Below are 55,738 nucleotides of genomic sequence, written 5' to 3'. Positions count from 1 at the left end.
TGTTTTTTTTATTTCAGTCAAACCAGATGAGCAAACCCTGAAAGACAAGTATAACGTGACAGGTAAGCAACAGTCTGCATTTACCTACAATTTGCAGTCAGTGTAACAAGATGATGCTGTTGGAGTAGAATAATGGTGTGATTAAGACGACTTCCTGTTTTCACCTTATTTCCTTATGAGAGCATAATCCAACATTCATTACTCATGCACTCCTGTGCTTGTGTTAAATTGTGCACATTGTACTTATATTATATTTATTTAAATCCACATTTAAGATATGGACAAAAGTATTGGGACACCTGACTTTTCCAGCCACATGTGGTTCTTCCCCAAATTGTTACCACAAATTCAGAGGCAAACAGTTCTACAGGATGTTTTTTGGTTGGAGTCGTTTTTAAATATTCCCCTTGATATTAATAAAATATGCTTTTCATTGGAGTGGAAGATATTTAGTGGCCTGCTATAGAGCTGAATGAATCTCACAAATCTCTAAAAGCACAATCCACAATCTATTGGAACATCTTCCCAAAAAGAGTGAAGGTTATTATATCAGCAAACAGGAACTAAATGTGGGATGGGATGTTCAAAAAGAAGCACATACCAGTCTTAGTCAGGTCTCCACAAACATTTGTCCATACAGTGTACAGTTCTACCGTATAACAGTGTTAAATTATTGTTCTCTTACCAACCTCAATTTATTCTCAAGACAAAACAATGTAGCTTGTAAACTCCTCTGTTCTGAAGCTGTAACAGCTTGACCTCTGACAAAGCGACTGTTAAACTGGAGACTCCTTCCATACACATTCAATAAACATATTTGAATTGCTGTACACGTCCTTGTTGAATAACCTGTGAATGAAATCATTGATCTAAACCTGTGGTTTGCAGCCACACCTCTGACGGAGATGTCTTCCGAAGTCAAGTCCGCTTGCAAGGCACCATTTTCATGTGAGTAGAGTTTTATCTCATTTCCTTCAGCATTAGTGAAGCATAATATTAACCTTATTGATACATAAAAATTATCATAGAACTAACAGCACTGCTTAAAACAAAATCTTTGCAGGGGAAATACTAAAGATTTACATTAACCAAATAACTACATACACCTCAACGTAGTGATGTAGTAGTATAGATATAAACAAAAATACATTGATTAATAAAACAATACAAGAAATAGAAACAGGTATAATAAGTTTAGATTTGGTTTATTGTGATTAAAATTTAGGGAAAATATTAGATTATGTTAGATACAATATATGGTGAAAAGTTTGTAGACACCTGACCATGAGATTCGAACATGTTTTTTTGACTGTTCCACATTTAGTTCCCATTTGCTGATATATTTAAATGTTATTTGTATAAATGCACTTATAACAATTAACATTGTCCCAAAGCAACTTTACATAAGTAAATAGATTACAAATATAACATTTGGAATGTATAAATAGGTCCATGTGAGTTTATCCCTTTTAAGTTTTACATTCATGAGTTAGGCAGTGGTGACCAGGAAAAACTACCTAAGATGGTATAATAACGTCCACTCTTATGGGATAATGTTCCACTAGATTTTAGTGTGTGCTTGTGGAGATGTGTGCTCAGCCACGAGGGTGTTAATAAAGTTAGGCACTGATGTAGGTGAGGTGAGGAGGCCTGGGGTAGGGTTTAGTACGGTTGAGGGGCTCTATAGTAGGAGATCTTCCACTCCAACCCATGTAAAGCATAACTTCATGGAGCTGGGTTTTGTATAGGGGCATAACCATGCTGGACCAGGTTTGAGACTCCTAGTTCAAGTGAATGAAGCATTTTATTCTACAGCAAAGAACTTTATGGTAACAGTTTGAGGGGGAAGAACTAAATATGCCTGGAAAAGTCGGGTGTCATGTACTTTTGCCCATATAGTGTATTTCTGAAAAGAAATTATTTAAAATCACAGTAATTGTCTTTAAATTATTTTTTATTTGTTATGTTACATAAGTGGACTTTATCAAAGTATTTCCATTTAGGGAAACTTTTCCTTCACTACATTTGGATATGTAGAGTCTTAATTTTTATTCATCTACAGTACATTTAAAAAAAAAAAAAAAAACATTTTTGTAATAATAGTAAATGAGATGCCATGGTGAAGGAATTTGAAGTAACTCTAGTATGTTTTTGTCTCCTATAGGGAACGCACCTCTGTGGTACTTATTGGGAAAGACTGCACTTTTCCTCATCTGCACCCTGAGCATGGTGTTGAAGAAAACCCGTTAGGTCTCGGGTGGGATTTATTTCCTTCTTTAGCAGTGAGAGTTTCACCTACAACCTTTTAAATTAATTTTAGTTCTTGATAATCCCTTTAAATTTTTTTGGATTGTTATTGGCCAATAAAGAAATCTACAACAATTTACCATTATTTTTTTTCCAAGGGTTCACAGTACTAGGGTGCATTCTCATTTAAATGTGTAACATATTCGGTATACTGTATTTAGCAAAGAATTTAAAATATTTAAATTTTTATATATTCTATTAACTTTTCTAGCAAAAATTTATAATACAATTTTTATAATACTTTTTTATACTTTAAAATGCTCAACGTAAGTTATAATAAAATCAATAGCTGCATCTTCATGATAGTTGAAAAGTGAATCTGTTGAGCATCAAGTATGTTTCACTTTTATTATTAATGCAGTAAGAAATTAATAAATTAACTATAAAAACTTTTTTATAATAATTGGAGGAATCAGATTTTGAATTGTTTGTGCCCTTTATTTGGATGTTTTACCCCCAAACAAATACAACAATCATTAAGTCCCTTGAATTAGTAGTAAATTAGTATCTTCAATAAATTGTTGTATCAAGATTTACACTGGAGCATAAAAAAATAAAAAAAACAAGAGGGAAAAAAAGTCTCTCCAAGAATAATATTTAAAATGTTTTCCAATACCCCAGTGCAGGAACACAACGTAGCGTGATGCATAGACGGTGAGAATTCTGAATAAAAATGATGCCGGTATGTAAAACATCAACATCAGTGTTATTTTTGCATCTTCAACTGTTGGAAAGTTGTTTTTTCTTTAAGTAATCTGGAGGAGGAAGAGGGGAAAAAACAACAACAAAAAAAATCCATACCAAACATACAGGCACTATGAGGTGAAAAAAAGTCAAAAATAAAAAAAAGTGCAAAATAGGTTAATAAATAAAAAAATTTAAAAATGATTAAAAATAATAAAAATGGTTAGAACATTTATATAAATATATATAATAAATTCTGATCAAATCCCTGACTTGGCACAAAAGAAAACTGCAGTAGAACTGATTTTTATATCATCTTTTTCCTTTTCTTAGAACTAAGGTTGAAAAATTAAGGATGTAAAAAAATTTAAATAATGTTAAAAAAATGATTAAATGTCAGCCTGCGGGACAATCAGATATTGTTCCGGGATTAACGTAAATTTTGTTTAGATTAAACACTGTGCTTCACTCAATCTTCATTTCATCAGGAAACATTATTATAACTTAATGCTTCTGGGGCAGTTTGTGGTTCTGTTCTGTAGTGCTACATTTTCTACAGAATCCCACAGCATTTAATCTTGTTTAAAATTCAGCAGATAGTTGAGGTACAACACTGTCTTGGTCATGAAGAGATGCTAGGTGCCACCTCTGACCGTGAGCAGAGGGCTGAGGAGGTGACTTCTGCTTTCCTTGCGCTGCTGAGCCAGACGTGATCTGTAGAGGCGAGACCGAGACAGTGAGCTTGGAGATGCAGATCGGAGCAGAGAGGAACAGACGCCGAACGAGGTCCTGTCCTTCTGAAATTCTTCCTCTGCCTCCTGCTGGATCACCTGTCGATTCACAGCTAACACCTGAGTGGTGAAAAAAGTAAGGTCCTGGACACTCGACTCGCTGAAAGAAGAAAGTAGGCAAAAGACATCAGTTCTTTAATGTCACAAAAATATTAAGGTGTTTAGTATTAAGTATGTGATGTAATATAACAGGGGTGATAGGATCCCTGCTTTTAAACAAACAGCCTCTGATGCAAGAGAACATCAAATGGACCAAGAATTAACCCTTGAGGTAGTCCTACAGTACAAAAGTCTCCTCTTTAACAGCTTTTATTAAATTAATATAACACACTTGATCGTGATATGAACTCACCCTGAGTTTAGAGTAGGTGTTTTTTGGGCATCCTGGGAAGAAAAAAAAAATAAATGTACACACTAATTACACATTAAAAAAAAAAAAAAAAAAAAAAACAGAGCTTGCATACATCTATACATACAAATGTAAATAAATGAATACATACATTGACCTGTCTATAGAGATTTTAAACTGCTAATTCACACAGAAGCATTAGCACAAGGCTAGCTAATGGGAAAACATCTACAGACAAACCAGCAGGCTGATCATATCTATCTACCATGTTAACTCCCATTTTTATTAAAAGATAAGCCTTACAGCTAACTATGATGACTGACTTCGTTGTTTTACAGAGGTAGCAATGGCTAGAAAGCGAGTCAGAGTGCTTTGAAATTAGCACTTAACAAGGATACGGAGACCTTTCAGTCTAGTATTATCGTTTTCATGACAAATTACAAGAAACTCTGGGCAGTGGGCAACAAATCCAGCTCCACATCATATAATTAAACAAAAATGAAGATAGGTGTCATGGTGAATACTCGTACCCCTTGGACCCAAGGGTGCTGCAGGACCTGGTCAGCGCTGAGCCGCTGTTTAGCATTGCGCACTAATAGCTTGGAGACGAGGTCTTTGGCCTCGGCAGATACGTGAGCCCAGTCCTTCTCAGGAAACTCGTACTTTCCTTCCTGAATTCTCTCAAACAGCATGCTCTGGATGGGGTGGTGGGGGAACAAAATAAAAAATAAAAATAGTAGTGTAGTTGTCTAGATTCTGATTGGTGAGAAGATGTTGGTGCTGATTCAGTTTCTCAAACATTTATAGCAATTATAGAAACCTGATACATTTCAGGATGGTAACCGTAGCTACACTTCAGACAGTCTCAGCACGTCAGACTTACATACATCACCGGTTATTAAATCTCAAGTATCTGTTTGATATTACACACCTGGCAGACGTAGCATGGCTGCCCATGATCCCAGCCACACCCAGTCCCGCAGTGACCAGTGAACGGAGGAGATCCGCTCAGCAGGATATAAAGGACGACGCCGAGACTCCACAGATCACAGCGTTTATCGTAAACCCCCAGGTCCTCATTAAACACTTCCACCACCTCGGGGGCCATGTACTCCGCTGAGCCACACTGAAATACAGCACAGTATACGTTATAGCTGTACTTTAAAAATATAATGAATATTTATATTTAAATGTTTATACAAGAGCAAATTTGTGCAATTTGTTTGTGCATTTTAAGCTAAATTAGTCCGAAGAAGTGCGTTGTGTGTGGTGTAGTGGGGAAAACTGTTTCTACTTAATTGAACTGTGTGTTGGACTGTTTCTAGATTCCCCTCACATGTGCAGTGAGGTTACGCAGAAACTTTTACTTTTTTGCACAATAGAGAATGCTTGAATAAGCCAATCAGTTTTCAATCAGGCTTGTTTTAGAGATTTTATTTTCTAACCATCTAAACAGTTATCTGATAGTACTGTACAAATAAGAATTGTAAACGCTTGTGTGTGTGTGTGTGTGTGTGTGTGTGTATGGTGTTTACCGGAGTGAGGAGCTGTGGAGTGGAGATCAGGTCACTGTCATTGCTCAGCTTCATCCCACAGCCCAGATCAAAATCACAGATTTTCACTGGACACATCTGTAGAGAAGAAAGAACTAAAAATAGTCAGTAAGTTATTTAAGGGGGGAAAAAAAGCATCATGAACAACTGGCTAATTATTCCTTACACTCCACATCATGAAATTTGAAGTTAGATATAGAAATAATTTGTAGCTAGGTGAGCCCTACACCACTTTGCTTCATCTCAGGCTTTTATTAACCTCATCATGCAGTAGAGAAAAATAAAATGCCATGGATTATTAACTTATTCCACTTATATCTATTGTGCTTTTAGCATTTACAAGTTAAAGCAGTCATTGATGTGTGCAGTGCAAAACTGACTAAATGGATCATAACACTTAAGTTTATTATTTCATAAACAGCTTGTTGGATCTAGAATTCTGCTGCTCTAAATAACGGAGATAAATCGCTGACATGTTTTTATAAATAAATGGTTAAGAGAGAATGACTGCATGCCTCTGTGCCATGAATTTACTCAAAGCTGGTGGTGTTAACTCCTGATGCCCTTTTTCGTTATACATCATGTTAAAGTTTTCATCTCCAGTTCGCCAAATTTATCTCACTCACCCTGTCAGTGCGCTCACAGAGAATATTCTCTGGCTTCAGGTCTCTATGCGCCATTCCTACAACAAAAAACTAGAGTATTAGAGTATGTACAAATAAGGAAAATGAAAAAATAAAAAAATAACACTAAATTAAATAACGCACGTTTAAAGCAGTTTGCTTTTTGACCATTTTTATTGAAAATATAATATAAAAATTTTAACTGCACTGCAACATTTATTTTTTCTCACATACAAACGAATAAATAAACTTCACCAAAACGTTATTTTTAATCACTAACCCTTTGTTTTACTGATGCACCAAGTCTCAAAACAAGCAGCAAAATCTGCCATGATGCACAAAACCGTCCGTGTGGAAACACAGCAAAAGTTCAGTTTGGTGTCCTGATCATTTACGTAATTTAAAACGCCATAATTATTTTACATTTACAGGAATATTGTCTTCATGCTCTATGTTGAGTTTGGTTTCACTAAAACTAATTTGCATAAAGCACCCATGTGTGTCCATGCTCATGCTGATTACAGTATTAAAAACTTTAAAAGTTTAAATTTAAAGTTAACATTAAAATGTCCGATTGATCACGAGTTAACTCACGACAATCATGCGATTAAATATTTTAATAAATTGACAGCCCTTATACATACAGCTCTATGGATTCCAGATTCCACAAGTTTTCTTTCCACTCGTCATTTCACTGCAAGTTGTTTCCTGCATATAACTATTTATGTAACTATTAAAAATCTTGACTATTAAATCTATATCGCTAGCTATGTTAAAAGCTAATGCTAGCGCTATTGATTCTTCAGCGTTTTGCACAAAAGAAATCCGATTTCCAGTACGGGGTGAGTAGCCACAGTGACACTGCTAACAATAGTTACTTTTGTATACCCCTGGCATTGTTGTGAATGTTTAAATGTAAAAATACTAAAAAGAAATGCAATTGAAAAAACTTGGTCTGCCACGTTCTTTTAAAATGTTTTTGATTTTAACTACGTATGTTCCGCATGTAAAAAGGATTGCATGTACTGAAACATTTAGAAATATTTATTTAATACACACATACATATACACGTGTATGTGTGTATATATATATATATATATATATATATATATATATATATATATATATATATATATATATATATATATATATATATACATACACACACACACACACACACACACACACACACACACACACACACACACACGCATATACATACACACACATACATAACATGTACACATATACATACATAACATACAAAACACACACAACAAAATTATAAAACGCATCTCTTGTTTTTGCCCCCATTTTTCATGAGCTGAGAAGACTTTCTATGTATACAAGACATATTTCTCTCAAACATTGTTCACAAATCTGTCTAAATCTGCTTTAGTGAGCACTTCTCCTTTGCTGGCATATCAAGATGCTGATTAGACAGCGTGATTATTGCACAGGTGTGCTTTAACCTGGCCACAAAAAAAAGGCCATGATAAAACATGCAGGTTTACTGTATTGGGGGTCCAAAAACCAGTCAGTATCTGATGTGACCACCATTTGCCTCACGCATTTTGCCCTGTACAGTGGAAACCGGGATTCATCCATGAAGAGTGAACACCGCTCCATAGTGACAGATGGCATCGAATGTGAGCATTTGCCCACTGAAGTCCGTTACAATGACGAACTGCAGTCGGGTGGAGATGAGGATGAGGATGAGGACGGCAAGAATCAAATGAGCTTCCCTGAGATGCTTTCTGACAGTTTTAGGAGAAATTCTTTGGTTATGCAAAGCGATTGTTTGGTTGACTGGGTGTCTGGTCTCAGACAATCTTGGAGGTGAAGATGCTGGATGTGGAGGTCCTGGGCTGGTGGGGTTACACGTGGTCTGCGGTTGTGAGGATGGTTGGATGTACTGCCAAATTCTCTGAGAAGCCTTTGGAAACGGCTTATGGTAGAGGAATGAACATTAAATTCACGTGCAACAGCTCTGGTGGACGTTCCTGCAGTCAGCATGCCGATCGCACACTCCCTCAAAACATGCGACATCTGTAGAATCATGCCGTGTGATAAAACTGCACATTTTAGAGCTGCCTTTTATTGTGTCCAACCTAAAACACACCTGTGCGATAATCATACCGTCTAATCAGCATCTTGATACGCCAGCAAAGGAGAAGTGCTCACTAAAGCAGATTTAGACAGATTTGTGAACAATATTTGAGAGAAATGGGCCTTTTGTGTACAAAGAAAAAGGTATTAGATCTTTGAGTTTAAAATGGAGCAAAAACAGTGTTGCGTTTATAATTTTGTTCAGTATGTGTGTGTGTGTGTGTATGTATATACACACACACACGCACGCACGCACCCACCCACGCACGCACGATTTGTTTTGGATTCAAGATTGAATGAGTGAATGAATAAAGGATGGAAGGAATGAAGACATTTGTTAAAGTACGCTGAAATAAAAACAGTTAAGTAGATCATATCTTTAGCAAAAGAATTATTAAATGTAAAACACACACCCCTGTATTACCCAAATGGGGTCTAACAAATGTAAACTACGTTTTTCTATTTATTAAATTTTATTTGTGCCAATTTAATTGATTACTGAATTTAATCAATATAATAAAGTGTTTTGCATTCATTTTGATTTACTCCATTTTTATAAAATATTTGATAATTTTTTAGCCAAACACTTGTGCTCTGGTGACCCCATCATAATGTAACTTAAAAATATCCTAAGTCGAGACACGGCCTGTCCTACCCAGGAGTCTTAAATACTGGTGATCAGTATGGGGGTAGTATACTGTAATTTGGTCATAATTTAACAAATTACAGTATATCATTTAGCAAAATGGTGCAATTTACAGTACTGTATAAACGTGCACCAGTTCACAAGTTCATAAGTCCAACCATCATAACTCAGGAACCATCTGTAATTGAAATTCTATATACAGTAAATATAAATATAATTCATTAAGAAAATTACATCGTTATTTAAAAAAAAGGAACTATTATAAAATTGATTTATTTCTTTCAGTAAATATTTTATCCTTAATCAGGGTCATTGTTTAATAAATAAAAAAACTAGATTAACTAGTTTAATTTAAAAAATAAATAATGATAAAAGGGTCAACTGTCAAATAATCCACAGTAATAATCAATAATTTCCGGCTTTGAATGAAATTTTCTTTCCACAGTTCAAACCTTTACATTTCTGCTTAACCTGTTTTTTTGTGTCAGAAATCAGTGATTCTTTTTGCGATATGTGATTTAGATATGGGACTGACCTTTACTGTGCAGGAAGTGTAAAGCGCTGGCTATGTCCTGCACCACAGCGCTGACTTCCTGTTCACTAAACCGCTGCCTTCTGTGTATGTGAGTTAATACTGAACCTAAAACCACAAACCAAGTCTGAAAACAAGCTCTGAAATGGCAATGGGTTTCAAAACAAGGCCAAAGCAGAGTGACAAACCTCCTCTGAGCTTCTCAAACACCAGGTAGAACCTGTTGTCTTCTTCAAAAAACTCCACCAGCTCCAGAATGTTTCTGCAGACAAGAAGAAGTTCCATCAAATTACATTAAACCTACATCAATACCTTCTGACCAAGCAGCAGTCAAGCTATTGTGTGTGTGTGTGTGTGTGTGTGTGTAAATGTAATATGACCTCTAAGCTTGCAGTACCTGTGGCCTTGGCACTGATAGAGAATCTCCACCTCTCTAAAAACACGTCCTCGTCTCAGTCCAGGCCTCTTCTTGATGATCTTAACCCATAGACAGAAAACACTCAAAGTATTATTTGTATATTATTCCTATTAGTATTGGCAAATACATGCACAGTATGAGGATGGGTTCCCCTTTTGAGTCTGGTTCCTCTCAAGGTTTCTTTCTCATAACATCTAAGGGAGTTTTTCCATGCCACAGTCACCACGGCTGCTCATCAGAGATAAATGCACACCATTCACTTTAACTGTTAATTTCTGTAAAGCTGCTTGGAGACAATGTCTGTTGTGAAAAGCGCAATAGAAATAAACTTGACTTACTTATAATAGTCAGGCCTTTATTTTCACACTTATCATTGATAATTTCGAAAATGTTTCCAGACCTATCAATACTGAAAAGCAGCGTGATCTCACCTTCACTGCGTACTCTTTTCTCGTGCTCAGACTGACGCACGTCTGCACGACCGCATACGCTCCTTCTCCCAAAACCTCATCCTGGAGTCTGTAAACATCTGAATACAACATGAGGAAAAGCATGAAAAGGATTCATATACACTGGAGTGGAACACAGATAATGAACTATTATAATTATGAGAAATAACAAACACACACTAAAATGTAGAGTAATATCTGAATTAATTAATATCCATTTAAACAACTCAAAATGCTTTATATAAATATATATTAATATATTAAAGAAAAATTCTGGTTGCTTTGCTGCTCGGACAATAAATTGCAATGAAAAGGTGGAGTTTTCGTTTCATGCAATTTAATTTTCCAAGCAGTTTATGATATAAATTATTAGACCATAAATAAATTTTAAGGCCATAACAAAAATAACAACAAGCCAAATTATAAAGGCTCAAATAAATGATTACAGGCAGGTTAACCTCTCCCCTGTTCAGCATGTTCAACATGGCTGCTGGTCATCTGCAATATAAAAACTCAAACCATCATCTTGCCTTCAAATCTTCTGCTGAAGCCATCTGAGGCTCTGCATCTCTTTTTCTTCTTGTTTCTCCTTAAAAGGTCCATGATTTCATGTGAATTATCTGAAATAAAATCACAACAATATAATCTAAAGAATACCACATGAAAACTTTTAAAATATTTGGTATCTGCCCCCCAAAAAACTAACAGATAATCACTTAAGTAATTACAAAACATAGACAGGGACGTCTGATTCAGAGAATAATACTATTTAATTGGTATTTGTCGCCGCCTAGTGGATTAAGGTAATAGTGCAACGTGCACAATATTTGCGACAGGACGTGATAAAAAATTTAAAACGTCAGAATGTAAAAATTTCATTTTTTAAATATATTTGCAAAAGAAATGCACGCCAAGAATGTATAGCTTAGATGAAGTTGTGGGTTAAGAAATGACAGGTGAAACTGAGAAATGAAATGAATCTCAATTAAGAGTACTTTTGTTCAATATTGTTGCATTATGTTTGGGTTGCATAACAGCATACTGATAATTTACCTACAGCTGCACAAAACTGACAAATAAATTGGAAACCATCCCAATTAGGACAAATCTACTTATCTGTAACTCATGCACACCTGCAAACTGCACACCGACAACTATAATGTCCCAGTCTTAGCACCTTCTCCTTCTGACCTGTTAAACTCCACTTTTAAATTTCTTTCCCCAGTTTAATCCCATTTAACTCTATTGCTTTTTCCCACCAGGTGTGTCTCTGAATTTGTAACCTCACCTCCGGAAGTCCCGCCCATTCTCTGTTTTCTATCCAATTACAAAATGTGCTGGAAACTTGCTTTGGCAGCTGATTGGAGAACTTTAACAATAGGATTAAGGTTTTTGTCTTTATTCAACCATTCGACTCATTAAGGGGTAACACGCAAAATTGTGAAACTCTATTGTAATTATTTATTATTAAATTATTTTTTAATTTTTTATTATAATATTTTTGCGCTGCCATCAGCACGTCCTAGAGAAATTAAACTTTGAGGGATGGTTGTCTTACCGAGACCTGCCACATGGTGGTGCTACAGTGATCAAAACTTCAATTACAAACGTCTAACGTTTGAAGAGTTTGTCATAGGCTTTTAAAAGTCTCTTTGATCATTGGAGACGAAAACCAAAAATAATAAATATATCTGATTTCAAATTTGTCCCCCAATTTTTGCCGTTTTAATTAAAAAGTCCTCAATGAACAGAGGTCCCCAATTTCCTATGAAGAGTCAAAAATCGAACCTAATTGAGGGCTGTGGACTATAAATAAATGTTGCATTATAGATTTGATTAAGAACTGCCCCAAAATTCAAATTACTCTAAAATCTGTCATATAGGCATATGTTCCTATTGCAGAACGTTCATGCCAGATTATGCTGTCCTCGAGGCTCCCTTGAGTGTAATAGCTCATAGGAAGTGTGTACAGATCATGCTGACATGGGCACCAGAGGCTAAACAGCCTTTGATTTCCTGAAGAGAGCTCTCCAGAATACTCCAACCCTGGAAATCCCAAACCCAAATAGGCCTTTTGTTCAAACAGTAGATGAGATAGACTGGTGCATCACATCTGTACTGTTGCAATAACATGTAGAAAAACTTAGACTAGTTGCATATTTTTCTGCTGAAAAAGCAATAAATGCATTTAGAGATTTGGTGGGATTCAGTGATCTAACCCTAGTAGTGCCATGTGCAGTATCTCAACTATTATTATTATGGAGAACCTCATGATTGTCTCAATGTTGTTAATCAAGGTTGCAGCACCAGACCAGATTTAAAAGAAACTCTGTTGAAGGATCCAGACATAGAATTGTTTGTGGTTAGCATACAGGAATGCAGAATCTGACAATAACTTTGTGCGGTTTACAGTAGTGACACAAAATGAAACTCTAGAAGCACAACCTTTAAAATCACACCTTTCTGCAAAGGCAGTAGAATTGGTTGCTCTTACTAAAGCCTGTAAATTAGCAGAAGTAAAAACAGTGAACATCCATACAGACAGTAGATGTGTTGGTGTAGCACTTCATTTTGGTACTTGAACAACATAAAGGGTTTTTAACCTTATCTGAGTAACCCATCACACACCATGGCCTGATGGTGTAACTCCTGATTTGGTATAACCCCAACGGTAAGTCTCGCCTAACAAGAACATTTTTCTCCTATTGTGATAAATTGACACTTGGTCTAGACCGTGCATCAAAAATGAGGGATGTATGACAGAATCTCGACATTGGTATAGGCTTCAATTATTATTCCCCAAAATTTTGTGAAAGTTGTATAATGTGTATAAACAACACAGGCAGAAGAGTTAAAACCTCACAGAGCGCTCATCCACCTGCAGACCACCTATTTCAACACCTGCAGATGGATTTCATTGAATTCAGCCCTAGTGAAGGTAGAGGTTACTGTCATAGTAGATATGTTCTCAAAGTGAATGGAGGCTTTTTCAACATCCAAACTGAACCCTGGAGCAGCAGCTGAAGAGCAACTGAATGAAATAATTCTATGTTGGGGAATTCCTAGGAATAGATCTAAGACAGTATTGTGCTTATCATCCAACTAGTTTGACATTGGACCTCCTGGAGTGCTTAAAGGCTCTGTCATGGAGAAGCTTTTGCTGGATCTGTGATGATCAAAAATGTTGAGCTCAGTAGCTCCTAGTTTTATACCAAAGACTGTAACAAAAACATTTACTTATATCTTATACTCCAGTACTCATGTTAGTTCTCACTCTCCAGTGTTCTTTATTGTTGAAAGATCTATGATCAAACTCTTGATGTCACCCAGATGAGGATGGGTTTCTCTTTTGAGTCTGGTTCCTCTCAAGGTTTCTTCCTCATAACATCTAAGGGAGTTTTTCCTTGCCACAGATGCCACGGCTGCTCATCAGGGATAAATACACACCATTCACCTTCACTGTTGGTTTCTGTAAAGCTGCTTTGAGACAATGTCTGTTGTGAAAAGCGCAATAGAAATAAACCTGACTTGACTTGACTAGTGGTGGGGCAGTAGATCTAGAAGACGGCACACTCAAAAACAGTCTTGAGAATGTTGTCTCCAAGACCTTCAACAGAAGTCACACATCACAATATAACACTATAAATCCATCAAACTATTAACCCCTTCTTGCCCCTTAAAGCTTATTCTTGAGCCATGTGTGTAACACATTGTGATTGCTGATCACAAAGCAAACCCTGCAACATGTAGTTTTAGACTAAAATTAGTTTTGAGGAGTCAAAGGGAAGGGCATTTATGCAAAAGATCTCTGTACATTACCTTCCTGTTTTTTTAAAGCCATTCATGCGTTCTCTATCTATGCAATATGTGGTCATAAAATAAAGATATGTATAACAGTTCAGAATTAAAAAAAAGGGATTTTTATATCAAATCATTCTTCTTGATGCATTCCTCCAAGCCTGAACTCACTGTCTCTTTAAAGCCACACCTGCTCTCTGTCACACTACACCACAAACAGAACTAAGCAGATCTTTTACAGGAAAACGAAACTGTTTAGCTTTGCATTCTGAGTGCGTGTGTGAGAACAGGAAAATGGCAGAAGACCGTATTTTAATCGATCAGGATACGTTCATCTGTCCTGTGTGTCTTGATCCTCTTAAGGATCCAGTTACTACTCCATGTGGCCACAATTTCTGTAAATTGTGCATTAATCGCTTCTGGGATGAAGAAAATCAGAGGAGGCTCCACAGCTGCCCCCAGTGTAGAGAGACCTTCACTTTAAGGCCTGTTCTACGCAAGAACAACATGCTGGCTGAACTGGTAGAGAAACTGAAGACGGCCGAACTCCAAGCTGCTTCTTCTGCATCCTGTTCCGCCGGACCTGGAGATGTAAAGTGTGATTCCTGCATCGGGATAAAACGCAAAGCCGTTAATTCCTGTCTGGTGTGTCAGGCCTCCTACTGTGAAGATCATCTTCAACCTCACTATCAGTCTCAGACTTTCAAGAAGCACAAGTTAGTTGAAGCCTGTGCAGAGCTTCAAGAGAAGATCTGCTCTAAACATAACAAACCGATCGAGATCTTCTGCCGTACCGACCAAAGCTTCATCTGTTACTTATGCACAATGGATAAACACAGACAACATGATACAGTTTCAACTATAGCAGAAAGAACAGAAAAACAGGTGAGAACATGACATCGTTACTCTTCTCAAATTAGTTGATACAAATTGTATATATAACTTGTTCAGCAGAAAAGATCAGTCGTTCAGAACAGTTCAACATGTCAGAACAAGTGCCAAGTCAGAAGAGTTAAACATGTCAGAACACTTTAAATAACCAACACCCAGCAATGTTCTTTATTTTACACACTGCACAACAGAAACCTTTAATCGAACAACATTTTTTCTAAGGTATGATTGTTTTAACAACCATGTAACATAACTGCAATTTGCTAAGGATTTTTAATTTCTCATCTGTTGCTATAAACCACAAATATGATACAACGATCAGGAATAACAGTATGACTGCCTGCCTAGTATTGAATGCTCTGTGGATATGCAGCTCCATACGCAACAAACTGCGATGCACTGTGTATATTGAGACCTTTCTATCAGAACCAGCGTTAACTTCTTCAGCTCAGTTGTTGGATTGGACCACACGGACCAGCCTTCGCTCCCAGTGCATTAATAAGCCTCGGCCGCCCACGACCCTGTCACAGGTTCACCACTGTTCCTTCCTTGGAGCACTATTGTTCGATACTGACCACTGCAGACCAGGAACAGCCAACAAGAGCTGCAGTTTTGGAGATGCTCTGACCCAGTCGTCTAGACGTCACAATCTGGCTCTTGTTAAACTCACTCAAAGCTCTTAAGCTCACCTATTTTCTTTTGCTTCTAACACATCAGCTTTAGGGACAAAATGTTCACTTGTTCACACCCGCCAACAGGTGCCATGACGAAGAGATAATCAGTGTTATTTACTTTACCAGTTATTAGGTTATAATGTCATAATTTTTAGCTGGATCAGTGTTTGTGTCTCGCTGAAAAGAAACTGGGGAGAAGATTTGGGGATTTTGGGGATCTGACCTGGTTCTGTTTTGCACTAGGGATTCCAAAACATTTGTAGAACCAAAACATTTCTTCACCATCGTTAACTTTTATTATAACACCAATGGCATATAATTTTACTTGGTTAAAAAAAATCCAGACCCCGACTATGGGGACCCCATCACTCAATAGACTGACCCAGAAGATCTTAAACATATGTATGCTTGCTGTAAATTCTCACCCAAATAATTAGAGTGTGTATGCAGTGGTTCAGATTTTGTGGCTGATGTAAATGGGCATACTGATACATTGACACACAGCTCCTGATTCAAACAGTGACATGCATTTTATTTGGTCGCAGAATGAGTTACAGGTGGAGCAGATAAAATCTCAGCAAATAATCGAGGAGAAGCGGAAAAAGATGCAGGAGCTAAAACAGACTGTGGACAATATTAAGGTGAGGAGTGAACAGAGAGATTCTCCAAAAAAACATAAACACACACACACACACACACACACACACACACACACACACACACACACACACACAAAATGGACAATACTATGAAAAAAGGAAGAGTTCTTTAAAATCCACTGAGTCTTTGTGTGTTCTACAGAGGAGTTCACAGGCAGCAGTAGATGACAATGAGATATTCTTTACTGAGCTGATCAGCTACATGGAAAAAAAACGCTTGGGAATGACAGAGCTGATCAGAGCTCAGGAGAAAGCCGATCTGAGTCGAACTGAACAACTCCTGATGCACCTGGAGCAGGAGATCGCTGATCTCGAAAGGAGAGTCGCTGAGCTGGAACAGCTTTCACATACACACGATCACATCCATTTCCTTCAGGTAAAACTCACTGTATAATCTTCAGAGGCTCTGTACCACAGCAACATTCTATAAAGTTAATTTTATAGTAATACTTGTGTCTTTAGTCTGAGATTTCTTCGTTCCTCACCTACTGTACCCTTATCTCCTTCGCTATTATGTGTTTCCTCTCTGTAGAGATTCCCGTCTCTCTCTGTATCTCCTGGATGTGAGGACTTACCCAGCATAACAGTCAATCAGCAAATTTCATTTGATGGAGTAAAGAAATCTCTCTCAGATCTGAAAAAACAAGTTGAGGAATTCTATCAGGAGGAACTCAACAAAATCACTCCACAAGGTAAATAACAAAATTGCATTAGCATTAAATTACATCACAATACACTGATCAGGCATAACATTATGACCACTGAGAGGTGAAGTGAATAACACCTTCTCTTCATGATGGCACCTGTTAGTGAGACAGGAGCTCTGTTACACGAGCTCGTCTTTTGGATCGGACCACACGGGACAGCCCTCTCTCCACACGTGCATCACTAAGCCACAGGCGTCCATTACCCTGTCGCCGGTTCACCACTGTTTCTTCCTTGGAGCACTTTTGATAGATACTGATCACTGCAGACCAGGAACATCACACATGAGCTGCAGCTTTGGAGATGCTCCGACCCATTCGTCTAGACGTCACAATTTGGTCCTTTTCAAACTCGCTCTAATCCTCAAGCTTGCCCATTTTTTCCTGCTTCTAACACGTCAACTTTGAGGACAAAATGTTCACTTGCTGCATAATATGTCCCACCCAATTACAGATGCCATGATGACGAGATAACCAGTGATCTTTACTTCACCAGTTAAATTCTAATTCCTGTCTCCGTTTTATCTTCACAGCTGCAGCATTTCTAGTGTTACCTTCAGAGTCGAAAAGCAGAGGGGATTTCTTGAAGTGTAAGTTTCAAACACCAAAATACCAACACATACAAAGTGGACAAACAAATACTTTGTATTTAAATCTAATAGATTTTTACCTGTGACTAAGATTTAATTATATCTGAATTTTAAAATACTATATGGGTGGAAACCCCAAAAAAGTGTCTCACACACTTATTATAAATTCTGTTGTTTACTATTATTATCTAATTTATCCAAAATGTATTTTTATTAAAAAAAAAAAAAAAAGTGTCTTCTGATCTGTGGGCATTTTATTGCTTTAGATTTCTGTTATCTGACTCTGGATCCCAACACGGTGCATTGTCGACTCGTTGTGTCTGAAAATAAAAGATTGGTGAAATGCAGTAGCATCCAACAGCGATACTCAGAACATCCAGAGAGATTTGACTACTGGCCTCAGGTCTTGTGCAAGGAGAGAATTCGTAGGAGCTGTTACTGGGAGGTGGAGTGGACTGGTAGTGTTTCGATATCAGTCTTACATAAGGAGATCAGAAGGAAAGGAGATGGTTTTGAGTGTTTGTTTGGATACAACAGTCAGTCCTGGAGTCTGCTCTGTTCTTCTTCCTCTGTCTGTTTCCGGCACAACCAAATTAAAACTAAGCTCCAAGTTCCAGCATCTTCTCGAATTGGAGTGCATGTGGACCACAGAGTAGGAACTCTGTCCTTCTACAACGTCTCTGACACAATGAGACTGCTTCACAGAGTTCAGACCACATTCACTCAGCCGCTTTACGCTGGGTTCTGTGTGGGTAAAAACTCAACTGTGATATTGTGTGATATTAAATGAAATGTTGGTAAAAAGATTTACACAACTGAGCGGTTTAATTTTCTTCCTCTTCTTCTTATTACTATATAACGTTGCATCTCTTATCTGTTAAATCTCTTATTGTAGATTGTCGAATGTTTCTAGAAAAGCATAAATGTTGTAAAACAAACTACAGTATTTAGCTGTATGTACTTTTGGAAATTGTATTATAGTGATATAAACAATGTATATTTTGGCTTTGACAAAGTTTGCAATAATAAATCTTACTCAAACTGCTGTTTCTTCCTGTGTCCATCCTACTCTGAGTAAAAAGCCATTTATATTTTATATCTTTAAACAGTTTAAAACCAGTTAAAATGTAACCCCTCCTTACTCATTCATATGCAAAAATAATATTCAATAAAAATCAAACTCAACAAATGAAGAATTAAAGCCTTATTACAGTACTGAGAAAGTGCTGATTAAAGTGAAGTAAATAAATAAAATTAAGTAAAAGTACCTACTACTGACTGCTTTGACATTTCTAAACATTTTGTCATTTGTAAACCTCAAACAAGGGAAATAGTCAAAACCATGACAGACAACAGCAAACAAAAGACGAAAATGAACTGTAATGTGCACCTCTGCCAATGACGATGAATGTGGATCACAAACAAACATGTAACATGGTACGCTGAGGTGCAGTGGCTTGTGGGTAACACGAGCCTTGTCCATAATCCTGACACCACCAAGTGTAGTTTGTCTGACGTGTTCAAAATGCAAAATGTGAATGAACAAATAAACAAATTAATCAGTGATAACATGAGAGATGTAAAGAGAATGATGAAAGACAGGACCAGGATGGAGACTAAAACAGAATATAAATAGAAAAGCAACATAAAGAACCAAAGCCACGACTTATATAAGAACCGAAACACAGTGAGGATATTGACTGGCTGATTTTCAATAAAAAAATAAGTTTCATAAATCAGATTTAGACCTGATAACTTGTTTATCAGGTCTATTTAAATAAAATGTATAAATTAAATTACATTTAATTTAAATTAAATTAAATGTAAATTTAGCTTGTTTTAGTGATATTAGCTTATTTTATGTTTTGATTCACTTTCTCTTTACAAAGTACCAAGATGAGGAAGCAGTCAGTTCATTGGAAATAAAACTAGAACTAGTTTTAACATTTTACCTGCAGGATTTTGCTTAAATATGAAAAATAACACTTTTTTTTGTCAATCACATTTACTGTTAAATAAAGATTCGGATTAGTTTAATTCAGATTTTTTTTTTTTTTTTTATATGTGTGTTTTATGTCCACATAATTCAAAAATTAGCATATTCACGTCATAGGTGCTTTTGCTTTTTAAAAATTAAACTGAAGAGAATATATAAAAAATCAAGAAGCATAAATTAAAAAACACAAAATAAACAAGGAAAGCTAAATGTGAGGGGAAATTCTTGATAGATATATTGGTCTATTTAAAGCTCTTAACACTCTTACATCATGGATATAAACCTGGTTCTTCCTGCTAATCTGCTTTTTTTTATTTTACTTCCTTATTTTTTGAATATGAATAAAAAATAAACGAAAAATTAACAACAATGTTTCATTTATTTTTGAGTTTGACTTTTTGAGTGAATGATAAACAAGGACATGAACAAGGACCTTTTCAGAACATCAACTAAAAGAAAAAAATATATTATAAAAAAAAGAAAAAAAAACAGGCAAAGGTGTTGGTGTGTTGTTTCTTTCTTTCTTTCTTTCTTTCTTTCTTTAATAATGAAAGTAATATCTCAGTGATTCTCTGCTGTTTTGCTCCTCAGACATTGCGCCTCGGTGTGACTGTGCATGAAACAACACGTTTGCAAGCGCAGGTCTCTAAATAGATCTTCCTCTTCAAAGCCACTCCCTCTCTCTTTGTGCAGCTGTAATGCACACAGAACCAGGAAGTTTGTCCCTCACAAAAACAAACCTCATTACACTGCTACAGTTGGGCGAGTCAATGTTTTTATCAGTGTAGAAGTCCATAACAATGGCAGAGGCTGGGATTTTAATTAATCAGGATCAGTTTAATTGTCCAGTGTGTCTAGATCTCCTAAAGGATCCTGTTACTACTCCATGTGGCCACAATTTCTGTAAATTGTGTATTAATCGCTTCTGGGATGATGAAGATCAGAAGAGGGTCTTCAGCTGCCCGCAGTGTAGGGAAACTTTTACCCCAAGGCCTGTTCTACGCAAGAACAACACGCTGGCTGAGGTGGTGGAGAAACTGAAGAAGACTCAACTAAAAGATGGGTCTTCTGTTCACTGTTACGCCGAACCTGGAGATGTGGCGTGTGATTGCTGCATCGAGAAGAAACGCAAAGCTGTTAATTCCTGTTTGGTGTGTCAGGCCTCCAACTGTAAAGATCATCTTCAGCCTCACTATCAGTCTCAGGCTTTTAAGAAGCACAAGTTAGATGAAGCCAGTGCAGAGTTCCAAGAGAAGAATGATGAACACTCAGGCCTAACTGGTAAGAACTGGGTTTTATTGTTCTATTTATTTCTATTTATTTGTCTACCACCAAATAGGGCTGATATGACACAACCAGACATATTCCAACACAATAGGCATGATGACCCAGTCGTCTAGCCATCACAATTCGGACCTTGTCAAACTCGTGAAAATCCCTACGCTTGCCCATTTTTCCTGTTTCTAACACATCAAATTCGAGGGCATAATGTTCACTTGCTGCATAAAACATCCCACCCACTAATCAGTGTTATTTATTTCGCCTGTCAGTGGTCATAATGTTATGCCTGATCAGTGTACACTGGATAGAAATTCAATACAATAGTGTGGTTTAAACTTTGGGGCAACAATTTAAGAAAGAACCACATTTGGGTATGATGATCTGATCCAAGTGCTTTGAGTCTCTGATCATAAATATAATATAGGGCGGTGGTAGCTCAGTGGTTAAGGCATTGGACATTGGCTAGGAAGATCACAAGTTTAAACCCCACCACCACCATGCTGCCACTGCTAATTTATGAGCAAGGCCTTAACCCTCCCATGTTGTAAGTTGCTCTGGATAAGGGCGTCTGCCAAATGCCACAGATGTAAATGTAAATGTAAATGATCATCCTTGAGATGTTTCTACAGCTGTCTATATGAGGTCCCACAGTAAACAGTGCATGTCAGAGCACAAACCGATCCACAAATTCCAAGGAATTGTCTGTAGACCTCAGAGACAGTATTGTATCGTGGCACAGTTCTGGGGAAGGATACAGAAAAATTTCTGCAGCATTAAAGGTCTCAATGAGCACAGTGGTTGGAACTTTTGGAGCCTTTTACAGGGAGGTGACTAAAAACCCAAAGGTCACTCTGAAAGACACTTGACTCCAATCAAGTTGTAGAAACATCTCAGGGATGATCAGTGAAAACAGGAGGCACCTGAGCATAATTTTGAGTTTAATGGCAAAGGCTGTGAATACTTACAGTATGTGCAGGTGATATTTTTAATTTTTTTTTATATTTTAATAAAATTGCTTTTAAAAAGATTGTTTGTAGAATTTTGAGGAAAATAATAAATTGAATCAATTTTAGAATAAGGCTGTAACGTAACAAAATTAAAAATGAATTACTGTGAATACTTTCTGGATGCACTGTGTTTCTCTCTGTTTCTCCACAGCTGTAGGAGTTCCCATGATTTTCCCCTCAGACCTGATGAGCAGAGAATATTTTCTGAAGTGTAGGTGTAAAACACATTTTTCCACAGATTTGGCTAATATTTAAAATATTTTAATTAAAGCAGCATTAAGAGGACTGGAACATAAATTGTTGTCTGACACACACTACAAATCCTGTGATTAACATCTAACATCTAACCTCTTTTATTGTTTTAGATTTCTGTTATCTGACTCTGGATCCCAACACAGCACATGGTCAACTCATTCTGTCTGAGAACAACAAATCGGTGACACACACTAGTAGAGAACAGAGATACTCTGAACATCCAGAGAGGTTTGACTCCAGGCCTCAGGTGTTGTGTAAAGAGAGCGTGAATGGAAGCTGTTACTGGGAAGTGGAGTGGAGCGGTAGTGTGTCTATATCAGTATCGTATAAAGAGATCAGCAGGAAAGGAGGAGGTAATAAGTGTGGGTTTGGATACAACAGACAGTCCTGGAGTCTGCAGTGTTCTTCTTCGTCTGTCTCGTTCTGGCATAATGACATTAAGACCGAGCTCCATGGTCCAACATCTTCGAGAATAGGTGTGTTTGTAGATCACAGTGCAGGAACGGTGTCCTTCTACAGCCTCTCTGACATTATGAGGCTTCTCCACAGAGTCCACGCTTCATTCACTCAGCCTCTGTATGCTGGGTTTAGGATCTGGTTTAAGTCAACTGTGAGGTTAATTGATCCAAAATGAAATGATAGAAAAAGTGTTTAGAATGATTATTGAGGTGTCACATCTCATTTCTCACTGAGCTACAATGGCATTTATGTGTGAACATATAATGAAATTATTATTATTATTATTATTATTATTATTATTATTATTTATATTATTATTATCTAACTGCATTTTTAAGACCTTTAAAAACTACATAATGTCCAAAAAATAATATTGTAAAGCAGAATGTATGCAGTTTATAAGAGATACATGTATCAGGTATGCTCTGCAATTATTCTTTTATGAAAATGTATAATCTGTTCAGTAGTTGATATAATGTGCACTTTGGAAATATTCAGACCGCCTTCACATAAATCTGCAAAAATAATACTTGAAATAATTATAAACTAATTATAAACAACAATGGACTCTTTTCTCTGAGAGTATGGAGAGAATGAGAAAGAGCTTCTTCCCGCAGGCCATTTTAGTTATACTCTACTTAATTCTTATACTTTATACATATTTTATGTATTTACTTTATTTTTATCCTTGAAATAGAATATAAGGATGTGGCCATTGAACATTTATTCAATTGGTAAATTAAACCATAATTTTTTTTTTGCAGAATTTCTCTGGGGCATATTTGAGAAACACATTAAAGGTAAAAATAATTTTGGGGGTATTTGGATGTTTTATAACTTGAAGATCGTTATGCTAAAATTGGACAAGCTTCAGATAAGCCACTGCACCTTACTGGATCTTATTACAGTTTAACACCTGTATCATCACACCTTCCATCTCACTATATTCAAAACATTGATAAAAGTAGCCCCTACAGTTTTTGCGTTTCATCAGTGAAAAATATGTAGTTATAAATATATGCTGTATGTGATCAATAAACAAATATATTTACAGCAAACCATTATTTAATTAGTCAAACGCTTTAAATCACAGGAAAGTTAATTTATATAAAGCATTCTTTAGTCTTTTCCTTTAAATCCTGAACGCCCTGGCATTTTAAAACCACGCCTTATAACACACAGAACCAGGAAACAATTTTTCTAAGAAAACAACCCCAAGGCTTTCTTTCTCTTTGTTCAGTGTATAAGGGCAGGAAGATGGCAGAGGCCAGTATTTCAGTAGATCGGGATCAATTCAGCTGTCCAGTGTGTCTGGATCTTCTACAGGATCCTGTTACTACTCTATGTGGCCATAATTTCTGTAAATTGTGTATTAATCATTTCTGGGATCAAGAAGCTCAGAGAAAGGTCTTCAGTTGTCCTCAGTGTAGAGAGACGTTCACTCCAAGGCCTGTTCTACAGAAGAACAACATGCTGGCTGAAATGGTGGAGAAACTACAGAAGACTAAACTCCAAGCTGCTTCTTCTGCTCACAGTGACGTCCGACCTGGAGATGTGGAATGTGATTCCTGCCTTGGGAGAAAACGCAAAGCTGTCAATTCCTGTCTGGTGTGTCGCACTTCCTTCTGTGAAGATCATCTTCAACCTCACTATGAGTCTCAGGCTTTTAAGAAGCACAAGTTAGTTGAAGCCTGTGCAGATTTCCAAGCGAAGACCTGCTCTGAACATAACAAAGCGATCGAGATCTTCTGCCGTACCGACCAAAGTTTCATCTGTTACTTATGCGCAATGGATAAACACAGACAACATAATACAGTTTCAACTATAGCAGAAAGAACAGAAAAACAGGTAAAACATGGATATTATTATTTTCCTTTCAAATCATTCAATGCAAATTTTATGTATGATCTAGTTTGGATGTACAGAAGTGGATTTAAATGGTTATATGACCCATTTTTCAGGAATATTTCCTATAAAAATCAAGATTTTGTTACTAAATATGTCAGCTTATGCATGGTACTTTAAAAAGCCAACACTCAACACCTATCAAAGCATAGAGGTAGCAAAACTCAATTAAATATAAACATCAAAAATTATAAAACTGCTATTCAGCTTTTCTACAGTTATGTTAAATGCTATAAGAATAGTGGTAGGTAGTGGTAGTGGAAGGTGATTCAGCAGTACCTCCCAACAATGATGAATCAGGACAGAACCTATTTCCCCCTCTGGACATAGATGGAGCCCCTACATGCATATTTGCACTCCATCTCAAGATCTAGTAGAAGGAGGCAACGACTCCAATACCTGGTAGATTAGGAGGAATATGGACCAGAAGAACAATACCCAACCCCATCCATTAGGGTTGCACAAGCCTTAGTGCCGGTCCCAAGCCCTAAAAAATGGGGAGGGTTGTGTTAGGAAGGGCATCCAGCGTAAAAACGTGCCAAATCAAACATGCGGATGGTCCACTGTGGCGACCCCTAACGGGAGAAGCCGAAAGAAAGTTTTATGGACCAGAAGAACAATGCTGGGTCAACATAGAGGATATCTTGGACCCTTCTCTCACAGAAGAATTTCACAGAAACCATCCCAATCAATCAGCAACCTAGGCCTGAGGCATTCCCACACAGAAGAACCCTTGGGAGGTGTTCCTAAGAGGAGGGATTCTGTCACAGCTTCCATGGAAGATACCTCTTCACCACACCAGAGAAGCCACCTAGGGTCAAGAGGCAATTCCGAGTTTGCAGGCTCCTAAGATGGGATAATGCTAACGGATGGCAAATGTACCCGCCTTGTAGACTAAAATAATGAAATACATTTTCATTTGGTTTCAGAATGAGCTAATGAGGGAGCAGATGAAATCCCAGCAGAGGTCTGAGGAGAAGAAGAAGAAGGTGCAGGAGCTAAAACAGACAGTGGACAATATTAAGGTGAGAAGTGAACTGAGCTACATTTCTAGAAATTTCTACACCACACCCCATTCTTTCATCACACAAAAATACATACACACAATAAGCACAGTAAAAAAAAAAGATCTTTAAACCGAGCTCTGTGTGTGTGTGTGTGTGTGTGTGTGTGTGTGTGTGTGTGTGTGTGTGTGTGTTCTACAGATTAATTCACAGGCAGCAGTAGATGACAGTGAGAAGATCTTTACTGAGTTGATCAGTTACTTGAAGAAAAAGCGCTCAAAAATGACAGAGATTATCAGAGCTCAGGAGAAAGCTCAACTGAGTGGAGTTGAAGAACTCATGAAGCAACTGGAGCAGGAGATTGCTGATCTCAATAGGAGAGTCATTGAGCTGCAGCAACTTTCAAACACAGACGATCACGTCCACTTTCTCCAGGTAAACGCACTGTCTTATCGACAGAGGGCGCTGTTGCTCACTAAGTTTCCTCTTAAAAATTACAGCAACAATGAATGTTCCTGTCTGAGATCACATGTGTGTCTTAGGTCTGATTTGATCTGAAATTCATTCATTCCTCTCCTACACATTTCTTATACTTGATTATGTGTTTCCTCGTTTTAGAGTTTCCCATCTTTCTGTGTTTCCCCTGGACATGACGACTCACCCAGCATCACTGTCAATCAACATCTCTTATATGATGAAGTGAAGAAATCTCTCTTAGATCTAAAAAAACGAGTCAAGAAGATCTGTGTGAAGGAGTTCAACAAATTTAAGCAAAAAGGTAAAAAAAAGAGTACGATGAAGTTTACATATATAGAAAAATACATACAAATATGGGTTAATAAATTCACAAATATTAATTTGCAAACAATATTTTTAGGGAAAACCATTGTTTTACCATTGGCACATGGATTTTTTTTTTTTCCAATTTCTGCCATTTGCAGAAATTACAGTAACTGAAGAAGGTTGTGACAGCTAGCTAGCTATGTATATAAAAAAAATAATTTGCAATAACACAAATAATCAGATAGAACATTGCTTACCCTACTTACAATTTATGCAGTATTAACTAATTACACAGGTAAAATAATATTAGTGAATAAGAGTATGGTAAATTTGGGTACTAACCACAACTGCAAGTCCAAGTGTCATGTTTTTATTTGATGTGACAGCTGAGTTTTTACTATTTCTTTGTTTGGCGTTGGATGTACAAGGTTCTGCCACTTTGAAATATTCTTAATAAACCATAGGCTCAAAAAGAAAATGTTAAAAGCCTTTTGTCTGATGATAATGAATCGATTAAATCACAGCTGTACTTGAATCTGACATAGAAACCATCAAGCAAGAGCTTCTCTGCTGACCTAAACCCTATTAATATCACTGACTGAAGTTTCAATATATTTTTGTCCATGAAAATGTAATAAATTATTACCAATAGTCTGTTCTTTTCATTTCATAGCGTTTCTCTCAGGTTTCACAGAGTGTACGTTTCAGTTAGAGTTTCTATCCAATCAGATTTCAGCCGTCATATATTGCCATAATGCTTGTAGAAATGAACAGTGCAGACTCTTGGTACAGTAGATTAAAATCCATGTTGCTTGAAACCTTTGCTTTCACCAATCATACTGTAATTTAACTCCAAGGTCCCCTAGCAGGGATAAAAACATGTCAACATTTTCATATCCGTTAATTGGATGGTCAGAGCGCAGACTACTGCAACCTGCATCTGTCGCAAAGTGCACAAGCTTAAATATATTCATGTGGAATTAATCGCTGTTTTATCATCCCACAATGACTGAGAAAGGAGAAAAAATCGATTTGGTCACACTTACAAGAACATTTACAAGACAGACTTTTCAAGAAAAGCTGGATATCATGAGGAACGGCCGGCCAAAACAGTTCAAAACAGTTTTTAAGCGTTTTCATGAGCCATTTATTTTTTGCATTTCTTTTCTTTTTTTGAGAATTTGCACAAAAATACACAATTTGCCTTAATTTCAAATCCCAGAAAAGGGGTAATGCAAGGAACAAATGCAAAAAATAAACAAAAAATGCATGCTGTCTTGAGATTAATGTTGATCCCTATTATTCTATGAGCTGTAGTGTTTAGTTCCTGATCATTTGCTTATTTATAGTCTTGTGTTTCATTGCTTCACTTCAAAGTCTTGTTTATTTATATGTGCATTTTTAATCTGTGTTAATAGATTTTTCCCAGTTTACTGTTACCGAGATGGGGGGGTTGTTGACTTGTTTGTCTGAAACCAGCAAGGAATCAAATTGTTCATAGCCATGCTTTAAACAGATTCACCATAAATTTTTACTATGTATATTGTCTGTGTTTCCATAGCTGCAGCAGTTACACCCTCAGAACCAAAGAGCAGAGAGGATTTTCTAAAACGTAGGTGTAAAACACACAAACGCACACACACACACACACACACACACACACACACACACACACACACACACACTACAATACAAAGACACACAATTAGATTTAATTCCAGCAGCTTTGAAAAAATAGATATTTGAATATCGACAATTAAAATTAATAAATGTATAACTAATGTCAAGCCAAGGGTGAGGGTGGTGAGGAATAATTCCCTGAGGACAAAAACTAGAAAGGAACTTCGAGAGGAATCAAACTCAAAAGGGAATCTATACTTATCTGGATGACGTTAATAAATACACTGATCAGGCATAACACTGATTATCTCTTTATCATTACACAGTAACTAAACATTTTGTCCTCAAAGTTGATGTTAGAAGCAGGAACAATGGGCGAGCGTGAGGATTTGAGCAAGTTTGACAAATTGTGACGTCTAGACGACTGGGTCAGAACATCTCCAAAACTGCAGCTCTTGTGGGAGATTCCTGGTCTGCAGTGTTCAATATCTATCAAAAGTGCTCCAAGGAAAGAACAGTGGTGAACCAGTGACAGGGTCACGGGGGCCGAGGCTCATTGATGCACGTTATGAGCAAAGGCTGGGGCATGTGGTCCGATCCAACAGACAAGCTCCGGTAGCTCAAACTACTGAAGAAGTTCATGTTAATGCTCGACGGGTCAGAACTGTTTCGCCAGCAAAAGGGGACCAACACAATATTAGGCAGTTGGTCATAATGTTATGCTGATCAGAGGCCATAATGTTATGCCTGGTCGGTGTAAGTCCAATCTGAAACTGTGTACTCTATAGTCAGAACGTGACCTGACCCTGATCTGAGGCCAGTAGTAGGTCGTTAACACTTTAATCAGCGCTGTAACATGAGTTATTCATAAGGTCATAATTTTGGATCCTGGAAACAAAAGGAAACTTATTATTAGGTATATGGTTAAACAACTGACAGGGGCCAGATTTGTAAACTGTGGCTTGCTATCTGATAGTTTATTATCTACCCAATATTTCAAGAGCTATTTGATTGCTTCTAGAGATATTTGTTTGAAAAATCTTTTTTATTTTTTTTTTTGCTGCAAATAAATGCATTCCAATTGGGATGGATATTATTCTGCCCTCAGATCTACTCCAATTATTTATAAATCCCACATTATTTTTCAAGTGCCACCAGGACATCCAGCAGTTCCGCAACTATAACCTGTACGCCAAGTCATCATGCTTAATTTGGATGGGGCCAGAGCATACTACTCCAGCAAACATCGTCTTTGCTAATTTACACCTCACACTGACAAAGGCATGCTATCTCCAGTGCCAAAGCTAATGCTGCCTAAATTTCTAAGATTACCTGCTATATCTGGTGCCCTGGTTCCAGATATACACCTAAATTGTGCTGCTGGAGCCCCTCAAGAACGAGCTAATTCGGCATAACATCGATTGTCCTATAACTAGAACTCTTTCAGGTTTCTCAGTCGGTGCCTTACTGAAAATCAACCCTGTTACATACAGCGTAAAGGAGTGGTGCTTCTGCGGCCGAGAGTTAGTGTTACCTTAAGCTTTGGAAATATGCCACCAAGTTGTTACCCTTCACCCCACTCTAATGCCAAATTTAATTGTGGGGATTTCTATCTCCATCTTGGACATCTGGACTGTCCAGATCATCTGGATAACATAAAATTATTCATAAAAAAGCAAATAGCATGTAGTTTAAATGCTGACACAGACAAGAAGCTCCTAGGAAGTGATTACAAAAACAGTTAGCACATCACTACTGCTTTAGTATTTGTAAACAATTTTCATTTAATGATTGATAAACAAAATATAAGCATATAAAGCAACATTAAGATGACAAAAACTCACCTGTGGACATTTGATTGTTTTAGATTCCCATTATCTGATGCTGGATCCGAACACAGCATATTGTAAACTCCTTCTGTCTGAGAAGAACCGAACGGTGACATGCAGTGGGATAGATCAGCGATACTCTGATCATCCGGAGAGATTTGACTACTGGTGTCAGGTGCTGTCTAAGGAAAGAGTGTGGGGGCGCTGTTACTGGGAGGTGGAGAGGAGTGGTAATGATGTGTACATAGCAGTCGCGTATAAAGAGATCAGCAGGAAAGGAGGAAGTATTGAGTGTGTGTTTGGACGCAACAGTCAGTCCTGGAGTCTGCAATGTTCTTCTTCTTCTTTTTATTTCTGGCATAACAACATTGAGACTGAGCTCCAAGGACCAGTATCCTCCAGAATAGGAGTGTATGTGGATTACAATGCAGGAACTCTGTCCTTCTACAGCGTCTCTGACACGATGAGGCTCCTCCACAAAGTCCACACCACATTCACTCAGCCTCTGTATGCTGGATTTTACACATTTTATAACTCAACTGTAAAGTTGTGCGATACAAAATGACACGTTAGTAAAAGGGATTCTTTTAATTTAAACACGTGTCAGGTTTCTTCTTTCTTTCTTTTATTGAAATTATCTCAAATTTTTGTTTATAAATGACCAAATATAGAAAGAGTCTCAACGCATAATGTTTCTAGATAAAGCAGAAATGGTGTGAGACCATTTATCTTCACGCATGAGATACTGATGTGAAACTTTATATACTGTATTTTGCCTTTCTTTCTTCAGAATAATTTTGTTTTTCCTCAAACAGCTTTGACTCTTTGTGCTGCTCCTAAAGGAAAAACATCCTACTGTGTGAAAACTGTGTGTTTTTGTTTAAGTTTTTGTTTGTGTTCTTTTCAATAGTGTGGTAAGCATTTAATAAACTTTTGTATTCAGACTCCTTTCTCATTCAAATGCAAAGAAAATTTCACAGTGTAAATTTCACAAGTTGAAAATAAATGTAATACATTTTACCTTTGACATTAAAAACTGAGCTCATGTTTGTTTCCGTTGCCCATCTTTGAGTGGTTTCTTCAACTGGATTAGAGTTCTCCTGTAGTAAGTTCAGCTGATTGGACAAGGATTATACATCTTTGCCTATAAACAAAAAAAGGCCAACAACTAGTTAGTTAGTAGACGGAGCAAGAACGGGAGCTTTGAGGATAGATTTGGACTATAGTTAATGTCAACAGTCTGCTACACTGAGTCAGGACTACAGTTTGCTGATCACTATCACTTTACATCATGACACCGTTTATCTGTAATAAATCTGGGTTCCCTCTTGAGTCAAGTCAAGTTTATTTGTATAGCGCTTTTCACAACAGACATTGTCTCAAAGCAGCTTTACAGAAATCAACAGTGAAGGTGAATGGTGTGTGTCTATCCCTGATGAGCAGCCGTGGCGACTGTGGCAAGAAAAGACTCCCTTAGATGTAATGAGGAAGAAACCTTGAGAGGACCAGACTCAGAAGGGGAACCCATCCTCATTTAGGTGACATCAAGAGTTTGATCATAAATCTTTCAACAATACAGAACACTGGAGAGTGAGAACTAACATGAGTACAGGAGTATAAGATTATAAGTAATGTTCTTTCTACAGTCTTATACAGTCTATATGGTTATAAAACTAGGAGCTACAGAGCAACTCATAAAATACATTTGTGATCATCACAGATCCAACACCAGATTATACATCGTTGCCTGTAAAAAACAACAACTATGGATTAGACAGCGTAAGAACGAAAGTTTGAGGATGGATGTGGACTGTATTTAATGTCAACAGTTTGCTACACTGACTCTCCTATCTCAGGGAGTTTTTCTTTGCCACAGTCTCTCGGCTCACTCATCAGGGACAAACTTACATTTCTAAAAAACATCTTATACATTTGTATCACCACATTATCTGTGTAATGCTGCTTTGAGACAATGTTCATTGTTAAAAATGCCATACAAATAAAAATGAATTGAACTAAATGTGAACTAATGGTCAAAGCCAAGAAAAAAAAAAAGAGAAATAGTTACTGTTTATAGATGATTACATTTTGTATAGTGATTGTGCTGAGGCAGAGATGTGAAGTAGCGAACCGAAGAATTTCAGAAGGTCCCAAAGAACAAAGTTACTTCACTACGATGAAGGTTGATGGTGGTAGAATCATGCTGTTGGAATGTTTTTATCAGTACCAGAAAACAGGAGGATTATTATGACTTGAGAGAATGATGCACAAATATTGTTGAGAAAAATTTGCCAAAAAACACCAAAATGATGGAACAAGTCTGTGAGTGTTATTGAGTGGCAGAAATAGAGTCTTTGAGAACTGATAGTTTACTTGATAACAAATATATACCCAGATATATGGTTTTAATACTCTGGACATATGGCAATGTAGTGGGTATACTCTGAGTGAGTCCATGACCAAATAACTCATTAAAGATGCACTGTCTGTGGGTCAGTTTTATTCATCAGTTTTCCACTGATTTCAAGTAAAACGCAAATTTTCAATGAAAGCATTTGAAACAAAACTATCTTCATTTATTCTGATTCTATAAATCACAATGAAACGCTTTTACACCAAAAACATTCTGTTCTGTAGCTACAGTTCTCCCAAGTTCCAATTCGAAGACTCAATTCTCTCTCTCTTACTGTAGCCAGGCACATCCTTTATTACACTATAACATACAGTAAGTTCATTTTAGGGGAAAAGAAACTTAGATAACTCAGCCCCCTCTCTCTTTATGAGTGCAGAGAAATGTCAGGCACCTGTATTTTAGAAGATCAGAATAAGTTTATTTGTCCATTTTGTCTGGATCTCCTTATAGATCTTGCAACTGTTTTATGTGGCCACATGGAATATTCTGTTCTGTTATATTTTCCTAGATTCCACTTTAAAGGCCCAACCCAATCTCTTTGTAAAGCCACACCCCCTCTCTTTCACAACACACCACACAGTTCGGACTTCAGGAAAATCGAAACTCAGAACACTGTCTATCTCTCTCTCTCTCTCTGCCTGTTTGTGAAAGCAAGAAAATGGCAGAGGCCAATATTTCAATAGATCAGGATAAGTTTATTTGTCCAGTGTGTCTGGATATCCTGAAGGATCCTATAACTGTTCCATGTGGTCACAGTTACTGTAAGGTTTGTATTAATGATTTCTGGGATGGGGAAGATCTGAAACGTGTCTACAGCTGCCCCCAGTGCAGAGAGACTTTCACCCCAAGGCCTGTTCTACGCAAGAACAACATGCTGGCTGAAGTGGTGGAAAAACTAAAGAAGACTGAACTCCAAGATGCTTTTCTTGCCCACTGTTACGCTGGACCTGGAGATGTGGAGTGCGATTCCTGCAGTGGAAGAAAACAAAAAGCTGTCAAGTCCTGTCTCGTGTGTCAGGCTTCCTACTGCGAAGATCATCTTAAACCTCACTATCAGTCTCAGGCTTTTAAGAAGCATAAGTTAATCGAAGCCTGGGCAGGGCTCCAAGAGAAGATCTGCTCTCAGCATGACAAACTGATTGAGATCCACTGTCGTACAGACCAAAGCTTCATCTGTTATTTGTGTACGATGGATGAACACAAAGGCCACGACATGGTTGTAGCTGAAGCTGAAAGAAAAGAAAAACAAGTAAGAACTTCACAACATAATTCCTTTCCAATTCGATTTAGAAAAACTTTATTTTCCATATTAAATTAGCTGAATTTCTATTATTATGAGTTGGTAAAATCAAAATATTGTTGCTAAGGGAGCATTAAACATCAGCAGATCATTCTGTGAACTTTAACCTTCAATTTAGAATGTGTTTGTGTGTGAGTACGTGTGTATGTATGTGTGTGTCTGTCCAGTTTGACTACATTCTTGTAGAGAAATCATAGACATTGGACAAAACATATGATGTTCCAGTTGTCATTCAGTGTCAGAAAATCAAGCTGAAGCTAAGTTCTTGACTGGCAGAACTAGAGATCACATACATCCAGTGTTTTCCAATGAGATACTGGAGGTTGATGTAGTTACTTGTAGTAGTAAGGCCTTGCTTTGTAAGGAATACTTTTAGGGTTTGTGAGTATTACGACAGCAATGAAGTAAATATAATTCATTACTGTGTTTAAGTAGTTTTTTCTCGTAGCTGTACTTTATTGTTATAAGTTTTCCAGTTGGGGAGACTTTTACTTTGACTTCATTATAATTTAAAGTCAAATATCTTCCTTTTATGCAACTTAATTTTTTCAAAATCAGTCATTACTTTTTATTTGTGAGTAAATAAATACAGACCACAGCAAACCACCAATCAGGGTCAAGCAATCGCTCTGTTTTGAACTTGTTTTGATCCACTTATCACCTTCAAACAGTTCAGTGTCAGGTCAACAGCAAGCAGAACATTTAGGGTGTTTTCACACCTAGTTTGTTTGAGCCCTCCAAACGCTCTCAGAGGGGTTCAGTGTGTATATGTGAACAAACCAAGTGATCTCAGACCCCTTAAAAGGACCCAGAAGCAAACCGTACTCAGATCACCTCCGGAGGTGGTCTGAGTACGGTTCGTTTGTGGGTCCATTTGTGGTTCGATTTGTTTGTGACATGTGAAAGCAATGAGGTCCCGGTCTGCTTTGCGTCTGTTTCGCCAAATGTCCCTGGAGGCTTGCCAAACCTGCAGCCGTGTTCCGTCACTGCTGAAACACAAAACCTTTCGACATGGCAGGTCGTTGAGTCGTGTGGTCTTATAAAGAAAGCTGTGCACTTATTGTTATTTGGAAAGAGGATGGCATTAAAAGCCAACTATTCTCAACACATAAAAACATAAAAGTATTTCTTCTGTTTTCTCAAAAACTGAAGGAAAGGGGCTACAACAGAACAGCACTACAATGACACGTTAAAGGGAAAAAACTACGACAGAAGTACATGAGCACACGTGATCAAATTTCACAGAATTCTGGGTTCTGAGTTCTTATGAGGTTGAGGTGTGAACTGAGATCACTTCAATACTAAAGAGGACCAAAAAGAGAACTGGGTTCTCTTTTGAGTCTTTGATATTGTGAACACGAAAGGGACTGAGGTTACATTTGCTTAGATCACTTTCTGGTTCACTTTAAGTGAACTGGTTTTGGTTCTTTTAAAACGAACTATATGTGAAAACACCGTTAAAGATGAATAAACTCCTGATTTGAACGCTACAATAGCCATAATAAATCATTGTACTTTGGATTCTTAAGTACATTTCAAGGGAAAAACTTTTGTAGTCAAAGTTAAAAAAAACGAACACTTTTACTGAAGTCAGATTTTACAGAGTGGATCTCCAATTTATCTCAAGTACATGGTTTGTGTACTTCATACACCACTAAGTGTGAGATATGATGATAGATATTGGTTATAGGCTGTGCACTTGATTAATAGGCCATGCAGGACTTTAGGTCAATGTTGCATTCTCCCAAAGTCTCTATATGTCTTGGTCTGGATTAGATTATCAGAACTCATAGCAGAAAAGTTTACTCATTCATACAATTTCTTAAAGAAGATAGAAAGTGATGCTATCAAATATGTTCCTGAGGTGAATGACAGCCAAAGGAACTACGTAAAGTGAACATTGAGATTTGAACGTTTTACTTTGGAGTGGCACAAGTTCAGAAAGCAAAGTGGACCTTTCTTATTTACTATTAAAGATCAATCATCAATGTGGAAAAAATATAATCACATGGGTGAACAGTTCCATCCACAAATGGGCAGTGTGGATGCAGGTTTCTGTTCAAGCAGGAGCCAAATCTGAATACACCAGACTATGTTCAAAGGCAATAAGTATGATGACAGTATGGCTCACACACATTAAAGGCTTGTTTTTTATTTGGTTTCAGATTGAACTATTGGAGGAGCAGATAAAATCTGAGCAAATGATCCAGGAGAAGCAAAAGAAGATACAGGAACTGAAACAGACTGTGGACAATATTAAGGTGACACACACACACACACACACACACACACACACACACACACATACACACACACACACACACAAGATATATATATATATATATATATATATATATATATATATATATATATATATATATATATATATATATATATATATATATATATATATATATCTCGTATATATCGTATGTGTATCTTCTATCAGATTTGTTCCCAAAAAGCAGTAGATGACAGTGAGAGGACTTTCACGGAGCTGATCAGCTCCATAGAGAAAAGGCGCTCTGAGGTGAAGGAGATGATCAGAGCGCAGGAGAAAGCAGAACTTAGTCGGGCTGAACATCTCCTGAAGCAACTGGAGCAGGAGATTGCTGATCTTGAAAGGAAAATCACTGACATGGAGCAGCTTTCACACACACACGATCACATCCACTTTCTCCAGGTAAAACTCACAGTCTTATCTAGAAAAGGTACTGTTTCAGACTAAGTTTCCTGCATTACACCAGCCATAAATTTTATTGTCCAAGATCACAAGTGTGATCACAGATTCTTTATTATGTGTATCCTCTCTGTAGACCTTCTTGTCTCTCTGTGTTTCTCCTGGAAGTGACTCCTCACACATCGCTGTCAATCAAACTATCTCATTTGAAGGAGTAATGAAATCTGTCTCAGAGCTGAAAAAACGAGTCGAGGAAATCTGTCAGGGTCAAATGTACAGAATTGCAGTACAAGAAGGTAAGAGAAGTCATTTTTCTGAAACTAGGTATTTTCTCTGAACATTGTTAAGAGAGAACAGAAATAAGGAGTAAGCGATAACCCAAACCGAAAAAACATATCCACAAACAAATGGTTCTGAACTTTTTGCAAATGTTTTACATATTAAAAAACATCAAACTTATGTTACATTCACATACCCGATTCCAAAAAAGTTGGGACACTGTACAAATTGTGAATAAAACAGGAATGCAATAATTTACAAATCTCATAAACTTATATTTTATTCACAATAGAATATAGATCATATATCAGATGCTGAAAGTGAGACATTTTGAAATGTCTTGCCAAATATTGGTTTATTTTGGATTTCATGTGAGCTACACATTCCAAAAAAGTTGGGACAGGTAGCAATAAGAGGCCAGGAAAAGTTAAATGTACATATAAGGAACAGCTGGAGGTCCAATTTGCAACTTATTAGGTCAATTAGCAACATAATTGGATATGAAAAGAGACTCTTAGAGTGGCAGTGTCTCTCAGAAATCAAAATAGGCAGAGAATTCCCCCAATGATGCAGCAAAACATAGTGGAGCAATATCAGAAAGGAGTTTCTCAGAGAGAGTTTGAAGTTATCATTAACTACAGTGCATAATATCATCCAAAGATTCAGAGAATCTGGAACAATATCAGTGTGTAAGGGTCAAGGCCGGAAAACCATACTGGATGCCCGTGATCTTCGGGCCCTTAGACGGCACTGCATTACATACAGGAATGCTACTCTAATGGAAATCACAACATAAGCTTAGGAATACTTCCAGAAAACATTGTCGGTGAACACAATCCACCGTGCCATTCGCCGTCGCCGGCTAAAACTCTATAGGTCAAAAAAGAACCCATATCTAAATATGATCCAGAAGTGCAGGCGTTTGCTCTGGACCAAGGCTCATTTAAACTGGACTGTGGCAAAGTGGAAAACTGTTCAGTGGTCAGACGAATCAAAATTTGAAGATCTTTTTGGAAAACTGGGACGCCATGTCATCCGGACTAAAGAGGATAAGGACAACCCAAGTTGTTATCAGCGCTCAGTTCAGAAGGCTGCATCTCTGATGGTATGAGGTTGAATGAGTGCGTGTGACATGGGCAGCTTACACATCTGCAAAGGCACCAACAATGCTGAAAGGTATATCCAGGTTATAGAACAACAAATGCTCCCATCCAGACTTTGTCTTTTTCATGGAAGATATGACAATGACTATGCCAGACCACATACTGCATCAATTACAGCATCATGGCTGCGTAGAAGAAGGATCCGGGTAATAAAATGGCCAACCTGCAGTCCAGATCTTTCTTTTAGACAAGAATGGGACAACATTCCTATATCTAAACTTGAGCAACTTGTCTCCTCAGTCCCCAGACGTTTGCAGACTGTTATAAAAAAAAGAGGGGATGCCACACAGTGGTAAACATGGCCTTGTCCCAACTTTTTTGAGATGTGTTGATGCCATGAAATATAAAATCAACTTATTTTTCCCTTAAAATGATACATTTTCTCAGTTTAAACATTTGATATTTCATCTATGTAGTATTCTGAATAAAATATTGAAATTTGAAACTTCCACATCATTGCATTCTGGTTTTATTCACAACTTGTACAGTGTCCCAACTTTTTTGGAATCGGGTTTGTATAAATACACACATTATATATAAAATTTGAATGGTACTTTATCCAAGGATATCCTATACAATTGTGTGCCCCAAAATTTGTGGTAAACGTTTGGGGAAGAACCACATATGGCTGGAAAATGTAGGTGTGTTTTTGAACTGGCAAATTAGGTCCAAAATTGATCTTATAATTGATTAACATTTAATCTGTGGACATTGTATTGTTTTAGATTTCTGTTATCTGACTCTGGATCCAAACACAGCACATCGTAAGCTCGTTCTGTCCGAAAACAACCGAGAAGTTACACACGTGAAGAAGAAACAGAATTGCTTTGAACATCCAGAGAGATTTGACCACTGGGTTCAGGTATTGTGTAGGGAGAGTGTGAGTAGACGCTGTTACTGGGAGGTGGAGTGGAACGGAAATAACATGTACATTGCAGTTGCATATAAAGAGATCGGCAGAAAAGGAGGGAGTATTGAGTGTGCATTTGGACGCAACAGTCAATCCTGGAGTCTCCGATGCTGTTCTTCTTCTGTCTCTTTCCTCCACGACGACATAACGACTAAGCTCCAAGGTTCAGTGTCCTCCAGAATTGGAGTGCATGTGGACCACAGTGCAGGAACTCTGTCCTTCTACAGCATCTCTGACGTCATGAGGCTCCTCCACAGAGTCCACACCACATTCACTCAGCCTCTGTATGCTGGTTTCATGATATGGGAATACGATTCCACTGTGAAGTTGTGTCATCCAGTAGTGCATGTTGATGAAAGTGATGAGGAGTCAGATTAATTTAGGATATGATTTGACCAAATATGATTCAGGTGAATGAGGATGGTCTTACAATGCAGTAAAAGAACCGAGGTATCAACTGACTCTTAAACGAAATGTTTATAATTAGTGAATAATTATAGAATGCTTCTTAGACCTGCTAGTGAAATGTGTTTGTATAATTTTGACTAATTTCAGTTATTTTGGTCATTCTGACAATACAGTAATATATAAATATTTAAAACATGCTTATTGAATCCATTCATAATGAACAAGGAAATAAATGTATGGTGTGAGTACAGAAAATATTAAAAACTCTTCCAAACATAAATTGCTGTTTTTTTATTATGGATTTATATATATATATATACACACAGACACACACACACACACACACATATATATATACAGTGGAACCTCGGAGCTCGCAGCCTCAGCGCTCGCGACCTCGCATGCTCGCGACTTTCATTCCGACCGGCGACTCTCATTCAGTTTGGCTCGTGAGCAACCGCAAGCTGCTCAAAACGCTAGTTTTACCATTTCTAATCAAGGTTTATCTCATTAAAACACACTTCAGCATACTATATAAAGTGAGTACCCATTACTGTATTTTCTGTACTGTATTGTACTGTATTTTCTGTACTTCTATACTGCATACTTTACTGTACCTGTACTTTATTTTTTTTAATTAAGCATTGTAATTGCTGTTAATTTACATAAAGTATTGTTAAAATAGTCTAATAATTAAGTGTTTGGGAGTGAAATAGTGTTATTTACTCATTTAAATCGATTTCGTATAGTGTTCTTTGGGTTTTACTGGGTTGGAAGGGCGATCAAAGGTCGCGAAAATTGAACTCATGACCGGTCTTGGTCCCTAACCTCATGAGCTCGAGGTTCCACTGTATATATACATATATATATATATATATATATATATATATATATATATATATATATATATATATATATATATACATACGTGTATGTATGTATGTGTGTGTGTGTATGTATATATATATATATATATATATATATATATATATATATATATATATATATATATATATATGATTATTAATATATGACAACAATTGTCTATGGCTAATTATAGGCATTCAAAAGCATAACTTTAAAGGCATTAAGCATTATAAAAGGCTTTAAACACTAAAACAACAAGCTTGACTCCTGATTATCACTTTATCATGTTCGGTCAATGTAAACAGATTGTTTACTCTGCATCTTCAAAGTTTTGGTATTTTAATTAATATATTTAATTAACTTTAATTAAGATGTTAAATTAAAGTAGGCAAAAGTTACACTCAAGCATAATTTTCAAATTTACCGCTCCAACAATCACCACTATTACTGAAGTATTCAGCATCTATCGTAGTTACATGTGATTGGTTGCTGTCACGTTGGTAAAAACTGATTGGCTGCTACCAAGTGCCAGGTCCCGCCTACCCTCCGGTGGCCAGTAGTTGGCTTCCGGCTGTCAACGGCATGCACTTCCTGCTGCCAGCTTCCGATTTTTTCTGAACCCTTGCTGTATTATCGGCAGCTTCTGGCCAAAACGTCCTGCTGAACGATGCCGAATTTTTTTCTGAACCCCCTCCCGAACCACGTGCTGGATGGCTGTCACTTCCGGGTTTCTCTCTAGCCCCGCCCCTTTACTCTGCGTCCTGTGCGTCTCGCCATGGTAACGTCTGAGCGACACACAGTGAGGATTAGACGCTCAAAATAACAACTCATATGGAAGGTAAACACGTTTTACATGTCCAATGAAATGATTTCAGGTTGATTTGTGTTAAACGTGCATTATAATGTTGTAATAGTCAGGTTTCTGCAGGGTTATTTTATTCATTATCTTCACTGATGTATTTATTGATGAAATCGCCGGTCTGTGCTGCCTGTAGAGGCCTGGTCTGGTGTTTCTGATGGGAACTGATGCTCTGAGTAATATAATACATCTGGAGAAAAACAGCCATAGTGAGAGCAATGCATAAGCAACGACTGATTGGAGAATAATTAGAGAATTAAGGCATTGCCACTAATCATTAATTAATAATATATAATAATAATATATATATATATATATATATATATATATATATATATATATATATATATATATATGTAATATCCAATCAGATTTTAGACATCACATCACGTGTTGCTGGTATCTGTCAGCTTACAATCCATGTAGCTTGAAGCTGTCACTTGAATAGTCCGAGGCCCTCTAGAAGTAATTTGATTGGATGGTCAGATAACGCACTAGTCAGACTCGCAACCCGCATCTGCTGCACACTGCACAAGCTCAATTATATTTGTGTCGATTGAATAGCCTTTTATTAATTATTATTTTACAAGAGAAAGCTGAGAAAGGAGAAGAAATTATTATTCATTTGGTTGCAGACACACTTACAAAGACATTTACAAGACGGACGTTTTAAGAAAAGCTGGACATCCTGATTAAAGGTCGGCCGAAACAGTTCAGCTTCATGAATCATTTCTACTTTTTGTGTTTTCTTTCCTGTAGAATTTGCACAAAAACATACAGTTTTCCTTCAGTTTAAATCCCCTGGAAAAACTGTGATGCACGAAAGAAATGCACAGAAATGCAGGAAAAACCCGGGGTCATTATATGAGATTAATATCGATGCTTCGGCTGGAGATGATGTGTGTGGGTGGTGTGATCAAAGCTAAATCTAGCTACTATAAATATAATATAAACATATTATGGATTGTTTAATATTCATAGTTAGGATTTCCACAGTATTAATGTACAATGTTGAAAGTAATAAAAATAAAGAGAAAACACTGAAGGAGAAGGTGTGTCAGAACTTTTTACTTGGTAGTGTACATATACATTATTCCTCCACAATAGTGCATTCATTCATTAACATGTCTTCATTTCAGAAACGCTACCAGTTGCATCTTCAATCAAGCAATCGTAGATCAACATTTTTCAGGATGAATTTGGCGGATATTTGCGACAATACTAAAAAAGGAAGGGAATATGCATTGCTCGGGAACTACGACTCCTCTATGGTGTACTACCAGGGAGTTCTACAACAGATCCAAAAGCACTGTCAGTCCCTTAGAGATCCTGCACTGAAGGTCAAATGGCATCAGGTAAGACAAATCTTTAAAAAGATCACTGCCCCTTTGATTCATCATAGTCTACCTTTAATATATTATGCTTTTTTGGTACAGTGTAATTCTGAGTGATCAGCTTTACCTTATGTGGAAACGTCAGAGTGGTCTCCTCATCCACAGGGTACAATTGTGCACTGAATGGTTTGATGAATATGTGCGTGATGCAAATGTGATGTGCTGTGATATATGAATATCTTCATAATTACCAAATCACATCCAAATTTAGGGCTGCAACAAACGATTATTTTGATATTTTGATTATTTTTTTTCCCCTTCAGATTAATCGGATTTTAGTGTCAATGTATAAAAGTTTACTTAAAAAAATGCAAAAGCCACATTTTGAGTTTAACTTTCTTTAATTTAGACATTTTGAAGATTATAGTGGCTGCTTGTTGAGGAGTGCATGGGGGATTTCTCCTTAACAAATTCATCATGCTGGGTTTTATTCTTTCTGTAAAAAAGAAAAAACAAAACAAAACCAGCACTTGAGTATGCAAAGTGAAGCAATTTGTGTAAATCAGAATTTGTATTGTATTTTGCGAATGTAAAAAGTTTACAACCAGGCTTAAAAAACAATACAAAATATAATACGACATTGTTTTGACCATTTTTGTTTAATAAATACACATATATTTTGTTAATTTGTGAAGGTATAAGCATCTAGAATATAGAATTTATTTAATTTTGTATAATTATTAAATGATAAATGCATTAATTAAATATGCAAACATTGTACGCATTGGTGTACAAATGCATAATCATTGCTGAAAACCGCAACGGCGACTAAAAATGTTCTCGTTTACTGCTGCTGTTATTTGTTGATTTTAGATTTAGTGTTTGTTCGCATCGTTTTAATTGAATCCATCACTATGTCGCTCGCGAGCCGATTGCGCGACCTGATGCTCTCGAGTCCCAACAGAACAGATCCAGTGTAAGTTTTCCGAAGTTACAAACAAAGTTTATACAGTAGCACTTTATTAAACTACACCATTTTCACGTGACGAGGATTATTCCCTGATGTTTCACCTTCATCCGTGACACCAGTGTTTTTACTTTTCACGTGCTCGTGCATCACTGTGGTACTCCCATGCCACACAAACTCCGCTTTACATAACTTCCAGGTACAGTTTTCTTTGTTGCGTTTTATAACAAATGCTCCCATGACTTGGATGACTCAGGACCACACTTTTCCTGCTGCTATTTGACCCTGTACTCTTCACTATTTTCGCACGCAGCTGTGTTCTCTTACCGTCACGCTAACCAGCAACTTGAGCATCCCAACTAATCGATAACGGCATTCGTTGATTATTATCATAACAATGATTATTAGTTTTTGTATTACTTGTTGAACTGCTACTATAGTGCACCGACGCTGATTCAGAAGCCCACACCTTGCTTAAACACTTTATTGGTTTTACATTATCATGCCTCCAGACATTATGGCAATCACCCAGCTGTTTATTGACCCCATGTGGTTCTTTTGCTGGATTCAGGTTAGACAGGAGCTGGTGGAGGAATATGAACAGGTAAGAAGCATCGTAAAAACTCTGGAGAGTTTCAAGATGGATAAACCAGTCGAATCACCTAATACTCAATCAGAGGACTACACGAGGGATCCTGCCGTGTGGCCACCCCCAACCCCTGCAGAACACAGGTACAGCTGAGGTTTATTATCCTGATATATAGTCTTGAGTGCAAACTGATCAGATTTGATTGATTTTGATGTTGTTATGTTACAGCCTTATATCAAAATAGATTACATTCATTATTTTCTTCCAAATTCTAAAATTTTTATCAAGGATGGCTCTGTACATTGATGAATTCATCTTTCCCTCGATTCTGACTTGTCTCCCAGTTCCTGCCCCTAAAAAACATCCCCACAACATTATGCTGCCACAAGCATGCTTTACTGTAGGGATGGTACTGGCCAGCTGATGATCGGTGCCTGGTTTTCTCCAGACATGACGCTTGGCATTCAGGCCAAAGAGTTCAATCTTTGTTTCTCATGGTCTGAGAGTCCTTTAGGTGCCTTTTGGCAAACTCCAGGTGGGCTGTCATGTGTCTTTTACTGAGGAGTGGCTTCTGTCTGTCCACTCTAAAATACAGGCCTGATTGCTGGAGTGCTGCACAGATGGTTGTTCTTCTGTTCTTTAATTCCTTGGACTTCATGGCTTGTGCTCTGACATGCACTGTTAACTGTGGGACCTTATATAGTATACAGACGTGTGTGCATCTCCAAATCATGTCCAATTAACTGAATTTACCACAGGTGGACTCCAATCAAGTTGTAGAAACATCTAACAGATGATCAGTGGAAACAGGATGCACCTGAGCTTTTTTAATTTTTTTATTATTATATTTGGAAATATTTCAAACAAACGTCACGTTGTCATTATGGGGTATTGTTTGTCAAATTCTGAGGAAAGTAATGAATTTATTGTGTTCAGTGTGCAGGGTCAGCCATGATAAAGCATCCCCTGAGCACATAGGGATAAGGGCCTTACTCAAGGGCCCAAGAGAGCCAGGGATTAAACCCTGACCTTTCAATCACTAACCCAGAGCCTTAACCACTAAGCTACCACTTTCCCCCAGATTGATAGATAGATGAGCACCTGACTCTGTGTTTCATTTATTATTTAAAAAAAAAATGTAAAATAACTTTTTGTTTACTTTCCCAGACTGCCTGCTCAGGTGAAAAGACCAAACAGTGGTCTGAGGGCTCAGCGTAAAGAAGGTCCTGGCATGCAGCAGCACCGTGGCCCTCCGTTAAAGGGCCAGGGAAATCCTAAATTAGACAGACCAGTTGGGCGTGACCCCCGCAAAGTTAAAGAAGAGAAAGTTGGTGAAAAAGTTAGTCTTTTTGTAGTGGTTATATCCGTTTTAGTCCAGAATGACTAGATACATGTTCACAAAAGGTTAATTAAGCAGAAATTCTGTTAAATTTAATGGTAAAATGACAAAGAACTGTCCTAAACCCTGCCAAAATCACACTCAGTGAAATTGTACATGTTATATATATGAATGTAAAATATATCAAGACATAATCTCTTGAAACTTCACTATAGTGTTCACATTTACTACTTCATTATATGGTTTTTGTCCTCCACAGGGTAAGAATGCCCAGGAAGGGGCAGTGGAAGGAGAATTGAAGAAATTTGATGACGCAGGTTATGACAGCGACTTGGTTAATATTTTGGAGAGAGACATCATGTCAAGAAATCCAAACATACGCTGGTAAATACTGAGGAATCTCTTTTGTCTTTGACATTTTAAAAACTAATAAAGAGGGCTGGGCGATGTATCAATATAATATCAATATCAAGAAAAACGATTACGCAATAAACTTTTTGGCGATATCGTTGGTATGGTAATGTATTGGTAATGGTGCCAAAGTGATGCTGTTAATATATTGTGTGTGTGTGTGTGTGTGTGTGTGTGTGTGTGTGTGTGTGTGTGTGTATGTATATATATGTATATAATATTATATAAAGATGTATGGAAAATGGACACTAATCAATAATAAGGGGTAGAAATTGTATACAATAATCTGTTTGTTTGTTTGTATGTTTTTTCCAGTTTTCAGTCAGTGTGATGATGTAATATTGGGTTGTTAGTCATATCTAATATGTTCTACATCATGATTTGTTGCAGGACCGATATAGCAGACCTAGAGGATGCTAAGAAATTGCTGAGGGAAGCTGTGGTGTTGCCAATGTGGATGCCAGATTTCTTCAAGGCATTCGGCGCCCATGGAAGGTTCATATACAACATAAAATATATAAACAATGGATATAAAAAACATTATACACACCATTCTGACATGGCAGGCTTTAAAAAACAGAAATAACACCAACAACATTTATGTCAGATTGTTACATGACTTTTATGTGATATTCCAACAAACAAAAATCCAGGGGAAAAAAAGATATATTTAATAATTGGGAACATTTAAAATGAAAAACAACTTCAACATCCTAATTGCAAGTCTATACACCCCTTTCAAATATAAAGCTGGATGGACCTTTTGTATACACACACACAAAAATTCCATTAAAAAACAAATTTCAGCAGTCGACTTCTACAATTTAAACTACAAATTAGGTTTGAGGATACATTTTAAAAAAATCTATAAATGTAAACCTATAATGTAATTATAAATCTACTATAATAAAATATGAATCTATAATGTAAAAACTATTAATCTATAATGTAAACTAAATTCTATAGTTTAGGAACATAAGTCTTTGCCCTCATCAAGATTTTAGCTGCTGAGTTTTATTTGTAATTGAGATTTGCACTCAGGTGGCCATCAAGGAAAAGTTGATAACATCCTCCAGATGAGAATGGGTTCCCATTTAAGTCTGGTTCCTCTCGAGGTTTCTGCCTCATATCACCTGAGGGAGTTATTCCTTGCCACGGTCAACACAGGCTTATATGATTTTGGGGACTAATTAATGATGTTAAAATGTATATTTGTAATCTATTTATTTCTGTAAAGCTTCTCTGAGGAAATGCACATTGGTAAAAGTGCTATACAAGTAAAACTACATTGAATTAAACCAGCAGAAGAAACAGAAATAAATGATTTATTGTTGCCTCAGGAGTAACATCTCTATTGCGTTCATGAACCTGCAGTCTCTGTGAATTACCTTACAACCAATATATATATAAAAAAAACTTCTACATACATTTTGCGAACAACCTACAGTATATCATTGCTATAATTTCACCTGGTCTCAGTGTTCTTCTGTACTTTGTGCCAGGGTGTTTTGATGGTTGGACCTCCAGGTACAGGCAAAACAATGCTGGCTAAAGCTGTAGCTACTGAGTGTGGTACCACTTTCTTCAACATATCATCCTCCACACTGACCTCCAAGTACCGGGGAGAGTCAGAGAAACTTGTTCGGCTGCTCTTTGAAATGGTAAAGAGTCTAATAACTATAAATCAACTTTATTTATTGTTTAAAATTTACAAGGCAAATGAAACTTAATTGCACTGAATATACCATTTTATTCTTCAAATGTTAATAAACGTTTTGATCCACGTGCCCCAGAAATGACGATTAGCTTAACTTCTGTCTTCTGGGAATGCTCTGGTAGCTTGTCTATAAACACTGTTTTATTTAACAGGCTCGGTTTTATGCCCCTACTACCATATTTATTGATGAGATCGACTCCATTTGCGGGAGACGTGGCACATCAGACGAACACGAAGCAAGTCGCAGAGTGAAGTCTGAGCTTTTGGTGCAGATGGACGGTAAGACAAAGAATGGCAGGTACCCATTCGGGGGTTTTATTTATTTATTTATTTATTTATTCATTTATACGTTTATTTTTGCGACACATTATTCAGGTGTAGGAGGTGCAACAGAAAATGAAGACCCTTCTAAAATGGTGATGGTTCTGGCTGCAACGAATTTTCCATGGGACATAGATGAAGCCCTGAGGAGGAGGCTGGAAAAGAGGATCTATATTCCTCTGCCAACTGGTAACACTGGATATAGAGTGCAGTATTCACAGCGCTTCACTTTTTCCACATTGTGTTATGTTATTGCAAAATGTATTAAATTCTATATTTTCCTCAAAATTCTAGAAACAATGCCTCATAATGACAACATGTAAGAAGTTCAAAATTGAGCTCAGGTGCATCCTGTTTTCACTGATCATTCTTGAGATGTTTCTTCAACTTGATTGGAGTCCACCTGTGGTAAATTCAGTTGATTAGACATGATGTGGAAAGGCACACACCTGTCTATAGAAGTAATTGGTGCCGATTCTCCTTCAAAAAAGTATTGATCAAAGGCTGTAACTACTAATGTACATGTGATTTTTTTTTCTTTCATTTTTTCGTTTTTTGAAGAAATTTGTAGAATTTTAAGGAAAATAATGAATTTAATACATCTGGAATAAGATTATAACATAACACAATGTGGAAAAAGTGGAGCGCTGTGAATACTTTCTGGATGCAATGTATTTCTCGCACAAGTGTTTATATGCTTAGCTCACCAACTCGAACAATACGCCCCCTTTAGCGAACATTGGGTTGGTATTCGTGAGGATGTTATCTATAATCGGGTGCATTGTTCGCTCGAATTTCTCATACTACCAGTATATCAAATACTGTATCTCATGAACATTACCTGTAATTGTTCTCTTTTCAGTAAAAGGTCGAGCGGATCTGCTCAAGATTAGCCTGAGAGAGGTGGACGTGTCTCCTGATGTTGACTTGGACATCATTGCTGAGAAGATGGAGGATTACTCTGGTGCTGACATCACCAACATTTGCAGGTACAAAAGCTACTATTAATAAAACAGTTGGTAAAACAATATACTGTCCAATGTACTAGTTAGTGATTAACTTACCAATTAAGATTCATTTAAAGTATTGCAAAATACAGTTTGAAGTCCTTTGTATGTCCTTTAAACACATACCGAAAAATGTGTATAGTCTTGTATTTTATAGCACAAATTTTGAAAAAAAAAAAGTGCCATTTCACATTTTGAACTTTGATCCTTTCGTAAACTCTAGGGTTTATGAATTACATCATTGTTTATTCTCATTATCTCTTTTGTTTTTCTAAGACACAACCTGGTCCTAGATTAGCCTCTCTGCATATCATTCTTAAACTTTTATTTTTTTATTCTATCAGGATTTTCAAAGAAAACTAAAACACCGTACCATAATTTAAAATCTACTGTTTTTCTAGTCATGTCACATCATTTTAGGTCATGTATATCTTTTGTTATGCCCGTTTTGTTACTGTAAAAGTACAGTGAAACCTCAATACTCGCGACCTTGACACTCCTCGATAGTTCGCGACTTTTCAGTTGGAACCGGACTAAAAGTAACTCGTGAAAAATCTGATAGTTTGCGAGAAGCCGCGAGTGGCTCGAAAGTTCGGATTAACATTTCATTATTTATCAAACAACATTCATTTCAACAATTCAACATAAATATTCATTTAGTAATTCACAAGTAATCCACAATTTTTGTTAAGTTTACACTACACTAAAAGATCCATCAAAAGGAGAGTCAAAACCTCAAGATTTCTTTGTTATTTGCGTGGGGTCATAGAACGTAACCCCCCACGAGTATTGAGGTTGCACTGTACTTGTAAAAGAGCGCCCCCTATCTGAACATTGGTGTCAATAGTACTGTATCCTGAAAATGATCCACTACTTTATGGTTGGAAAAGATTTGAGCATCCTGCAGAGTTTTGACCTCCTCAACCCCAGTGAACAGCTAAACTGCAACTGGAGCCTCTCGAGGCTGTTCTCATTAATTCTCTTGCAGCTAAATGAACACAAAAACAACTTTCCCAAAAGAGTGGAGTCTATTAATAACAATGAAGAAGAATAAATCTGGAATGGGATCTTTAACCAGCATATGGTCAGATGTCCACAAACTTTTTTTTTTTGCAATATAGTGCGCATAACTATATGGACAAAATAATTAGACACCTGCCTTTCGCAGCCATATGAGGTTCTTTCCCAAACTGTTATCACAAGGCTAAAGGCACACAGTTGTATAGAATGTCTTTGGATGCAGTAGCATGAAATTGAACTAGGAGACCCAAACCTGTTCCAGCATGACATGTCCCCCTGTGTACAAAGCAAACTCCATGAATATATGCTTTGCATGGTTTGGAGTGGAAGATCTCCTGCTATAAAGCTCTGACCTCAACCCTATTGAACACCTTTAGGATGAATGTGAATTCTAGCTGCACTGCAGGCCTCCTCACCTCACCTACATCAGTACCTGACTTTACTAACACCCTCTTGCCTGAATGAGCACAAATGTCCACAAACACACTTCAAAATCCAGTGGAACATCTTCCCATTAGAGTGGTGGGAATTGTAAAAATAGGTTGGGACTAAATGTGGGTATATGCTCAAAAAGCACTTAATTTTGACCAGGTGTCTGCAAACTTTTGACAATATAGTGTATTTCTAAGATAAAATGTAAAGTGAATGTTGATGCATCTAACCTGAATTTTCTATAATCATATATATATAAAAAAATAAAAATAATTATATATATTTTTTTTAAAGAGATGCGTCCATGATGGCAATGCGTCGCAGGATTCAAGGTTTGAGCCCGGAGGAGATTCGAGCCTTATCGAAAGACGAGCTGCAGATGCCTGTCACTATGGAGGATTTTGAAATTGCTTTGAAAAAGATCTCCAAGTCAGTTTCTGCTGCTGATCTGAAGAAATATGAGGACTGGATGAAAGAATTTGGTTCTGTGTAATTAGAACGAGGCAGAAAAGACTCGCTTCTTGTGTGTGACATTGACCAGTTTTACACACTCAAAACCTCAATTCTGTGTAGACTCTATGTAGATCCTATACACTGCACCAGGATGTTGTTTTTTTGGCATCTGGTGTTCTTACAAATGTGCTTTGTAAAATTATTGAGCTTATTTTTTATGTTTAATGTATGAAGTTTTTAATCTGTTGTAACTGAGCCATTGTGTGTGTGTTTTCTTTGTCATTCCTTACATAGCTTAGATTTGTAGAACATTACAGCATATTTTTAGACCCGATATGATGCTGCTTGAATTTTTTCTTTGTTTTTTATGACTTTAATAACACTTGGCAGTTTTAAATACTCATGTTTGCTTGAATGTGTCCCCCCGATACGTTTTTTTATACGTAGCTACAGATAATAAATGTGATGATCGCCATTTGACATGCTCTGTAGACACAATGTCTAGTGGTGAATCCAAAGTCCATCATTAGGCTTGAGGTGAAGACACACCCAAGATAAAAGTCCAGTTCATTGCAGGGCAGAAGATAAAATAAAATCTGATCTGCTACACTGGGTGAAGTCCTTCCTCAGATTGTTTGTGATTTATACAATGAATTAAATAAACTGTTCCAATATTTTTCTTGCCTAAAGATTTGGTGGTTTGATACAAAATGTGCTGTGTTCTACTTTAATTCAGATTTATTCCCATAGGGCTTTTCACAATGGACTTTGTCTCAAAGAAGCTTTACAGAATGTATAAAATTATAGATTACTTATATTTAAATGTATGTTAATATATACCTGATGAGGAACCCAGTTGCAACTGTGGCAAGGAAAAACTCCCTCAGATGGATATATTAGATGCAGGAATATATTATTAAATACAAGAGATAAACGTTGGAAAAAATCTAAATTCTGGTCTCATTTTAATCTTTAGTTCTCAAACCCAAATGTTTCCAGTCTAATGCAAAGACACATGAATTGATAGCAAAAGTTTCAGAAAGCTGCATATGAGCTCAAAGATAAGAGAAGGAAGCTGATGATCCAGTTGCTGTTGTGTGCTAGCAGCTAGCAATTCCATGTTTAGCCACAATGCCATTTTTCTGGGTTGGTGGAAATGATATACAAGACATTAGTTTTTAAGTGGTTTATTTTGTCTCATCATTGATGATTACTCTGTATGTTTAAATATATATATAAATGAGGAGAAATAAAAGTCAGGACTAGCATGAAGAATGCTACTCGTCTTTGAGCCAAATTGAATCCAGAGAAGCTAATGAGTTTTAAAATTCTTTCAATTCAAATTCTATTTGTATAGCCCTTTTAAAAATAGACATTGTCCCAAAACAGCTTTTCAGAAATTAATAAAATACAGATATACATTTTAGTATCATAAATTAGTCCCTATAGCAGTGGTGGTCAAAGCACACAAAGCTGTACTTAAGTAGGTAAAATGTGACTCCAGTAAAAGTAAAAGTGTCCCTTTAAACTTTCACTTGAGTAAAAGTTCAAAAGTATTTTCCTATAAATGTACGTAAGAAAGAATCCAAGTACTATGATTAATTATGGCTATAATGTCCTTATTAAGATTTTATCAAACAATGTCAAAACAATGTTGTCAAACAATGATTGATGTCTAATAAATCAGTGGTCCCAACCCACCAGTCTGTGGGTCAATTGGTACCGGGCCACACAGAAAGAATACGTAACTTACATTATTTTCGTTTTATTTCTTATCTGATTCTAAACTATTTATTTTGGAAAATTACTGGATTCTCTCCGCCACATCTGTCTATGACTCACTCTTGATGCATGTCATGATGCCTCGGTCACATGTCTTACCTCCATCCTCTACCTTCTTAAAGGGGCTCCGGCCGCTAACACATAATACATTACCACTAAATTTAAACCCCCAAGCAAGCAAAATTAACAAAAAAACAACACAGTGGATTCACGTTTATTATTATATTTAGAAAATACCAGCTTTTTTGCCGCTCGTATCATTTTATTTTGTTGTATTTATCCGCCACAACTTAAAGGCCGGTCCGTAAAAAATATTGTCTGACAAAAATGGTTGGGGACCGCTGTAATAAATGATCATGAGCCCAAAACCTTAATTTCAACTACTTAAAAAATAATAATAAAGCCACAAGGCCACTTTAACCTCCTAAGACCTGAGCTTTGGTTTGGCTTGCATTTTAGATTTCTTCCAGTTATTTGGGGTTAGGAAGAACCAATAATTATAATAACCATATATTTTCTTTGAACATGAAGCTCTTCTTGGAAAAAAATGATGTCACTTATGTGGACACTCAGTCTGCATCTACAGAAAACAATAAAGACACCATTGTGCACAATGTCCACGTATGTGGACACCCAGGTTGTAGGAGGTTAAAAAGCTCCTATCTCCATCAGCTACTGTCACTGGTTGAGTAAGACATATTCTCAGAGCAGTCCACAAATTAAAATGCATTTGTGTTGTCTTTGATTTGTGTTTTTTGGATTGTTTGGATTCTTAAGCAAACTTGCTCTCGCACCTTCTTGAAAATACCAATTTATTTTGGTCTATCTAAAAAATTGTAACATGAATTTGTCGTGTTTTTGTTGATTGCCTCCAGTAATAATTATGCCTCCAGTACCTCCAAGCTAAATGTGTTGTGTTATTTATGTCTGTACTTTTGAGAGTCACTAACGGCTGGAACCAAATTCCTTGTGTGTGTCAACACACTTGGCCAATAAACCGGATTCTGATTCTGATTCTGATAACGTCCCATTAATAACGCTCTTACAAACCTTTAAATGCTGATGTAATAACAGCCCCAATATATGCTCCTAAAACAAAAACCCAAGCCAAAAAAATTTGATTTACACTACAAAGCCTTTACATTCATTTCTGTATGTTTATGGTGAGGTTTAGTCTTTGTTTCACTCGCAATGTTTTTGAAGCCACTCCCATGCTCTGTGTTGGACTATATAATACCCAGTAACTGTAAGAAAACAAAAGCCTTCTGAGATTTCTGAACTAGAATTAAACACAAAGCCTATCAATTACCGTCAGGTGTGTCTGGCCTCCGAAGGTAAAGATCATCATAAACATCACTATCAGTCTCAGGCTTTGAGGAAGCACAAGCAAATTGAAGCCTGTGCAGAGCTCCGAAAGAAGATCTGCTCTCAGCACAACAAACTCATTGAGATCCACTATATATTGAGGAAAAGCTTCATCTGATGTTTGTGTATGACGGATGAACTCCAAGGCCACAATATGGTTTCAAATAAAGCAGAAATAACTGAGAAACAGGTAAGAACCAGACCTCATTATTTTTTGTAATAATTTAATTAAGGATAATTTGATTTTTAATCACTTTTTTTTAATTTTATTTCTAAGGGTTGTTGGTAAAGAAACAGGTCAATCCAGTCAGTGCAGCGTTAGACAATGTACAGCAAACTTTTTTACAGAATTTTACAGTTGAAGTGAACACACCGGCATGTTGAAGCTCAGGTTTAACACTGCTAGCTTTTTCTGAACTGTACGAGTTGTTTTTTATACATTATTAAATGTCAAGCATGCTGTATAAAGAAAAATACATGTGCTTTTGAGGGCAAATGAATCCATATTCCAGTAAAAAAGATAATGTTGTGAAACTTTATAGAGCTCTTGGGGATACAAAAGGCGCTGAATCGTGGGAAGGGCCTTGAGCTTTGAAAGACGTTGTCTCGTGGGCGTGTTGCGCGTGATGTTACTTCATTGGCATGCATTTGCACATAAGGCTTAGTGTTCACCTTTTGATAACGTGATTGAGATGGAGATTAAGGTTTAAAAGAAAACAACCCTTTTTCTCAGCAACGCCTGGGTTGTGAAGAATTCTTTGACATGCAAATATCAATACTGGTAGAAGGAAATTCGCTTTTCAAACACTGTCATTGGCTGAGCAGTGAAGTGGAACGGTATTACTGTTTATTTAGTGATGCAATGAGTAAACAGTGCTGTGTGATTTCATCACATACCGAAACAGGACAGTCTTGATGAATGGGAAATGTCTCATTTAATTAGGTGATTTTCATGCAGAAAATGTTTCCTAAGAAATGTTTACATTCGCCCAAAACCCTGTCAATCACAGGAGGGTTTATTCCCGGGAATAGTCCACAGATTCCTTTCAGTCTTGGTGTACTGGATCTGCTATTGCTATCTGCTGTTGCTGCTGAGCGTGTATAAAGACACCTTTTTAATAAACATGCTCAAACATAGAGATGCCAAGAACCACTCCTACATAGTAGATCTGCTGTATACTGAATAAAGGTGGTGCTGGGGAGGTTGAGGGTGGAGAGAAAATACGTTAAGTATACGTTTGAGATAATGCCCAGCTAGTTTAGTTGAACAGGCTGTGGATTTGGGGTCCAGAGAACCAATCAGCAAAAAGAGAGTGTTTAATGGCTGAACCAGACATGTGTATGAATGTAAGTGGTACCATTGTGTATTTCAAACTAAAAAATACAGCAGAGTAAATGTGACTTTTTTGTAGAATATAACTAATAACAATTTGTCTAATAGTCCATGCATTTTAATATTTATTTTCTTTCTTGCTTTCTCGTGATCAAGACTTAATTTTCTCGTGATCTTGACATAAAGGTTTCCTCATGATCAGTGCTTAATTTTTCTGTATATTCAGCACAAGAGCATGTTTTAGAGACGATCTCATTGAAAATAACCGTAAACAGTTGTGTCAGGGGTGGCGTAGTTAAGGTTGATATCCATCATGCTGCCTCTGGAATGTGCTCTTATGTTAAATTCACAGAAAAATGAAGTACTGATCACAAAGTAAACAACTTTTGTTTTGTTGAAATCGTGAGAAAATTAGGGCGTGATAATGACAAAACAACTCGTAATGTTAAGGTCATGAGAAAACAAAAAAAAGAAAAATATAATATAATACATGGCCCCTTGGGATTTCCGCATGATACAGAAACATATTTAAAGTATTTTTTTTTTTTTTTTATTTAGTCTCAGAATGAGTTAAAGGAGGAGCAGATCAAATTTCAGCAGAGGATCCTGGAGAAGCAGAAGAATGTACAGAAGCTGAAACAGACTATGGACAATATTACGGTGAGAAGTGAACAAAGCAATTCACCTAAACACACATACACACACTCTTCTTATTATTTTGCTAGTCTATCATACATGATAAGGACATTCATTCTCGTTAACAGTGTGGTCATTGTTGGCTTTGAAGTTCAGTCCATGATCCATAAACTTTATTGCATTTTTGATATGAAGGTTGGGGCAGGCATTTCTTTATGTCTCCTTAGTTTTTATTT

The 55,738-nt window shown here is 37.0% G+C and overlaps 6 protein-coding genes across 10 annotated transcripts in view; 5 read left to right on the top strand and 1 right to left on the bottom strand.

Annotated features, from left to right (window-relative positions):
- Nucleotides 1-2,724: 2,724 nt before the first annotated feature.
- Nucleotides 2,725-11,736, bottom strand: LOC124394668 (MAP kinase-interacting serine/threonine-protein kinase 2-like). The gene is made up of 12 exons (XM_046863045.1): nucleotides 11,596-11,736; nucleotides 10,993-11,082; nucleotides 10,445-10,542; nucleotides 9,993-10,072; nucleotides 9,784-9,857; nucleotides 9,599-9,703; nucleotides 6,311-6,366; nucleotides 5,667-5,762; nucleotides 5,063-5,257; nucleotides 4,662-4,826; nucleotides 4,135-4,166; nucleotides 2,725-3,882 (listed from the first exon to the last, which is right to left on the bottom strand). Exons 2-12 carry the CDS (start codon nucleotides 11,063-11,065, stop codon nucleotides 3,627-3,629), a joined length of 1,230 nt encoding a protein of 409 aa, XP_046719001.1. The 5' UTR covers nucleotides 11,066-11,082; nucleotides 11,596-11,736; the 3' UTR covers nucleotides 2,725-3,626.
- Nucleotides 11,737-14,481: 2,745 nt separating this feature from the next.
- On the top strand, nucleotides 14,482-30,966 carry LOC124394699 (E3 ubiquitin/ISG15 ligase TRIM25-like). 3 transcript variants are annotated; one of them, XM_046863102.1, is made up of 6 exons: nucleotides 14,482-15,145; nucleotides 25,611-25,706; nucleotides 25,887-26,120; nucleotides 26,304-26,463; nucleotides 28,030-28,080; nucleotides 29,956-30,966. In XM_046863102.1, exons 1-6 carry the CDS (start codon nucleotides 14,555-14,557, stop codon nucleotides 30,480-30,482), a joined length of 1,659 nt encoding a protein of 552 aa, XP_046719058.1. In that variant the 5' UTR covers nucleotides 14,482-14,554; the 3' UTR covers nucleotides 30,483-30,966. The 3 variants fall into 3 exon arrangements, with proteins under 3 accessions (XP_046719058.1, XP_046719056.1, XP_046719057.1); XM_046863100.1 differs by lacking the exons at nucleotides 25,611-25,706; nucleotides 25,887-26,120; nucleotides 26,304-26,463; nucleotides 28,030-28,080; nucleotides 29,956-30,966 and adding exons at nucleotides 16,371-16,466; nucleotides 16,627-16,860; nucleotides 17,017-17,176; nucleotides 17,722-17,778; nucleotides 18,045-18,819 and having other exon boundaries at nucleotides 14,485-15,145; XM_046863101.1 differs by lacking the exon at nucleotides 14,482-15,145 and adding an exon at nucleotides 23,941-24,624.
- LOC124394700 (E3 ubiquitin-protein ligase TRIM16-like) lies at nucleotides 20,516-23,355 on the top strand. Its single transcript, XM_046863103.1, has 3 exons — nucleotides 20,516-21,055; nucleotides 22,214-22,273; nucleotides 22,428-23,355. The coding sequence occupies exons 1-3, from the start codon at nucleotides 20,575-20,577 to the stop codon at nucleotides 22,949-22,951; spliced, it is 1,065 nt and encodes a 354-aa protein (XP_046719059.1). The 5' UTR covers nucleotides 20,516-20,574; the 3' UTR covers nucleotides 22,952-23,355.
- A 1,922-nt stretch (nucleotides 30,967-32,888) lies between the features above and the next one.
- LOC124394454 (tripartite motif-containing protein 16-like) lies at nucleotides 32,889-39,353 on the top strand. The gene is made up of 5 exons (XM_046862673.1): nucleotides 32,889-33,579; nucleotides 35,796-35,891; nucleotides 36,080-36,313; nucleotides 36,447-36,606; nucleotides 38,478-39,353. Exons 1-5 carry the CDS (start codon nucleotides 32,989-32,991, stop codon nucleotides 39,038-39,040), a joined length of 1,644 nt encoding a protein of 547 aa, XP_046718629.1. The 5' UTR covers nucleotides 32,889-32,988; the 3' UTR covers nucleotides 39,041-39,353.
- A 1,079-nt stretch (nucleotides 39,354-40,432) lies between these two features.
- katnal1 (katanin p60 subunit A-like 1) lies at nucleotides 40,433-51,063 on the top strand. Its single transcript, XM_046862674.1, is given in 12 exon segments — nucleotides 40,433-40,775; nucleotides 41,936-42,151; nucleotides 43,669-43,829; nucleotides 44,854-45,025; nucleotides 45,285-45,409; nucleotides 45,827-45,906; nucleotides 45,909-45,931; nucleotides 46,939-47,097; nucleotides 47,306-47,432; nucleotides 47,529-47,663; nucleotides 48,337-48,463; nucleotides 50,228-51,063. Coding segments are annotated over 11 exon segments (1,470 nt in total). The 5' UTR covers nucleotides 40,433-40,775; nucleotides 41,936-41,989; the 3' UTR covers nucleotides 50,427-51,063.
- Nucleotides 51,064-53,442: 2,379 nt separating this feature from the next.
- The window catches only part of LOC124394456 (tripartite motif-containing protein 16-like), an 8,790-nt gene continuing 6,494 nt past the window's right edge, over nucleotides 53,443-55,738 (top strand). For 2 of the 3 annotated variants that reach the window (XR_006927495.1, XM_046862675.1), the window contains exons 1-2: nucleotides 53,443-53,723; nucleotides 55,425-55,526. Coding sequence is in view for 2 of the 3 variants with exons in the window: in XM_046862675.1 (XP_046718631.1) it covers nucleotides 53,661-53,723; nucleotides 55,425-55,526 (165 nt within the window). In the remaining variant the exon portion in view is untranslated. Of the gene's footprint in view, nucleotides 53,724-54,561; nucleotides 54,881-55,424; nucleotides 55,527-55,738 lie in introns of those variants that run through there. The other variant, XM_046862676.1, reaches the window with a different exon arrangement.

The sequence above is a fragment of the Silurus meridionalis genome, chromosome 12 (genome assembly GCF_014805685.1).
Source record: "Silurus meridionalis isolate SWU-2019-XX chromosome 12, ASM1480568v1, whole genome shotgun sequence".
In the NCBI taxonomy this organism is placed as follows: Eukaryota; Metazoa; Chordata; class Actinopteri; order Siluriformes; family Siluridae; genus Silurus; species Silurus meridionalis.
This window is presented reverse-complemented; position numbering and strand designations above follow the sequence as displayed.

Coding starts and splice junctions, on each gene's coding strand:
- LOC124394700 (XM_046863103.1), top strand. CDS start 20,575: ATGGCAGAGGCTGGGATTTTAATTAATCAGGATCAGTTTAATTGTCCA. Junction 21,056..22,213: donor TGAACACTCAGGCCTAACTG/GTAAGAACTGGG, acceptor GTTTCTCCACAG/CTGTAGGAGTTCCCATGATT. Junction 22,274..22,427: donor CAGAGAATATTTTCTGAAGT/GTAGGTGTAAAA, acceptor TTATTGTTTTAG/ATTTCTGTTATCTGACTCTG.
- LOC124394699 (XM_046863100.1), top strand. CDS start 14,555: ATGGCAGAAGACCGTATTTTAATCGATCAGGATACGTTCATCTGTCCT. Junction 16,861..17,016: donor ATCACATCCATTTCCTTCAG/GTAAAACTCACT, acceptor TCCTCTCTGTAG/AGATTCCCGTCTCTCTCTGT. Junction 17,177..17,721: donor CAACAAAATCACTCCACAAG/GTAAATAACAAA, acceptor TTATCTTCACAG/CTGCAGCATTTCTAGTGTTA.
- LOC124394454 (XM_046862673.1), top strand. CDS start 32,989: ATGGCAGAGGCCAATATTTCAATAGATCAGGATAAGTTTATTTGTCCA. Junction 36,314..36,446: donor ATCACATCCACTTTCTCCAG/GTAAAACTCACA, acceptor TCCTCTCTGTAG/ACCTTCTTGTCTCTCTGTGT. Junction 36,607..38,477: donor CAGAATTGCAGTACAAGAAG/GTAAGAGAAGTC, acceptor GTATTGTTTTAG/ATTTCTGTTATCTGACTCTG.
- LOC124394668 (XM_046863045.1), bottom strand. CDS start 11,065: ATGGACCTTTTAAGGAGAAACAAGAAGAAAAAGAGATGCAGAGCCTCA. Junction 5,763..6,310: donor TCTGTGAGCGCACTGACAGG/GTGAGTGAGATA, acceptor TCTTCTCTACAG/ATGTGTCCAGTGAAAATCTG. Junction 3,883..4,134: donor ACACCTACTCTAAACTCAGG/GTGAGTTCATAT, acceptor TTCTTCTTTCAG/CGAGTCGAGTGTCCAGGACC.